Genomic DNA, 72089 nt, shown 5'->3' with positions numbered 1-72089 from the left:
TTAAATTTTTGACTCCCTTCACTACCTGAATAATTTCATTTATCTCATCATACATTTCATCAATTTCTTCGTCATCTGCTGAGCTAGTTGTTATTTAAACTTGTACTACTGTTGTAGGCGTGGGCTTCGTGTCTATCTTGGCCACAATAATGCGTTCGCTATATTGTTTGTAGTAGCTTACCCGAACTCCTATTTTTTTATTCATTATTAAACATACTCCTGCATTACCTTTATTTGATTTTGTGTTTATAACCCTGTATTCACCTGACCAAAAGTCTTGTTCGTCCTGCCACCAAACGTCACTAATTCCCACTATATCTAACTTCAACCTATCCATTTCCCTTTTTAAATTTTCTAACCTACCTGCCCGATTAAGGAATGTGACATTCCTCGCCCCTATCCGTAGAACACCAGTTTTCTTTCTCCTGATAACGACGTCCTCCTGAGTATTCCCCGCCTGGAGATCCGAATGGGGGACTGTTTTACCTCCGGAATATTTTACCCAAGAGGACGCCATCATCACTTAACCATACAGTAAAGCTGCATGCCCTCGGGAAAAAGTACGGCTGTAGTTTCCCCTTGCTTCCAGAGGTTCTCAGTACCAGCACAGCAAGGACGTTTTGGTTAGCGTTGCGAGGCCAGATCAATCAATTGTCCAGACTTTTGCTCCTCCAACTACTGAAAAGGCTGCTGCCCCCTCTTCAGGAACCACACCTTTGTCTGGCCCCTCAACAGATACTCCTCCGTTGTGGTTGCACCTACGGTACGGCCATCTGTATCGCTGAGGCACGCAAGCCTCCTCACCAACGGCAACGGCAAAGTCCGTGGTTCATGGGGGTAGGACTATTACACGACTGGCCATTAAAATTGTTACACCAAGAAGATGACGTGCTACAGACGCGAAATTTAACCGACAGGAAGACGATCCTGTGATATGTAAACGATTAGCTTTTCACAGCGTTCACACAAGGCTGGCGCCGGTGGCGACACCTACAACGTGCTGACATGAGGGAAGTTTCCAACCGATTTCTCATTCACAAACAGCAGTTGACCGGCGTTGCCTGGTGAAACGTTGTTGTGAGGCCTCGTGTAATGAGGGCTAATGGGTACGCCTTTCATAAAGGTCGAATTGTAGCCTATCGCGATTGCGGTTTATCGTATCGCGACATTGCTGCTAGCCTTGGTCGGGATCTAATGACTGTTAGCAGAATATGACATCGGTTGGTTCAGGAGGGTAATACGGAACGCCGTGCTGGATTGCAACGGCCTCCTATCACTAGCAGTCGAGATGACAGGCTCTTATCCGCATGGCAGTAACGGATCGTGCAGCCACGTCTCGATCCCTGAATTAACAGATGGGGATGTTTGCAAGACAACAACCATCTGCACGAACAGTTCGACGGCGTTTTCAGCAGCTTGGACTATCAGCTCGGAGACCGTGGCTGCGGTTACCCTTGACGCTGCATCACAGACAGGATCACCAGCGATGGTGTACTCGACGACGAACTTGGGTGCATGAATGGCAAAATCTCAGTTTTACGGATGAAATCAGGTACTGTATACAGCATCATGATGGTCGCATCCGTATTTGGCGACATCGCGATGAGCGCACATTGAAGCGTGTATTCGTCATCGCCATACTGGCGTATCACCCGGCGTGATGGTATGGGGTACCTTTGGTTACACGCCTCGGTCACCTCTTGTTCGCACTGAAGGCACTTAGAACAGTGGACGTTACATTTCAGATGTGTTACGACTCGGGCTCTACCCTTCGTTCGATCCCTGCGAAACCCTTCATTTCAGCATGATAATACATGATCGCATGTTGCCGGACCTGTATGGGCCTTTCTGTATACAGAAAATTTTCGCCCGCTCTCCTGGCCAGCACATTGTCCAGATCTCTCACCAACTGGAAACGTCTGGTGAATGGTGACCTAGCAACCGGCTCGTCACAATACGCCAGTCCCTACTCTTGATGAACTGTGGTAACGTATTGAAGCTGCATGGGCAGCTGTACCTGTCACGCCATCCAAGATCTGTTTGACTCAATGCCCATGCGTATCAAGTCCGTTACTTTGCCCAGAGGTGGTTGTTCTGGGTACTGACTTCTCAGGATCTATGCACCCAAATTGCGTGAAAATGTAATCCTGGTATAATATATTTGTCCAATGAATACCCTTTTATCATCTGCATTTCTTCTGGGTGTAGCAATTTTAATGGCCAGTAGTGTATTTACTTGGACGCACTAGGCGGCACAGGGGAAACGGTTCTAATAGATCTATTGCTGGCGGAAATACATGCTAGACAACGCATAACACATGCACTGACATCATCAGGCACTGCAGCCACCGAGTACAGATGGAAAATACCTATATCTGCTCCAATTTGGCTTGTATGGTTCCTCTGATACTGACGCTGTAGGTACCCTGATCTGTAAGCCCCCAAATTCTCATTTCTTTCAGTCGAACTGATCGGTAAACACCGCATACGTTCGCCCTGCAAGTCGACAATTCCAGTTCAAAAATCAAAGCTGCTCCTGCTGAAGGCCTGTATGGAAACATTTGTGTGAAGAGAAGGCTGCTTACGTATTTTATTTTTATCTGCGAAGCTTTCAATACCTACAACACTATTTTAAATTGTCTCTTATTGAGATCTGGAGGAGCACCATACACCTACTACATACCTGCTCTAACACCAAGTGTGTTTTGTCTTTCTTTTGTCATCGCACTCCTGACAACAGTGTTTGCTATAGCTTGCTGTCGTCCAGTACCGCAACAGAATGTATTCCAAGGAAATAAGATCTAAATGTAGAGTATCGAGTGTTGTGCCTTCCTTTTCCAATTGTCATCACGTAATGGTAATGTCCCGAAGCGAGATAGCAAGTTAATTCAGAAGTTACAAGTGCTAATTGCCTACGGGTCATTAGGAACTGGTCCGTAGGCAATTTGTACTCCTCACAGGACGTGGGAGCGCGCAGCTGGCTAGCGGCAGCACAAACGTGGTGCTTTAATCTCTCTTCGAGTTTAAAGTCTAATTAAACACGAACTCGCCTCCCACTCAAGAACAGCTACATTAGACAAAGTCCTTGGCGACTTTATACTTTGAATGAGCTGTAGGCTCACATTTCGTACCTGTCTGACCTTTTGTGCATTTCAGTTACTAGGCGGTAGTTACCATCAACACACATGATTTAGACATACTTCTCCATCATTAAGTGGAAGCTAGGTTACGATGACAATGCCGATCAAAAATAACGTTGAAAGGGGTGACAGATTAACTAAGATATTTAAGATCGAAATTACATAAGAAAACAATGATTTAAGAGATGCTATTACCATTATATGTGCTATGGGACTTGAGACACCTTTATCTTATACCTCGTGATATTTCGTCTACAGGATGCCTCATTCCTTAGGGTCGAAATCACACAAATCATACGAAACTGATATTCAGTTTATTTTTCATAAAAACAACCCACACGTGGAATCAACCCTTTAAGCCCAGAGAAATTTTTGAAAGTGACTTAAACCAGTCTCGGTGTACATTTCAACTTAGTTCATTAGCAGAGCACAGCTCATGGTACGAAAGCGTCCACTGTTTACAAATGTCATTTATGGTAGGGTGGAAACCTCTACCCTAATCGTACCTCTACTCTCTACAATTCAGTTCTTGAAGTGTCCAGTTCAAATAGGCAGATGTTTAATTAAGAGTCTTCTCCCACAACATCCAACATGAGTTTCTCATATTTTACTGTGCTCTGCGACGAGAGATGTTGATTGAACGACTATATTTGTAAAACCTTTCTATCCTCGGCTATACATTTTTTTCAGTTGGGATGTCGCTTTTTCTGCATCCACTCTTTCAATTTTCGGTATGCAATATCAATCTAAATTATGCTTTTAATGGGTGTTGGTACTTCATGCAACGAAAGTTTATAACCACCGACCATGAACTGTAAACAGTGGTAAATTCATCAGTTTCAGTCTATAGGTTAAGAGAGATGTTGACGTATATCATCAACAGCTGAAAAAGACTTTGTTACGCCACAACCATTTCCCCCCATCCACATTGTTTTCTCAAGGAATTTAGCGTTTGTAGTGGTATATTACACAGATCCAATACTGTAAACCGTGTTACAAACCTGGTTAAAGCCATGGAAGCCACTGTTCTTGGTGTATGGCTCAACATCCAGTTAGTAAACAGTGGTTAACTACAAAATGGACGTATTGCTTTCGACTTTGTACTGTACTGAAAAACTTTATATTTCACGCTTCACTTTGTACCAAAATGTTCTGTCTTCTGTTTATACCAATAATTAAATTTAACAGGATTGACCTTGTGAAATGTATCATTATTGTAATTAATTAACCTGATGTTAGATTTTGCTTAAGACATTCGGTTACTTCATTGGTCTGCGTGGAAAGATGGTGACTAAATGCTAAATAAAATATGTTGCAGAGTGCATTCAGTTCAGACGGAGGGATAACAGGAGTTGAAATGGAAGTAATGGATGTCAGGCAATGGAACGCTTACTTTGGCATGTTTGCGTTTTGAGCCATAGCAAGTTATTGCAATCAACATGGCTTTAATTTTATTAGTAAATTTTTGATTGAGAATAACAAATACTTAATGCACAGATAGATAAATCCAGCGTGTTTTAGCTTGGTAACACTAACGACAATAATTCATGTGTATAAGAAATGGTCGGGATTACCACCTGCTAAACAACAGGACTGTCCGCCAAACAGAGCGCGTATTGGCGAGATATTGTTCGGAAAGCTATGGAACTACAAGACCACCTGTACTGTTAAAAGATTTCCCATGGCTTACTTTCCTCCTCCCCCGTGGTCTCACAGAATGTCGGGCTGCTCATCTTACCTGATAAAACGTACAGGTTGATTGGAAACATTAGAACTCCCACTTCGCTTCCTAGAGGCACAGTCAATATTAATTTTCTGTTCCTGGAAAGTCCGCTGTCAGTATTACGTGTTGGATCCCATTTGTCAAACATTCCTCGAGCGAATTACATTGAAACCTTCAGAATTAGAACAAATATTGGTAATCCTCGTGGAAAGCGAAGCCCCAGTTATGACATCATTCATATTTTTTCCAATTTTAATTTATTTTTTCTTAAGGTGATAATTACAATCGAAGAAGGGCTAATTAGCCTCAAAGAATTTGGACAGTTGTAAAACAGTTAATGACATTCCAAGCTCAAATATCGTTCTTCACAAAACATGTTTCATTTCTTAAAAAAATAAAAAAAGCCAGAACACAAAAAATTTAAAATTGTTAGTTGAGACAGATGTCAATTAGAACCACTACAGAGTTGACATATAAGGCGCTCGGAATATATTTAGAACTGAGTTACATGTGAGTTTCACAAAGCCATACAAGTAAAGAAACGATTTATTTAAAGCAATTCCAAGCTAACAGTGAGCTCCGAAACAATATCAGAAAAACAACCCTTACGAATATCTGTTCTAAGAGAATCAATACAACTGAATAACAAGCGTTTGAGTAAAGGGAAGTAGGTCATTAACATCACACAATTATGCCGACAGTAACGATTATGCGGCTATACAGAATACATGTTCCAGAACAAAAGGTAAACTCAACGTAGGGAGCTGACGAAGCGGCATGAAAACTCGCCACGTACGTAAGTGATAGGGTCAGATCTCACGCTGCGCGACAGACAGCAGGCCGGAGGCAATCGGCCACACACAGTCACTCCAGCACCGGGTCCCCCCACCTCCTCACCACAAGGTCCCTCAGCCAAGGCGAGAAGCGCTGACAAGTAGTAAGACTGGTCAAAATCAAACAAAAATACAGGCACAACAGCCCGTCACCAAAGGAAGTGAAAATAGATACCTAAGCCCCCTCAATTAGGTGCAATTAAATGACAAATTTAAAAAAAAATAACTAATCAACTTTTTGCCAACTAAGCTAGAATCTGAGTATTCATTAGGTTATGTATTAAACAAACTCATTTTGTGGTGGTGGTGGTGGTTAGTGTTTAACGAGGTCATTAGAGACGGAGCGCAAGCTCGGGTTAAGGAAGGATTGGGAAGGAAATCGGCCGTGCCCTTTGAAAGGAACCATCCCGGTATTTGCCTGTAACGATTTAGGGATATCATGGACAACCTAAATCAGGATGGCCGGAGACGGGATTGAACCGTCGTCCTCGCGAATGCGAGTCCAGTGTGCTAACCACTGCGCCACCTCGCTCAGTAGGAAACTCATTTTGTAAAAGTTTAAAAAAAAAACAAATGTCGTACAATTGGCAACAACAATTAATTAAATCGTAAATTGCCCTCAGGGATCGTGAGAAGAGTCAAAAAGCGGCTCAAAAATTTTCGGTTGTTGACGCATGAATGTCAGACGCAAGATATCTGCAGTCACGTAAGAAAAGTCAAAAAATACCTTACCTCAAAAAAACACATGGCAACGACGACCAACTATCCAATTTCCCCTTATTAACCTACTCAATAAACCCCCTGAGGACCTCGCCAGTCCATGCATCTAAAACATAACTAAAATCAATATATATTACAACATGAATACACACCAACTGAATAACCGTGATTAAGCACAAATGAGCAGAAACTTGTATGATACTGGCACCGCAGTACTGGAGAACATTAAACAACATTGACGTGCCTCGAAACCCTTAACTCAATAAGATAACGTTAATCACAATATGGGCTCTCTATGAAGAGTGTTGATCAGACTTGGAGAGGAATTATTACAAATAATTTGGTTAGTGTCATAAAGAACTATACGGGGAAACCGTTACGAATGCAAAACGTTAAGGTTATGTTGAAACAAATACACTTACAGTAACACTAATAAAATGCCGTATTGAACACAACGCAAGAGGAAGACAGAAGTGGCCAGTCCCAATACAAATTGCGGCATCAGTAATCATGCAATTGAGAGTCTCGTCAACTGCATGAGGAAAGTGTAGACTCTCACAGGAGACGCTGGCGTCCAAGTGAATGCAGCATACGTCCCTGGAAGGCGGTGGGCTGACCCACTTAGCCCATGAATGGAATGCACCAGAAAACACCCAAACACGAACGGGTCTGGCGTACTGGGCAACACTCTATTTTAACACCGCCCCCCCCCCACCCCCAACCCCCCTGGAGAAACCGCTCTTGCTGTCAATTTAGAGATCACTGCAAAACTCGAACCGGCTCGTCAGAACAGTAAGGTCACGTCACTAATGCGCGAAATAGAAATCGTTAGGGGCCATCGTGGCTCACATAAATCTCGATTCGTCGGTTTGGTACAGTATACGATGCCTTATGGAAATCTGGGAGGATGAAATGCGCATGTTCACTTGCATCTATTGTTAGCAAGAAATTGTTTATTAATGAAGCAAGATGGACTGCGCACATGTTGTTTTCCTTGAACACGGGCAAATTCTTTGAGAGTGTACCGTTCCAGAAATTTCTCTGCCTATCGATGTCAGAGAAGTCTTATTGCGAGTGCTGGGAGGGTGGTGTTATCTTTGGCTAAGCAGGAAGCTGAAGCACCGTTCGCTGGTGGGAGTCTCGGCAAGAGACTGACTGAGAAAGGACGAAGGGAAGGGTCAGTTTGCTGGGGCGGCTCGGCGAGCTGCCAGGATGTTTACTGCAGTCATGGGAGGTGAGACCGCTAAGCCATCTCTGCTTCTCTATCTCGCTACTATGTTCGGAGGAAAGCGGAGCGGACGGCATTACGTAACCGTGACTGTCAGCAGTGCTGCTAGAGGAAAAATAACCGTCAAACCAGTGAGTCGTCTTCTGTTTGCCATTGTTCACCACGTGTTCTATTCTTGTAGAGTGTCTTTAGTCTCCCTTTCTCTATACTGCTTGGAGATAGTACATCACTGTACTTTAAATGACGTAATGACGTTGTTACATAGACATTCTCATTGATCATAATTTGAGAAACGTTTCTTGGAAGACAATGGGGTTGATCGCTGTACGGGCATCGTGGTTTTAAGCTCTCACTGTGGTTCTTTACAGCGTTATCTTTTTCAGTTGCTTCTTTTCTTTCATATTTGTCTCATGGTTTGGTCCGCTTCAGTATTGAATACCATCATCAACTCGTTTTTTGTTAAACCGTATGTTAGTGGATGTGCCTCTGGTACAAGCGAGGGGCTTGTTTTGATTGCCGAGAGTCTTCCTCGTTCATTCCCTGTTTAAAATTAGTATTAAATTTGCCCTTGCTTATTTATTACATGTGTTGCTTCTCTGTTTGTTTAAGGCAATGTTAAGGATTGTGATGTTTCACTGATTTTATTTATGAAGGTTGTCGAATTGTATAACAGATAGTGGAACATACATTTACCAGCCAGAACTTCATGACCAACGACTTACTATCGATGTAAGCCCATCCAAGTGACAGCATTCTCACCTGATGAGGAATGACTGCCAGTCGGACACACGCACTGTGCATTTAGTACCAGTGCTCGTGCTGTCCGTCTGCGGAACGGGAAGGGTGCGTAACTGTCTGAGTTTGACCGAGGGCAGATGTGATGGCCCAAAAGGTTCGCCACGAGCATTTCTGAAGCTGCCCGGCTCGCCCAGTGTTCGACGAGTGCTGTGGAGTGTGTCTTCTACACATGGCAAAATGAAGGTGAAACCATGCACAGATGTCGTGGGATTGGGCAGCTAACCCTCTTCACAGATGGAAACCGTAGACGGGGCAGACTGGTAAGGTCCGTGAACTGTTGCGGAACTAACATCCGCGTTTAATGCTCAGCAGAATACAAGTGTGTCTGAGCACACACTGCACGGAAAACCCCTAACGTTGATTCATGTACGTGCCAGTGTTAACACCACGACATGTCAACTACGAGTGAAACTGGAACATGACGGTGTGCACTGGACGTTGGCGCAGTAGCAGATCGTTGCATGATCTGATTAATTCCGATATCTTCATCAGCATGATGACGAGACGGCGCTAATCCACCGTTTCCTAGGGACGGACGGAAGATGACAGAGGCTCCATTACATTCAAGTGAGCATCCATGCGTCGTTCTCTCCCTCACAACGGTCATGTTACCCAGCTGCAGTGTCATATTTCAACAAGATAATGCGCCATGTGCAAATGCCAGGAGTGTGATGGGGTGGTTCGAGGAACACAGTGGCGAGCTCTAATTGATTTGCTGACCCCCAATTCGCCTGATCTCAACCTGATCGAACACTTCTGGGATGTGATAGAACGTGGTGTCAGAGCTCATGGCCCCCTTTTCTGATTTTACGGAAATTAGGTTATCTGCGTGAGCAGATGTGGTTCCAACTCCTTCTAGCGACCTACCAAGGCCTCACTTCTTCCATTATACGACGCGTCGCTGTTGTTATCCGTGCCAAACGTGAACGTACCGGCTATTAGGTAGATGATCATAATGTTCTGGCTGATCGGTGTATGTGAGAGCTAGTGATGTACAGTTCCCACCATTTAACAGTATGAAAATTTAGTGCGCTAGTTGCGATTTGTGAAGGTTTCAATGGACATTACGCATTTGACATCTTTCTTACGTGTGATTTTAGCGTTATGTACCGAAGAGTGATTTTAAAAGGAACCTACAACAAACTTTTAGGTATCTTTAACGTTTCACAAAGATAAATACTGATTATTGCCTATTTCCAATTTTTCTTATTTTAAATCCACACAGGGCTATTAGCAGCCCAAGCGGCAGCCCATAAATTCGAGCTGGAAGATAAGATAACTGTGTGGTGTACTCAAATGGAAATCTGAAACGGATCACGTCAACGGTCTGGTCCCTTGGTGGTTTTAAGTAGTTTTGTTTTTCACTGCCGGAGTTGCCGATGTCGATATAGCGCGTTTATTCTTCCGTATATCAAGTAACATAAAAGTTATTCTACGTCACTGTTATTATGATATATAATACAAAATATTGGAACTGATTATATTCGTATAGACAAACTTTAACTCTCCTTTTTTTTGCAGCGCGTGAGTTAATTTAACGAAAATTTTACAGATTGAAATTTTACGTGATCGGAAATATTTGCTGCTTCGCAGTAACTGATGTGGGTTCGTATTTTCACGACAGTGAATATTTGTAGTATTTCAAATGCGTCAGTTTTACTCACGCTAGGTAGTCGAGCTTCGTTAGTTAAATGGTACCCTGGTTCTAAGCAGTTATCACATTTCGTAATTGTCTCTGTGAGATGACAGCAACTGAGGCTAAACTGATGTTGCCCACACTGAACATTTACACTCGTACAGTAAGACTCACTACACTTCCACTTAGTAACCTGTCCATAACGTACTGAAACTTATTAATGAAACATTTGGTATCAGTTGAAAAACATACGATAATGGTTGAACGAAGATTAGTAATCAGTCTGATTTGTAGGAACTACCTAGATACAAACATCCTAACAGGTCATGGCTAGGAGGAGGAAAGGTAGCTATGGAAGTGACAAAAGGAGTATGTCAGACAAAGGTGGAGACTGCTTTACAAAGATAACATACTTACGAGGCTTACGTTTTATATGTAAGAGTCTTTTCTACATCGCCAAGGTCACAGTTCACAACTAACCCATTACATTCGCCCGTACAAATAAGTAAGTATGCTGAAAAGGATAAAGCGAAATGCATATTTGCATCGATCTGTACAAAGAGATCAGCTGGGAGGTTGCCAATATGTAGGGCTCCTTCTTATAAACTTGTGGACTCCAATTACGACAGTACGCCATGACAGAAGAGTGTTATTACGTCTTAAAAATCACTATGTAACACACTTTACTACTGACAGCAAATAACACTTCTCTAATGGACGGTATTCATGAACTTAGCAAATACATATGGACACTCTCAGGTCCACTATATATGTTAATTTCAGTGAGGAAGAATGACTTATACTATATGTGACAATCCTTATTGTTCTTATGTAGGGTGTTGTAGATAACTAAGTAAGTGATAATGTGTTTTGACAATTCTCGTGAGCATATACACCATATAGCGCTGTACTGACAGTCAAATAATAAATCTTTCTCAAGCGTTCTCTCCGTCGGTGTACAGGGCACCCGAAGACCATTTGAAGATCAAGTCGGTCATCGCTACAAAAGAATCTAGTTACCGGGGGTTGAAGTACGACGTTTTGAAAACATATACTCGTCTGAAATCATTCGCATTTCTCGACTGACATCTCAGTCATTTAGAATCCACTTTTCTTTTAGAGTATTTGCTTGCTTCACTCACAAATTCGAGTAACTATAATCTATAAGGCCATGTTGTGCCATCCATTATTTTCCTACACACCACTAGTGTGCAAGATGGAGAATTAGCTACTGCACCACAGGCAGTTTCTCAACATATAGCTCGCAAGTACCCAAAAGGGCTTAAAATGGGCAGAAGTGTTTGGGTTTGCCTTGCATTGCAATACACTATCATCTACCATGTTACCAAAGCTGTGGCCTATTTAGCACATTCACAGGAACTTACGGGTAATACAATGATAGAGACTAATGAACATCCTGATCAATAATGATAATAACGCTAGAAACAGTTTTAGGTTGTTTGATGCAGCTGCGTAAACGTCCGCTGGAAATACTGGGAAGGAAATTTAGCACAAAATTATGCCGTTGGAATGGCTATTTTCTTTGTCCCCGATTTAAATACCTCTGGAACCCATGATGAAACTGTTGCATTTATTTAGTTGCGAATTTTACGTGGTACGGTTAGGGCCTGCCGACCCTGTCTTACATCAAACCAGAACTTATTAATTTGTAGAGCGTATGACCCTTATGTGGCAATAACAAAAATAAACAACATGCTTACTATAATGAATAAGGCTAGAACAATATTTTCAGGGTTTTTAACGTTTTGTTAAGTTCGTGGTCTTAACCTACGTTTATGCTGAATCGGCGTAATGACATACCAACAAAAATTGCAGCAGTACGGAAGGAGTCTCATATAGAGGAGAAGTCGGGCGGTCAGAGAAAGAACGATAAATAATAGGTTAATGATGCTGAATAAATTAAAAAAAGGGCAGACACAGATAAGGGTTATGAGAGCTGACAACGCGACTGCTGCTCGCTGCTGGAAAGAAGGAAGATAAGTGCGCTAAGCCGATAGGAAAATTAAGCGTACGACAAGAGACCTATTTTAATCGCCTTTCCCACGTAGCGTGGTTTTGTGTCACATGTAGAACCCTGGATGGTTCGTATGGCCGTAATGTAAAAGGAGACGAAGATTTAGTGCAAAGAAAAGGTAAAGCCTAGATGCTGGATTTATCATATTTTGTATTTACGAAAAACTTGAATGCTGCGTAAAGGGTTGTCTGCCTCTGGATTTATGTGTACACAAGACAATAATTTCCTCAAATTTCAGCTACAATTACTGAATACTGTAAAATAAGAACATACGATTTCATGGTTTGGGCATTAATAGTTTAGATACACGATAGGAATATTTTTAACTTCTTTAAATCACCTGTTAAAATCTTCTAAAAAGGTTTTTGTAGCCGTGTGATTTCTTAGTAATTCTTTTATTTCAGGATCATAGACAACAAGTTTCGCGATGATTTAATCACATCCTCTGCTTTACACATCCATGAAAAAATTTAATATGAATTAAGAGGCATAATAACCGTAAAAATGAGGCCCTTAACAAGGAAAACAGGGGAAGAAGTACATATAACCGAATTAACAATGGTGTGTTAAAAATAAATTGCCTTCCATCGCTGAAATGGCGTTCGAATTGGCAGAACAGCTTGGTTATGACTATGGTGCGGTTGCATTTCTCCATTTAATAGACCCCTGACGGGTTTTGTTACAGTTTTCCGCGTTGTGAATTTTCAAATTATTCAAGTTATACTTTATGACGTTTTAGTTTCCTTCCACAACCCACCCACGGAAATATTTCTACTACTCAGTTGTAGTACTATTTTTTTTTAACTATGGAAAGGTTACTTGTCTCCATTTTAATATGATCCCCTAACGGATTTTGCCACAATTGTAGCTAATGTTATAGGTCATTAAGCAATCTTTATGTTACTAATGCTTTATCACCGGAAATTTTTGTTAGGTACTTTTCATTTTATATTAGAGGCTTTACCACGCGCCCGGTAGTTGCCTTACGAATTTGTAATGTTGCTCACTGTCTTGTTCCTCCTTAGTCTATTTTCTAACGCTTACCAGCTTTCGGTTGGTACGTAATCATGTTTCTTCTGTCTCCATCATCGAAAATCTCTAGCGGCATAATTCCATAGTTCTGGCTGTCCGCTTCTCTCGTCTACTCTGCGCGCCGCGGTTTCAGTAACAATGCGTCAGCTGGGCTGTTACGCCGTCTCGTTTCCCTACTTCAGGCATGGTCACGTGAGTGTCTTTACATTTTTCTATGCAGACACTGGTTTTCCGTATGGTTTTCCTCTGGAGTCTTACTTCAACGCTTATTTAGGTCCATATCCGCGGCTCGCAGTGCTCATGTACACTGATTGCGCTTGCTGCCCTTCGGAATTTTATATGTTTCGTCTCGTACCCATGCAATTTAGGCGGTTCTCACAATTCGAAGGCCGTCCAAACGTTGGAAAGCCGTGTATTTTTAACAAATCAATGTTAAATTATTTACGTGAATATTTGCTCATCTATCTTCTGGTTAACTGCCATTTTTATCATTACTATGTCTCATTTTTTATTCATAGATTTGTTGATCTGAAGATACGATTAAATCGTAACGCAACGCAATTAAGGAACTACTAACAGCTAATGCAGCTACCAAATGGTTTCAGAAGATTTTAAACGTTTTTTTTGTAAATACTTGTAAAATATGGACATTTTCAAAAATTAAGCAATCATTTATTTATGATTACAGAATTTGTAACGTGCAAAGTGGATCGACTGACAATAGTAACATTTTGAGCTTGTACAACATTTTACAAGTCCTTGAAAAGTAAAGCACGAAAGAAATGCAAAGAGTCAGTACGGGAGTGTGTCAGGCAGAAGTGTTGAAACTTAAAATATAACTGTGTAGAAACTCATATAAAAGTAACACATTTTTTGCGAACAGTCATATGAGAGTAAAAATAAATACTCATCTATGTACTGATGGAAAGTCAGGAATTCATTCCAGTATTTTATGATATTTATGACCAGCACAGATAAAACGTGGTTTCTTCTCCATGCAGTCAGCCTGGGGTAGTGGATACAACGCGCCAGTAAACGCACGGTTTGCAGTGGGTTGCACATGCGGGGAAATAGGAACTTTTAATTATTCAGGTAGTTTGCGGTCAGACTTTTATCTCCTCGCTGCAGACGCGCTAGAGGGAGGCGGCGGCCCAGGCACAGAGCACAGCGCTGCCTAAAATTCACGTGAGGTATTTTCTACTAAACAAAGGACTCGCTGCTTCTAGCGCTCTTGGTACTCTTCATTCAGGTCAAATCTCTTGTGCTGCAGCTACACATAATTAACACAACAATTTGCCAAAGAGTAGGAAGGTAAATTCTGTGAAGACTATGAAGGACTAGGTAATGTAGCACTCAGCGCATGTCTCATTTATGAGCACGAAACAAACACGTATACCTCATTCGCATGTCTACAGCCACATGAATATTTCACGAGTACGTTACTGTAGTTCACTGCTGAGAGATGTGTCTGCGGCTACTAAAATTGTGCACCAGGCCTGCGCTCACTATTACAAAATGTTCAGGATATCCGTTCTGTCATTACAAGCAGTTTTTAAGAGAATATTGTTCTAAAGAACACATAATAAAACAACATTACTGAAAAAAGTACAATTTTCCTTCTTTATACAAATATACGGTCCTCTTTTGCAGTTAAACTTTTATTTTTGTATTTGATGAGACATAGCAGTGTCCTACAAAATAGAAGAGCCTCCTCAGGAACTGAAAACGTTGCTTGGAAACAGTGAGAAACAGAGGTTATCTAAAATTAGAAAACTGCTTAAGAGATGCTGTGAATATTACAACCAATTGAATACGCTCCACTGCATGCTAAATGTGTGCTGTTGGATATACTGAATCTTGATGGGAGACATTTAGCAACTTAGGAGTGGATACAATATTTCCCATAATAGGAAACGGAATGAATACGAATGCCTCTCAATGGAATATAAACAGAATTTATCAAATTGTATGTAGATTTTTGTGGCAACCTGTACTGTACCTTCACATTTAGTTGAGTTATTTTGTGTTTTGTGTATGATATCAATCAAATTAGCAGTTATATTGTACTTTTTCTCAAAAATACTTATATTCGTATTTTTTCTGTGTATATTCCATCACAGTTTCGAAGATTGCAATGAAGAATGCTCTATGACTCCCACTGATATAAATTTCCGTGGTGTTCGCATCGTCCTCACATAACAAACGTGCTCATGATGACGAAGCTATGACTTTGAAACGAACAATTTCACGGTGAAAACGCTATTAAAAGACAATTGACGGATTATGCTATACATAATGTGTCATACCTTAGCGCTTGTAAACACTCAAAGCGCTACCTAAAAGAGATGTCAGTACATGCTGTAAGCCTAAAATATGGGTTCTTTAATATCTGTTGTACTTTATTCCCAGAATCTCTACGTCCAATACTTTCGTTGCTTCCTTCCCTTAATTTATCGATTGTGTGCTTACTGGAACAATCAGGACTCAATAGGAGATGTTCCATTTCCTGATATTCGGCTAAATAACGTCCGTCGTCATATTCACCTGTACGCCCAAAGCGATTACGTATGACTTCACTGGCATGCAGTCCAGACCTCCAAATCTTTCACCACATGTTCTCGGCGTTGGGCATCTCCTGTAGCGGTGGGTAGTCGAGGAACTAGGTGAGTCCTTCGTTCAAAAACCTCTTGCAGGATTTAAGTCTTCCAGATTCACAGGGAGCTCCAAGTACGGAGTAGCGTTGATAGAAGCTATGCTTAAGTATGTTTTTGACGGCCCTTTGGGTGTTGGGGGACGTAGGCCCCTGCCGCTTTGTCTAGTTTAGCATTTCCTAATCTTTTAGATAAATAGAATCCTTTTTAGTGTCTGCTTTTATCGTGGATCCTCTTATTTGCTTCTACATTTTCATTTTATTTTATTTTACCTTTTTATTTAGCCAACTATTTTATTTGAAACAAACATTCTGATGCGAGTTTCACAAACACCTTCCTTCTATTTATGGTCAAGTGCATAAAATTGCATCAGGCTAAGATTAGAACTGTAGATTTCTAAATCAGACAACTGCAGAGGCAAGTACAAAAGTTATTACGTTTCACCTAGTTTATCGACGACGACGGACTGATGGACTGCCGAATGAGTGTGCGCTGGGAGATGGTCGATGTTGCCTCTTTTAATTACCTTGTTATCGAAATCCCTGAGCTACCAGGACAGAACGGTTGCTGTTATATTTGTGGAAAGGAGCTAAAATAAGTTACTGTCAGTTGAACTCAACATACAAACTTTATTTGTTAAAACACACAACCACACAAGCAAGAATCGAAACTCAAGGTTTTAACGAAAGACCTCCTTTGATTTAATTTAGATGGAAAATCCAAGGCACAAGGTCTAAGCAGGGAACTGAGGTACAGGAGTTCTTCTGGAGGTTTCACTTCTTTAGAAATAAAGTTATCTTCAATATAAATAGGAAATTACTATGTAAAACACAAAGAGCAGCGCTCAGAAGGTTCCAAGGATCAGCTTGGGAAGGTAACACTAACGCACGTTTAGATGAGACAGACAGCCATACCGAATACCGCAACCCAACGGAAAGCCAGCCGACGAACCAACTTACAAGATCAGTTCTGGTCCACCCGACCAGCAAAACGACAACAAGATATCAATAGCACAACGTTCTGGGTACTAGTGCCCAATCCAGCCAAGTCATAATAAACGCCCAAAAGTATCAACAACACCGCAGCTGTGGAACTACACGTCGTGCTGGACAGCATCAACACGACGGAGGAAAATACACTGGCGAAAACTACGTCAACGACTGGGCAGGTCACCGGAACGTCAACAGCCACAAGACAGAAGATACCGCTGGTACACTTCATTAATCAAGGAATGAATTAAAGCAAGTTAAACACGATACACGAAGATGGCTACAATTCTAGCCGACTGCAGTGCACACACGTCGTTGCTCGCGGGAATCTCCGAGAAAGCGACAACCAGGATCAAACGAAGAGATGTGATAGCAGTTGAAGCTTAATGGTAGGTTAAGTGAACACTCAACTTTAGTTTCCAGGATGGCTGGGCGACGAACTTCGTAACCCTCGCAAGAAGTGCCTCACAACTCCAACCACAAGTGGTGCCCGCCGCCAGCGGCTCCGGCCTGAATACGCGCCACGGAGACTTCCTCGCTGCTTTGCTCCAACCGATCGACTGCCACACACACGCAAAAGTTCAAAAGACCAAATACACGTCTGCCAATGAGACGACCGATCGTTCGACTAACCAACGGTCGTTCCCACTCCAGTCTCCTTTCGTCGGATGGTGTATGTGTGTCCCCAGCGGTCGACAAGATGAAATCCGTTAAAGGCAGTGAAGCAGGTGTAGGAGCGAAGTTTAAACCTTTCGCAAGCACTGACATCGTCACTGCCTTTAACGGATTTCATCAGTTCCATTGAGGAAGCTATTAGACGTCTCCCTGTGGATTCTGCAGACGAAATTCGACGCGAATCTTGCCGAACGTTGTTGAAATGTGCGCCACAACTGAGTAACATCTCGCCAGCTGAAAAAGCTGCTCTCCGCAGCCTCAGAGAAGATACTAGCACATTCGTACTGCCTGCGGATAAGGGTAACGCCACAGTTCTTCTGACAAGAGAAGCCTACAACGAGAAGATATATTGTCAATTAAATGATTCTACGTATAGCAGAATTGAAAAGGACCCAACAAGCCGAATATCAAGGAAAACTGCTACCCTTTTGAACGACTCTACCTGAACAAGTTATCAAGAGATTGAGACCACACAATGCAGTACCACCAAGACTCTACGGTCTTCCCAGGATACACAAGGATGGTGCCCCACTACGATTAATAGTGAGTAATATTGGTGCTGCGACATATTCTACAGCAAAATATCTGGCCTCATTACTAAAGCTGTATGTGGGTAAGTGTTGCCACCATATATGTAATTCCGAGGATTTTGTCAGTCGCTTGAAGGAAGTTAAGCTTAGCATCTCGGATTTATTAGATAGCTTTGATGTGGTTCACTTTTTACCAAAGTGCCTTTAATGGAATCGTTACATCTTATTGGTAACTTATTCAGTGCAGAAATGACGGCCTTGTTTGAACATATCCTCTCCTCAACGTACTTTTTATTCAATGACGTATTCTTTGAACAAACAGACGGCGTCGCCATGGGGAGCCTTTTGTCCCCCTGTGGTAGCTAATCTCTTTATGGAGAAATTTGAGGAGAAAGCAATTGAGCCTGCTGTTTTATAGCCTACGGTCTTCTGGCGGTACGTAGACGATATTTTTGTTGTATGGCTTCATGGCAGACAGGAACTGGAGAAATTCCTTTATCACTTAAACTCATTACATGAGAACATCAGATTCGCGACGGAGATTGAAGAAGATAGCAGTTTACCATTTCTAGATGTGCTAGTTGTTGTGGTCTTCAGTCCTGAGACTCGTTTGATGCAGCTCTCCATGCTACTCTATCCTGTGCAAGCTTCTTCATCTCCCAGTATCTACTGCAACCTACATCCCTCTGAATCTGCTTAGTGTATTCATCTCTTCGTCTTTCTCTACGATTTTTACCCTCCACGCTGCCCTCCAACACTAAATTTGTGATCCCTTGATGCCTCAGAACATGTCCTACCAATCGATCCATTCTTCTGGTCAAGTTGTGCAACAAACTTCTCTTCTCCCCAATCCTATTCAATACTTCCTCATTCCACATCTAATCTTCAGTATTCATCTGTAGCACCACATTTCGAAAGCTTCTATTTTCTTCTTGTCCAAACTATTTATCGTCCATGTTTCACTTCCATACATGGCTACACTCCATACAAATACTTTCAGAAATGACTTCCTGACACTTAAATCTATACTCGATGATAACAAATTTCTCTTCTTCAGAAACGCTTTCCTTGCCATTGCCAGTCTACATTTTATATCATCTCTACTTCGACCATCATCAGATATTTTGCTCCCGAAATACCAAAACTCCTTTAGTACTTTAAGTGTCTCATTTCCTAATCTAATTCCCTCAGCATCACCCGACTTAATTCGACTACATTCCATTATCCTTGTTTTGCTTTTGTTCATGTTCATCTTATATCCTCCTTTCAAGACACTATCCATTCCGTTCAACTGCTCTTCGAAGTCCTTTGCTGTCTCTGACAGAATTACGAAGTCATCGGCGAACCTCAACATTTCTATTTCTTCTCCATGGATTTTAATACCTACTCCGAACTTTTCTTTTGTTTCCTTTATTGCTTGCTCAATATACAGATTGAATAACACCGGGGATAAGCTACAACCCTGTCTCGCTCCCTTCTCAACCACTGCTTCTCTTTCATACCCCTCGACTCTTATAACCGCCATCTGCTTTCTGTACAAATTGTAAATAGCCTTTCGCTCTCTGTATTTTATCCCTGCCATCTTCAGCATTTGAAAGAGAGCATTCCAATCAACATTGTCAAAAGCTTTCTCTAAGTCTACAAATGCTAGAAACATAGGTTTGCCTTTCCTTAATCTTTCCTCTAAGATAAGTCGTAGGGTCAGTATTGTCTCACGTGTTCCAACATTTCTACGGAATCCAAACTGATCTTCCCCGAGGTCGACTCCTACTAGTTTTTCCATTCGTCTGTAAAGATTTCGCGTTAGTATTTTGTTGCTGTGACTTATTAAACTGATAGTTCGGTAATTTTCACATCTGTCAACATCTGCTTTCTTTGGGATTGGAATTATTATATTCTTCTTGAAGTCTGAGGGTATTTCATCTGTCTCATACATCTTGCTCACCAGATGTGCTAGTACGCCGTAAAAATGATGGATCATTAGGACATTCTGTGTACAGGAAACCGACTCACACAGATCTTTATCTCCAGGCGTCAAGCTGCCATTACCCAGCACAAAGAGCCGGTGTTCTCAGTACCTTAATACATCAAGCGCATGTAATATCGGATGATGAAAACCTCCACGCAGAATTAGAACACTTGGAGAGGGTTTTTAAAGAGAATGGCTACACTTTACGCCAAATAAGGAAGGCCATGCGCAACTGTCATAACAAGAAACAACGCACTGAGGACGCTGATGACGACTTTAAATCGACTGTGTTCCTTCCAAACGTCGGTAATGTGTCGTCGAAAGTAGTCGAAGGTTATCTCCCGTCCACCAGTAAGGAACCGGGCCCTGATTGGATCCGTTAAAGACGATTTACAACTGAAGAAAGTAGGCGTCTACAAAATTTCCTGTGAATGTGGCTCTGCATATACTGGCCAGACGACAAGAACTGCCCATGAACGATGTACAGAACATGGAAGAAACATCCGTCTGCGGCAACCGTCAAAATCTGCAATAGCAGAGCACTGTATTTCAATGGAACATTCAATGGAATACAATGGAACAAAAATTTTAGCTACGGTTCCAGAATTTTGGGATTCCGTACTCAAGGAATCAGTGGAAATACGTCTTGCCGATAATCTTATAACTCGTTACCACGGCTTTCATCTGAATAAAAATTGGAATCCTGTTATTAAAAGCCCGCATCTCGTGGTCGTGCGGTAGCGTTCTCGCTTCCCACGCCCGTGTTCCCGGGTTCGATTCCCGGCGGGGTCAGGGATTTTCTCTGCCTCGTGATGGCTGGGTGTAGTGTGATGTCCTCAGGTTAGTTAGGTTTAAGTAGTTCTAAGTTCTATGGGACTGATGACTATAGATGTTAAGTCCCATAGTGCTCAGAGCCATTTGAACCACTTTTTTGTTATTATAATTATACAATCACAGCGGAATCTACAGCGTCATTCGATATTCAATGACTAGATGATCTTTTATTTTCACCACCGAGCGCAGCACGTACAACTCGGCTATGCCGCGCATGTCAACATCTGACGCATGCGCTGTAGGATGCCAGTACATTTCGCATGCGCGAGATTCGACATAAGTACCGCGACTGCACCTGGGCTCTTCAGTAGTTGTGTACTCACCTGATGATGGCCGGACGTCTCTGGGCCGAAATATCGGGGCAGAATGTCGACGGGATCCGGTTTCATACCCGGAAATTAGTAGAAGAAGAAATACGCCGGGAAAATTTCAGAAGTCCCAATTACTTTCTCGAATATGAAAGAGGTGTGTGTATGTGTATGTTTGTGTTTGTGTGTGTGTGTGTGTGTGTGTGTGTGTGTGTGCATTCTTTAGAAAATGAGACTACTCCAAAATTTAGTGATAATCAAGCCCTGACACATTCAAGATATGGAAAATCTGTAGTTCCAGTGCTCCAGAGAATTTAGGAACAGTGTCCAACTCAAATGTTCAAATGTGTGTGAAATCTTATGGGACTTAACAGCTAAGGTCATCAGTCCCTAAGCTTACACACTACTTAACCTAAATTATCCTAAGGATAAACACAAACACCCATGCCCGAGGGAGGACTTGAACCTCCGCCGGCACCAGCCGCACGGTCCATGACTGCAACGCCCTAAACCGTTCGGCGAATGCCGCGCGGCCAGTGTCCAACTCCTAATTTTGAATAGAAGTAGCGACACATACGTGACCATTCATAAATTAAGTTCGACGGAAGGAATAGGGCTGCATTTCTTATACAGGGGATGGACAAAAATTGGAAACACCGAGGGAAATGCCTTCCTGAACGGAGAACGCAGACGGAGACGATAGCCAAACTCACAGGCGGCGCGAGCACTTACGTAACGCACTCAAGACGTTGGAAGTGTCAGTCGTGATCAGGAAAGTGTTCTTTGTAGTTGTGAGTGCATTAGGTAGGAGCTAAGTAAATTAGAACCTCGGATAACTGTTCGTGCTATTATGGCGGGTACTTTAGTAACCAGGATAGCTGATGTGTTATCTGTTTCAAGAGCCGCCTTTTGACGTTGGCAGCGATGTCGTAATACTACAAGGGCCTCAAAGTTACTCTGGAAGGTCTCATTACTGTCAAGAATTTTGTGAGCATTTAGGATCATCAGTTTCCATCGCACGGTACAATATTAGTTTTCTAATGGTAGTGCTGTGTTCCAAGACGACACGGCCTCTGCTCACATAGCTCTCACGTCCAGGACCGTTTTGTGAGCACATGGTCGAATTTCGTATCTTCTCTGGCCACCACATCTAATATCTGCTATTAGACCTTTGTGATCTAATTTGACGGAAGAGTTCTTCATCGGTATCTGCCATCCTCGTTGCCTGAGCTTGTCTGTATTTTGCAGGATTAATGGCATCAGATTATCTTGAAAACCATACAGGCTCTTATTTATTCATTCAGAGACAAATGGAAGCTGTTTTGAACATCAACGGTTTCCCTACACCGTATTACTCATGGTAGCGGTCGTGATGTCAGTGTTTCGACATCTTTGTCCACCACCTCTACTTGTATACAGCGCAGAAAGTTCCTATATTCTATTAACGACATAGAACATGTGCCGTCTTTCTACTTACTGCGCCCTGTTGCGCAAAGAGGATATCTTCTTAATCTTTTAATGTTATATTTGCTATGTGAAATAGTTAGACAAGGTTAGTGAGCAACTACAACCATAATCTCACTCCTACATAGCACCGCAGTAGTGGGAGGAATTACACGTAGCACCATGATCAGCAAACAGCAATGAGCAGAACGGCGTGGGTACATCTACGTTTATCACAAGTTGAGTATTAATAACAAGCAAAGAAACTGGGCTAATTTTCTTTCTCTTCCTGGGTCTGAATTCACGGATTAATTTACGGTCATACCCGAGAAATTGTGGACAGTGAAATGGTGGTATAAGATGCCGCCCCAAAAACGTGGCACTTCGTGGCGGATCAATGTAACGGATGGTGAGAGATTTGGGCAATAACTCAGAAAGAAGCAGGTTGATAAGCAGTTGTTCTGCAGCTAAATTCAAGGCTATGAAATTACAACCCATCAGGGCTACTCAAACAAACAATTACAATATTTTGGTTTATAACGAGCAATAGAAACAATGTATTCACCAGACAGAGTTCTCATGTAAGGTAAAACTGTGTTATACTTAAGTAGATGACAATACTATTTATTTTACAGTATGATGAACCGAAAAAGTAACGTACGACGCTATAATCATCTTCTACTCCTTTAAGTGTTAGCGATCTATGAGTTACCGGTTTACTGCGCATACGCGCACAGCCCGATCCTTGCGAGTGGAGTGAACGCAGTTACCTATACCCCGCACAATAAATAATTTCACCGAGACAAATAAACTGTAACTGTCTCACCCGATTGTTTATTCATTGTGAAATCTGCGTGGCAACAAGGACCTCCGCCAGACAATAGCAATCTTCTCAGCAGATACGGATCTGTCTCATAAGCTTATCATCGACCAGAAACATTAAATACGTAGACCCGACCATAACTCATTAAGGGGTTATTCTCTTTCAAACGAGGAAGACGACAAGGGCAGAAACCTGTCAATCATTCCCACTGGTCAGAAGCAAAGAGTTTCGCCAAAGACGTAAACTTGCATCTGTGAATAAGCAAAGAGGTTATTACAGTGCTTGTACCGACTAATCGGAACTTATTGTAACAGACTCGTTTTAAATGTGGCAAAGTTAAATATCGCTATCGCGGTGCAGTACAAACGAAATACAGGAGTTAGTGTGCCAAGTAAATAGGCATCTTAGAAATGTGATGAATAAAAAGGCAGATCAGTTTCTCAATACCCTCGAGTAACCTCTACAGAAACAGTTTCAGAAACTTTAATATTGTCCATCGAGTTGCATGGGGGTATCATGCTACCTGTTATTTGTTGTGATTGTGACACACGATTTTGGTGGAAGTGCAGTTTAACTGGATGTTCTATAGGTGTGGACACTTAACTCACTTAATTTAATTGTATCAACAGTAAGAACCCTACAGTTACCAGAGAGCGCAAATGGGACTAAAAGAATGCTAGTCCGCACAGCCTATAAACACGCGCTCTAGTCAACAAGGTAGCACAAGAACACTCCACTGTGACCAAAGCACAGAGAAAACAACTGGACTCATTAATAACTTGTCACCGAAATAAGGCGCCTCACATAATCGTTTGCTTTACAATACTCAAGCCCCATACATAATCAAAATACATGATCTAATATCACCACCAACTGAAACGTCATCCCAACATAGTGGCACAAGCCACTCCTACAAGGGAATGGTCGGACTTGTCATGCCGAAGCATGTATTGCTTTTTTTAGCTCTGTTATTTAACTGTGCAAAAGATTGTTATGCAAAATTGTAGCTGCTAACATGAACACCTAAAAAAAATCGCGAACATTGCTGTGTTTCCTGCTTGGGTCTTGCAGTGACGGCTGGCCACCCCTGGAAACGGCGAGTCGCGAGCGCTGTGCGCGTTGTCGGGAAGTGCGGCCGTCTTATCGCGGCTTGCACTAAAGAGGAATATCGCTGCCCGGTTTTGGTGGAAAGGGGAAACGAATATTCCTTTCTGTGGCATGCACGTCCTTTTACATTCTGGTACGTATTTCGAAACATACCGTCCTGAAACTGGTTAGAGATGTGATAGATGTTCATCTATACTCCGCAAGCCACTTTACAGTGAACATTCAGTCTACCCTCACAGATGATGGCGAACCCTGTAAATGTTTTGCTGCTTGCCATGGAGATATACCACAGACTCCAAATGAAGCAATCAACAGAAACAACTGAAACACTTGATATTGCAGACTGTGAATCTACAGACGGCGAAGACACCGACGAAGGTTGTACTCATGAAGACTCTTCGAGTGATAGTGCCACGTACCATCATCACTTATCTCCGAAAGTAACACCAGCAACTACAATTGCCTTATCAGACAAAGAAAAAGCGATGACGTATTGTTTGAACGAAAGTGGTGAGAAACGTCTACGTGTCAGTACTGTTCTGAAAGTGAATTGTATAGATGGAAAAAGGAAGTCGCTGGACGATGTAACAGTCGACTGGAAATTGCGACGGAGATAAATGCGCGACTTCTTGAGCTATTTACCGACGCCAGAGAACAGTTCAAAATGGTTCAAATGGCTCTGAGCACTATGGGACATAACAGAAGAGGTCATCAGTCCCCTAGAACTTGGAACTACTTAAACTTAACTAACCTAAGGACATCACACACATTCATGCCCGAGGCAGGATTCGAACCTGCGACCGTAGCGGCCACGCGGTTCCAGACTGAAGCGCCTAGAACCTCTCTGCCACATCGGCCGCCTCCAGACAACAGTCATTTAGTGTCAGCGATACCACTTTGCCTGATTGGACGTTAGAGATTGCCAACGCAACAGACGTTAAAGAATTTACAGCTTCTAAAAATTGTATTAGTCGCTTCTAAAGATCACATAAAATTGTGGCAAGAAAAATAACAAAATTTGTATCGAGAAACAGGTTGGAAAATGAAGTGACACAAATCGAAATGATAGAAGCGTTTCTTACGAATGCAAAAAATAAGGTAGCTACTTTTAGTGAATCGTACGTGTACAATGCAGATCAGTCAGTTTTTCAAAAAGAAATGTGTGCGAAAACAACACTGTAATTCAAAGGGGAAAAACATATTTTGGCGATTGCGCCGTGCACGACTGCACTCACCCATTCATACACTTTAATGCCCATAATTAGTCTGGATGGTTCATTGCTGCCTAAACTACTTGTGTGTTTTCAAGAACCAACTGGAAGTTTTGGACCACGTGTCAAAAGAAGAATGTTCTACGCAAACAATGTTGTGGTAGACGCATCGAAGTCTGGAAAAATGGGAAATGAAAACGTTACACTTTTAATGCGTCATGCTTTTCTTCCGTTCTGCGGGAACAAATCTCTTCTTCTAGATTCGTAGTCAGGTTATAAAAGGTCTAATTCATTAAAACCTGTATTTCGAGCCCACCCTGACAAAGGAGTAGAGATACTTCAGATTCCACCCGGAACGACGAACGTAATTCAACCGTTAGACAGAGAATTTTTCCGTCAGTGGAAAGCAGTTTACAGAAAACTAACAGAGAAACTTATTGTGTGCAGATCACTGCAATTTCCTGTCTATCACCGCGACAATATTCTCTAGCTGCAATCAGTAGTACATTATCAATTTCCCTCCCCACGGTTTCAGAATTTGATTAAATATGCGTGGCACTCCTCGAAATTACTGATACTGGGCCTGATTCATTCCTAACACGAGCCCAGGACTGTCATATGTCGTCTTTGCTTGTATGTTCTTGGTGCAAAGAAAAAACCTATGTTTTGAACATTGTATCAATATTTCGCATTTTTGCGGTAATTACAAGAAATAAAATTTGGACGTGTTCTAAACCGTATATTTATTCGTGTCTATTTTATATCTATTTGGAAAGAATGTTGTAGATAACATATCAGCCATATTTGTCAACGGATGTTTAATTATCGTACGATCGCTTTCACTGGGGGAATCAGCTCTCTCACTGCTGTGGCAAGAGAGCGGCGCGTAGCTAACGCCATATTGTCCCTAGATGGCGTTGGTATAACGTAGCGAGAGAGGTCAGATTTGTACAAGAGGCGGAAACCATGCGACAATAATGTCTTACTTCATAAAATTGTTTACAGACTTCCAGGTCATGTCAGCTGCTAAAATTCTGCATACAGACTTCTTGCAATGTTAACTCACAGTGGTAAAAAAAGCAACATAGGTTTCGACATGACAAGTCTGACCATTCCCTTGTTATTTACGCAAATCTATCTGTCGCCAAAACTTCCTGGCTCCCAGTTGCCGCATTCTCTGGACATACGGAGTGTTGATGATCCACGAACCCCTGCGTTTCAAACTCCACGCTATCCGCCCTGACTTCAGGTAGTGCTTTTGAGCTTTAACAGGATAGCCGGCTGCGGTGGTCTCGCGGTTCTAGGCGCGCAGTCCGGAACCGTGCGACTGCTACGGTCGCAGGTTCAAATCCTGCCTCGGGCATGGATGTGTGTGACGTCCTTAGTTAGGTGTAAGTAGTTCTAAGTTCTAGGGGACTAATGACCACAGCAGTTGAGTCCCATAGTGCTCAGAGCCATTTGAACCATTTTTTAACAGAATACAGTCGCTCTCGTCAGTTGATTCCAACTGCCAACCGACTCATCCATCTACACCGAACTACGTGCACCATAGCAATCACATGGGCCAGCCAAGGCTATGGAAAACAATTTCTGCAACGAGCTAAGCGTGATCCCCAACCGCGCTTTCCAAGACGGCAGTAGCCCATGGCTCAGTTCTGCGGCTCCAAGTCGGCAGCAGCCCATTGCTCAGTGCTGGCTCTCGTTTCAAGATGTCACTCTAATCCCGCATTTCCCACTGTCATTTGCTCTCCCGAACCGCCACAGTTACCTTCGGCGAGACGGTCCGTCCGGCAGCTCAGCAGTAGCCACGCCCCTTGGTGCCACTTTAGATCACCTCTCTCGCTGGTACTGTTCTGGGCGAGGCGGAAATTCGTATGTGCCCCAAAAGATCTTATTAATGGCACGAAACGTTTATTTTAAGGTTAAGTTATCCTTTTTGGCATGTACAGATGTGGTCCACACAGGTCAAGCATATTGTGCCTCGGAGAAACACAGTGCCTGGTCTGCGCTTCTCAGCATGTTTTCTCTAGCTCTCAGTTTGCTATTAGGTAATTTTCTTAGTACGGTATTTGATGCTGCGAATTTATGACGAATCTTCTGACAGCGATATCTGCACGCCAATGACTGCCCAGTGTACAGCGAAATATGTTGGTTTGTCTGTGTTTCAATGTGATGTCACACTACATTACAGTCAGATTTCATTTTAATTGTTTCTGAAGTACTTTTAATGTTCTGACATGTGTTTATAAGGGATTTGCGTTCGGAAATTTCAATACTTATAGCAAATCTCAAGTTACTTTCTGCGAGGTCTAACGAACAAATCATCGGTCTACAGAAACTGGTTTGTATAATTGTCTTGGTTGATCATTAGCATATATATTCATTTACATCTACATCTATACTGATAAGCCAAATCATTGTGGCTGTTGCCCATCGCGACGTTGCATGCCGCCTGGTGGGGTTGCGGGCACGCGACGCAGTAACAAAAGTGTGTAAGTATAACAGAAGTATAACAGACGGGGGATCTTAGCGAAGATACGGACTGAAAATGGGGAAATCCACTGAGAGGAGCGACTTTGACAAGGCCTTCCGCTGTGGTCGAGCGGTTCTAGGCGCTTCAGTCCGGAACAGCGCTGCTGTTACCATCGCAGGTTCGAATCCTGTCTCGGGCATGGATGTGTGTGATGTCCCTAGGTTAGTTGGGTATTGTTGTTGTTGTTGTTGTTGTTGTTTGTTGTCTTCAGTCCTGAGACTGGTTTGATGCAGCTCTCCATGCTATTCTATTCTGTGCAAGCTTCTTCATCTCCTAGTACCTACTACAACCTACATCCTTCTGAATCTCCTTAGTGTATTCATCTCTTGGTCTCCCTCTACGATTTTTACCCTCCACGCTGCCCTCCAATGCTAAATTTGTCATCCTCGGATGCCTCAGAACATGTCCTACCAACCAATCCCTTCGTCTCATCAAGTTGTGCCAGAAACTCCTCTTCTCCCCAATTCTATTCAATACCTCTTCATTAGTTATGCGATCTACCCATCTAATCTTCAGCATTCTTCTGTAGCACCACATTTGGAAAGCTTCTATTCTCTTCTTGTCCAAACTATTTATCATCCACGTTTCACTTCCATACATGGCTACACTCCATACAAATACTTTCAGAAATGACTTCCAGACACTTTAATCTATACTCGATGTTAACAGATTTCTCTTCTTCAGAAACGCTTTCCTTGCCATTGCCAGTCTACATTTTATATCCTCTCTACTTTTGCTCCCCAAATAGCAAAACTCCTTTACTAATTTAGGAGTCTCATTTCCCGATCTAATTCCCTCAGCATCACCCGACTTAGTTCGACTACATTCCATATCCTCGTTTTGCTTTTGTTGATCATCATATTTCCTCCTTTCAAGACACTGTCCATTCCGTTCAGCTGCTCTTCCAAGTCCTTTGCTGTCTCTGACAGAATTACAATGTCATCGGAGAACCTCAAAGTTTTTATTTCTTCTCCATGGATTTTAATACCTACTTAGAATTTTTCTTTCGTTTACTTTACTGTTTGCTCAATATACAGATTGAATAACATTGGGGAGAGGCTACAAATCTGTCTTATTGCCTTGCCAACCACTGCTTCCCCTTCGTGCCCCTCGACTTTTATGACTGCCATGATGTTCCTGTACAAATTGTAAATAGCCTTTCGCTCCCTGTCTTTAGGTATGGGTAGTTCTAAATCTAGAGGACTGATGACAACTGATGTTAAGTCCCATAGTGCTTAGAGCCATTTGAACCATTTTTTAACTTTAAGAAGGGATAGATTATTGCTAAGCAGAGCCAGTGAACGAATATCTCGAAAACGGGAAAGCTGTTCGAATGTTCACGTGCAATTGTCGTGACCATCTACGGAAAAAAGTACACAGTCATTGAAACTACCACTATGCGCTAAATGGTTGGACGCCTACAATTCCTCACAGAACGTCGCGTTCTGCGAATTGTCTACTGTGCAAGGTAGGATAGATGGTGATCTCTGGTATCTCTGCCGAAAGAGCGCAATGCTGGTACACGCACAAGTGCTTCGGAGCACACCATTCATCGTACATTGTTGAACATGGAGCTCCGCAGCAGACAACCTCTACATGTTCACATTTTGACCAAACGTCATCGACAATTACGAGTGCAGTGGGCAGGGGATCATTGGGGTTCGACCGTAGATCGATGGAAACACATTACTTGCAACACTAGGTCGACGGTCGTCTCCACAAACGCCCTTATTGAGGTGAACGGCGGCTGGAAACGTGCACCGCGCCTCGGATTCAGGTTGGTGGGAGCAGTGCTATGCTGCGGCGGACATTCTCCTGTACTTGAATCGGACCTGTGGCAGTAATCGAAGACACACTGACGGCTACGAACCACCTGCATCCCATCATGTATGATGTCTTCTCGGAAGACGATGTCATCTCTCAGCAGTATAACGGTCCATGTTTTGGAACCAGACTCGTGATGCAGTGGTTTGACGAGGGTTATAGTGAACTGACACCGATATCTCGGCGACCAGATTCGCCTGATGTAAATCCTATGAAACTCATCTGGATCACTGTAGGGCACTATAGGGCACCATCATTGCGTATGCAAATCAGCGGCAAGTTACTTATGCGAATTATGTAGACATCTAATGCCACATACCTTCATACACCCTCTAACAAATTGTCGGAACCATGAAACGCATACTAAGTGATGTATTTCTTTAGAAAGACGGACAAACAAATTGTTAACCAGTTGGTCATAACGATTCGTCTCATTAAGCCACCTAACGGTAGGTGGCATAGGGTACCTCTGATAACACGTCTCATAATCCCACTTTCCGTGTTCCACTCGCGCAAGGCACGTGGGTAGAATGATTATCGAAAAGACTCCGTATTAGCTTTAATTTCTCGGATTTTCTCGACATGGTCTTTTCATGAGATGTGTACGGGAGGAATAAAATGTTGTCCGTCTCTTCCTGGAAATTGCTCTCTCGAAACTTCAGAAATAAGCCAGAGACTTACGGAAAGCAGGAAAGATGTGGATGGGGCCTTATCAGTTACCGTTGGTTGCACGGAAAGCACATACACTTTAGTTTTAAAAACGGAAACTCTCAACAATCATATTTTAAAGATTTTACTACACTTGCAGCTGAAAGCCTTATTAGAAGAATTGTAAGTTATTGTCGGCTGAACGCCACAAGTAATCTTACACACAATCAACGGCCGAAGGCCTGATTAAGAAGGTTTGAAATTATTCGACGGCTGAAGGCCAGAAGCAATTTCAAAAAATACACAACGGCTGAAGGCCTGAATTACAAATAAGGCGGACAATTACACTTTAAAAATACTAAAACCCTTTCCAATAATATTAATTACTTGTAACAAGCTACAGTGACAGCTGAAGGCCTCACTAAAACAGGCTTTAAAATTATTTGTCGGTGGAAGGCCACAAGCAATGTGACAAACAATTAATGGCTGAAGACCTGATTAAGAAAGGATTCAAAATTATTGGGGGCTGAAGGCCACAAGCAATCTTCAGAGTACTCAACGGCTGAAGGCCTGAATTACAAGTAAGGAAGGCAGTTGCATGTTAAAATATTAAAACCTTCTTAAAACAATCTTAACGAACTGTAACAGGATATAGTGACGGCTGCAGGCCTTATTAAGAGGAAATGGAAAATAGTTTGTCAGCTGAAGGCCACAAGCAGTGTTACAAACAATTAACGGCTGAATCCCAGAATTACAAGTGGGGAAGGTATAACATGTTAAAACATTAGGGTAAATTTAAAAAAAATGACAACTTGCCCAAATAAGACGGAGTGATCCACAGACAGTGTACCCTGGATCGACCAGTGTAACCGGTGAGACAGGCAGCCAAGAGTTTTACTCACATAACAGCATGGCAACTCACAATAGTAGTAGCTTAAGCGCCGATCGATCGACTAACCAATCCGCCTAACGTCCGATCACCGGTACAACGATGGAATATTTTTACGCAAGGGCGAAGAGATGGACAGCACCACATCTTCAGAAACACACCCAAGGCCGATGGAAACACTAGAACCAAGGTAGACCTCCCAAAATCATATGCACCGTACAGTTCAAGAGGCTGTCGAACTATACGCCGTGTCGGACAGCATCAACACGAAGAGCAAAGGTACACTGCCGGAAAGGTACACTAACCTACAGGGTAGGTAACTGGGCCGTTAGCGCCCACAAGGCAGAAAATGCCGCTGGTTGCACTTCACTATTAAGAATAATACTACATACAAACTAAAATCAAAGAGTAGAAGGTGGCTAATACCTTCTGCCAACATGACAGACTCCACCTGTTGCGGTTGGCCTCGCCGACCCTGGGAGCAGCAACATGCAGACAACAGTGAGATCTCAGACAGTGGAGGTTTCAGTACTGGACACGGTTAACTCAACTTCAAACGTACTGCCTGGGTTCGGTCGTCGTCTACAGCCCCTCGGCCCGACAGTACGTGCCCGCTGCTAGCAGTCCCGGCCTGTCCTGGCGCCATGGACCTCCTCGCTGCTCCGCCCGAAGCCGAACCGGCTGACACACACGACGACCCGAGTACTAGCTGTGTCACCAAAGATCTGGCTATCGATAGCCGCTGCTGCGGCCACTCATGGACAAACAATACTAGCAACTCAGTGGCACCATTAACACAAGAAGGACTCGAGACGCCACTACTGCTTTTACACTACGTCATGCTATGAGCTGTAAGAAAGCGAGCCGCGCACGGCTAACGCCTCTCTGTGATGCACTGCGGCTCATTTGTGAAGTCTGCCAGTGGGGTCTGTTGAGCATCTCTGTTTCACTGTCGTGGCAAATAAATGATCCCGTGACGGAACGCGCCGCTCTTCGTTGGATCTCCTCTATCAGTCCTACCTGGTAGCACTGATGAACAATGAAGAATCAGTCGAGCAAGCCCCTTGTAAAACACTTCCTTCGTGGATGAGTTACAGTTCCTTAAGATTTTTCCTACGAAACTGTCAGACGTCCGATTTTCCTGATTTTGTTTTATGTGGTCATTCCATTTAAGGCGACTCTGGATAGTTACTCGTAGACATTTTTCGTTACATACTGGTTCCAGCAATTAGTCATCAACAGTGTAGTTGTACAGTAGTAGGTTTGTTTTCCTATGCGCAAGCTTTATGATACATTTATGTATCACGTGGTGTCAACTGCCAGAGCCTGCACCACTTATAATTCCCTGTCGGTCATTCTGAAAATTGACACTGCCTTCTGGCGTTGCTACTTTCTTATAGACAATGGCACCATATTCAGACAGTTTTAGTGAAATATACATTGTAAACAAGAACGCAAGTATTACACTTGGTTGGAACTATAAAATTACTTTTACACCTGTCGATTTTGTTCCTTTAAGAGCGACATGTTGAGATTTATCTGCAAGGAAGCCTTGAATCCAGTGGCAGATATGGTCCGATTTTCCGTAGCCTCGTATTCTATGTAGTCAGCAATTTTCTGAACTGCTCGCAGATTAAGGGAGCGCAATGAAGAGAAAATTAGAAACCAATATTCCTTCACTTATTAAACCACTTTTGTACGATTTGGCGTTAGCCATCATCAGAATCCTGGTTCAGATTACGTAGAGGATTACGTAGTTACATAGTGAACTGGCACTGAACATGCTCATGTTCGTAGCAAGTCAAACATGTGTAACTAGGGTATGTGGATCTGTGGTTTTTCTCTAGACCAGTACTGTGATGAAAGCTAACATCAAAACGCGTAAAAATGGATTAATAAATTAAGGAATACGGGTTATTATTTTTCTCTGCTCTATAATTCCTTCATCTCCGATCGGTTAAGAAAATTGCAGACAACGTAAATTATTCACCGTTTTCGCCTCCCTACTGGTAGCCCTTATGGCACATTTAAGAAGCTCGTATATTTTCCTAACCGGCAGTGCAGGACGGTGTCAAGTCAAGGAACAAACTGTCAATCTGAGGACCGTATTAAAGCTCTATGGGTCTCATGCAGGAACGGAGCGATCTGAGTTTCGAAAGTTCTATATTTTTTCGGAATCTTTGTTGATTTTTGTATAGGAGATTTTCGTTCTCCAAAACCGTAATAATTCTTGGTCATAAATAATGTTCCGATATTCCACAAGGTTGACATCAGTGACATAGGCCTGTAACTACTTACATCGGCCCTACGATCATTCTTGAAAACGGCAATCACCTTTCCCTTGTTTCCAGTCGGTATACACTTTTCTGTACCACAGCGATCTACGATAAATTACAGCTAAGAGGCTTTTTAGCATTGTCTTTGTAGCATCTTATAGATAATTCATCTGGTTCTGACCTCTTGCCACTACTAATCCATTGGACTTACTTCTACCGGTTATCGCAATATCTGCCATTCAGACTTTCGTGTGACGATAGAAAGGAGGGACCGTGTGACAGTCTCCCGTGATGAAACAGTTTCGGAATATCAAACAAAATATTTCGCCCTTCTCTCTGTTATCTTCCTTCTTGGTGACGGTGTGGTGACTGACTGAATGAATAGAGGGGGCTGAACCACTTACTGACTTTATGTAAGAACGAAACCTCTTAGGGTTTTTACTTTCAAAGCCGCTGAACTCTTCTATTTATGCTTATTTTTCCCTTCTTACGGTTTACCTAGGTTTTCACATCTCTTGATTGTGTGATCGAGCTCTCTATGATCACTTAGTTTTGTCAAACGGCGGCTACACACGTTGCGTCTTATACTTGTGTAAGGCATGCTGAACGACGCTTTGGTGCTTTTCCCTTTGTGCTCAACATCTTCGGGCGCAGATGACCTCGATGTTGAGCGCCCATAAGCCCCCAATGCACACACACGCTCAACATCTTCGTCCTCAGCAACGAATATTTAATGCTGACCACTCAGATACTCCGCAGTTTGCATTCTGTCACATTTGCTAAGGTGGAATAATTTCCTACCTTTGTGATCATTTCTTGTAAAATCCGTAGTCATAGTTAGTACGAAGTGGGGAAGACGGTACCTTGGGCGAGCTCATTATTCTGACACCGCCGTCGGTTCTTTCTGCCGTCCACTGAGGCACAGAACATTCAGTTTTGCAGCATTGATGGAGTATGTGATGATATAAATGACAAATAACAACACTCAGATTGAAAGGTATTACCGGACTGAGACCAGCTACGAAATACAGAAAAATAATCCACAGATGTGGTTACGAGGAGCATGTTAGGCCGCGGGGCGAACAATGCTGTTTCTTCATGGAGGCCAAGTATACTCCAATGAGCCAGACTTTTCTTAACAGCACATTCCAGCCTTTCGCAAGAGCACTGTGCGCGGAGAACAGGGCGGGGTTGCACGCAGTGAGATGGGGGTGGGGTCTGTTGGATGCTTGGCTTCCAAGTTTTAATTATTGAGCGCGCTCCAGCTGCGGCCAAGGGCACGGCTACCGTAGCAGCCCGGCACGGCCCGCCAGGCTGGCCTTCCTCGGGCGCCGCGCGTATGAATATTAACGCCAGCCAGAGATGAGGCAGTGCGGCGGGATTCCGCCGCAAATATAATTAGCCGGGCTTAGTCTTGACACCGGCGCGTGCGTGAGAGCGGCGTAAGCACAGCGGCCGAGCACGCAGCGCGCGGGCCGCCCGCCATACCACGCGCCTCACCGGCCCTGTCAGCCCCGGCCGTCCTTAATTAGCGATTCCGAACAATCGCAAGCACGAGGAGGCATACAGGTATTCAAGTGAAACGAACGTTACACAAAAATGAAGGCGTGTGACTTAGTTAACTCGGTAGACACCCCCAGCAGGGCTTCAGCAATGTAATGAGATAATCTAATCTTCTGCCGCGTCCGAAATCGTTCCTGCTATGAAGCGTGGCTCCAGTGCTTGGTTCTTGAGGAAAGTTGAGGTTTATTACTCTCTCTGCTCCAGTTTTCCACCTCACTGCCCCAGATAGGTTATAATGTCAGTTCCACTTCAGTGCGACGTACCCTGTGATTTTAATAACAAAGGAAGAAAGTGCCCTAAACTGGACTCTCCTCCCCAACATCTTCACACTCTAAAGATTTCGTGCAGTGTGTGCTGTGATAATAATAATGATAGTGTCCCAAATTAGACTTCCATTCCGAACACTTGCTCCGTCTAAAGCAAACCAAATAATTTATCACCTGAACCTGTTCCTGAACCCTATTGGGACTAAGTGTAAATAGCAATTTTGGCATCCTAAATAATAATTTAGATTTCTAGCTGTCCGTAGCGCAGTTCACAAGTCGCCTGCTCCACTTGCTGCTTACCAGTTCACCATTGCAAGTTTTGACGATGGAAAAAGCTTTTACATTGAGTTACGTATCTTGTTATTTGACCTAGACCTTGGCATGCAGGCCTTTCATCATATGTTTTCTTGAATAGTGAGGTTTAAGATTAATATTTATGACTAAACCGTTTCACTTATACGTGTTGTTAAAAACTTATTTATTTAATGTAGCTTCGCTAAACATAAACGAAGCTAAGACAGAGTACCTCGTTATGACGCGTGGTCATTGTCAGTCTGCTGATCATCTACAGTCACTGCAGGTTGGGGACCAGTCCTACAAGAGAGTGCAAGAATTCAAATACCTAGGGGCACTTTTCACTGAGAACTCGTCATGTGAAGCAGAGATCAATGCCAGAATACAAGCAGGAATCCGATCTTACCACAGCCTAGCACATCTGCTTTGGTCCAAATGTCTCTCCAGACAGTTAAAGATTCGACTGTACAAAATCCTGATCCAGCCTGTTGTTCTATATGGCTGTGAGACATGGAGTATCCAGAAACCGGACTTCCATAAGCTCCTTGTCTTTGAGAGAAAAGTGCTTCGGAAGATCTTCGGTCCGGTTCTGGATGCAGATACAGGGGAATGGAGGATCAGATACAACCAAGAGCTTGAAGAACTATACCAGCAGCCCAACATAGCAGGAGCTGTGAAAGCCAAACGAATGCAGTGGGCCGGCCATGTGGCCAGGATGGAGGATCACAGATGGCCTCGGAAGCTCCTGGACTTCACACCTACAGGAAAGAGACCGCCAGGGAGACCAAAGAAGTGTAGGAGGGATGGACTCCATGAAGATTTAAAACAAATGTCAATACATGTGGGCGAATGGCGGAGAGCAGCAATGGACAGAATACAGGGGAGGAGGAAACTTGTAGATGCGTGCGGTCCACTGGGCCTGATCACGTAGTAGTAGTAGTAGCTTCGTTAACTGGACCCCTTTCAGGTCCTTAAAACAGACTTCTTACATTTCATGTTTAAAGTCCGCCTGTATTAGTACACACTCTTATTATCTTTGCGCTATTTCATTCATACGTGTTGTTAAAAGCTTATTTAGTCAATGTAGCTGCGTTAACTGAACCCCTTTCAGTTCCTTAAAACAGACTCCTAACTTTTTCTTGTTTAAAGTCCGTCTATATTAGTACACACTCTTATTTTCTTGGAGTAATATTGCACATTTCGAGGGAATAAAGGAAAAGGTTTATCGAAGAAAGGAGAGTGTGTCCAAAATGACTAAAACTGTTGATGTTCTTCAGAAATATTAATTGTTTGGAAAACGGCAGGTTATCAGTTTAATGCTATTATACTACTGCTGAACATCCAGTATGGTACACTTAAGAACGCAGAAAACATGAGGAGGCAAACTTCCCATTTTCGATAGAGACCTTAAAGAAGAGTTGGTGGACTAATGCTTTGCTATGGAGGCTGAGGTTGCTATCCTCACAGAATGAAGAAATGTTACACGACCTGTTCAATAGAACAAACAGTCCATGAAGTACAGAATACAGATTGAGAATAAGTCGAAGAAAAGTGGATGTACTGACAAGCAGCATATAAGAGAACAGTGAGAAGCCTAAGAACATAACGGGTGACCACGAAGAAGATGAAATCAAGGAACGGTGTTACTTCTTCTATTTTTTTCTATTTTTTTAATCATCAGTGTTTTCTGACCGTTTACTTGCGGCACACCACTAGTTCCTCTGCGGTGAAAATCTTTTCATCTCAGAGTACCACTTGCAAACTACATCCTCAATAACCTGCTTAATGTACTCCTATCTCTAACAGTTCTTACTCTCTACAGCTCCCTTTAGTACCATGGAAGTTATTCCCTGGTGTTTTAACACATGTCCTACCATCCTGTTCCTTCATGTTGTTAGCGTTTTCCACGTATTCCCTTCCTCGCAAATTTTCAGGAAACGTCCTCACTTACGTTACCAATACATCTGGATTTCAACATTCTTCTGTAGCACCACTTTCCACATGCTACTAATCTCTTCTTTTCCGGTTTTCCCGAAGTTCATGTTTCACTACCATACAGCACTGTGCTCCAAACGTACATTCTCAGAAATTTCTTACCCAAATTGAGGTCTATATTTGATAATAGTTGACTTCTCTTGGGCAGAAATGCCCTCTTTGCCATTGCTAGTCTGCTTTTTATGTCCTTATTGCTCCATCCGTTACGATTTACATTGCTGCCTACATAGCATAATTCCTTAATTTCATCTACTTCGTGATTACCAGTTCTGAGGACAAGTGTCTCTCTGTTCTCATTTCTGCTATTTCTCTTAACTTTCGTCTTTCTTCGATTTACTCTCAGTCCGTATTCTGAATACATTAGATTCTTCATTCCATTCAGTAGATCCCCGTTATTGTCCTTTCACTGAGGATACGACTGTTATCAGGAAACCGTATCACTGACATCGTTTCACCTTGGATCTATAGTGTGAAGAGTTGGGGCGAAAGACTACATCCCTATCTCATACACTTTCTATTCGGAGCATTTCGTTCTTGGACTTTCATTCTTATTTATCCCTCTTCGTTCTAGAACATATTGTATATTTCCGTCTTTCCCTGTAGCTTACTCCTATTTTTCTAAGGATTTCGAACATCTTGCCACATCTGACATTGTCGCAAGCCTTTTGCATATCGACAAATTCTATGAACTTGTCTTGATTTTTCTGTAGTCTTTCTTCCAGTAACAACCGTAACGTTAGGAATGCCTCTCTGGTGCCACTACCTTTCTTGAAGCCAAAGTTTCCGTCATCAAAAAAATGGCTCTGAGCACTATGGGACTCAGCTGCTGTGGTTATTAGTCCCCTAGAACTTAGAACTACTTAAACCTAACTAACCTAAGGACACCACACACATCCATGCCCGAGGCAGGATTCGAACCTGCGACCGTAGCAGTCGCACGGTTCCGGACTGCGCGCCTAGAACCGCGAGACCACCATGGCCTGCTTTCCGTCATCTAACACATCCTAAAGTTCTTCGGAATTGTGTGGATGATTTCTCTCCGAAAGTCGGATCGTATATGCCAGTCTCATACATTTCACACAACAAAGTGAGTAGTCGTTTTCTTGAGACTTCCCTCAATTATTTTAGAAATTCTAATGGCATATTATCTATTCCTACTGCCTTATTAGATCTTAAGTCTCCCAAAGGTCTTTTAAATTCTGATTATAATACTGAATTCTCTACCTCTTCTAAACCGTCTCATTTTTCGTCGTCTGTAACGTCATCAAACAAGTATAGCCCTCATAGAAGCTTTCAGTATACCCTTTTCACCTGTCCGCTTACTCCTCTGCATTTAACAGTCGAATTCCCATTGCATTCTTAATGTTTCCACTCTTGCTTATAATTCCACCGGAAGTTGTTTTTACTTTCCTGTATGCTGAGCCAGTCCTTCCGACAATCATTTCTTTCTGGATTTCTTCATATTTTTTAACAGCAATTTCACCTCAGCTTCCCTGTAATTCCCATGTATTTCATTCCTAAGTGATTTGTGTTTCTGTATTCCCGAATTTTCATGAAAAGTTTGTATTTTCTTCTTTCGTCGATCAACTGATGTTTCGTCTGTTACCCAAGGTTTCTTAGCAGTCACCTTCTTTGAGCCTACGTTTATCTTCCCAAACTCTGTGACTGCCTTTTTTTAGAAATATCAGTTCCTCTTCAACTGTACTGCATATTGATCTATTCCTTATCACAGTATCCGTATCCAGAGAGAACTTCAAGATTACCTCTTCATTCTTCAGCACTTGCGTATCCCATTTCTTTGCGCGTAGATACTTCGTAACTAGTCTCTTAAACTTCAGGCTACTCTTCGTCACTTCTGTATTGGGATCTGAGTCTATATCTGCTCCTGGGTACTCCTTACAATCCAATGTCTTATTTCGGAATCTTTGCCTGACCAAGATGTAATCTAACTGAAATCTTCCCGTATGCCTCACCCTTTTTAAATACACCTTTTCCTCTTGTGACTCTCTATTCGAGTATTCGCTTCTACTGGCGTAAATTTCTTGTAGAACTCAAGTACTCCCTCTGCTCTCTTATTCCTAGTACCAAGCCCATAGTCTGCTGTTATGGTTTCCAATCCCCCATTCAGTATCACCATATACTTTCTCTATCTCTTCATCTACGCTTGCGACGTCGGCCTGTACTCTCACTATCACTGTCGGTGTTGCTTTCCTGTCGATTCTGATGACAACAACCGTATCACTGAACTATTCTCAGTAACTATTGGTCCTAACTTCCTATTCATGTCGGATTTTACTCCCGTTTTACCATTATATCTGATCAAAAATCCTTGTCCTATTTAAATTTCACATCGCTGACGCCCACTATTTCTAAACTGAGCCTTAGGACTCCCCTTTTCAGATTTTATAGGTTCCCAGTCAGTTTCAAAAGGTCCGTAACCCGTAAGGGATCGTAACCCGAGGCCTGGCCACAGTGTCCCCCTCGCCCTGCAGGGTATCAGGGATACTCAGAGGAAGTCAATTGAGAGAATTATTTATTTATTTACTTATAGTAATGTATTATGTAATTTGAATTCACTTTATACCACAACAACAAAAAATTAACCTAGCACCACATCTTCTTCTGAGTAAAAAACGATATCTCGGTACTTTCCTTCACCGAGGTAATAAACATACATCAAAAAACTTTTGCATCTCGCCAGTTCTCAGAACTTCTGAAGATAGACGTTGACTGTGAATACGGTATCACAGACTCAGTCCATCTGACTGCTCAGAGACGTCACTGAACCCGCTCGAAGACGTAAACAATCATACATTATACGGAGGGGGTTAGACAGCCTATCAGTTCCAGTCATTCCACGAGGAAGGAGGTACACGGGTCGTGTTGTCAGTAGTTCAACCACGCCTAAACTGTCAATATGCGTGTCAGCATTGTTACTTCGTGCCAGGAAGGTGTCGCAACAAGGGAAGTGTCCAGGCGTCACGGAGTGAACCAAAGCGATGTTGTTTGGACATGGAGGAGATACAGAGAGACAGGAACTGTAAGTGACATGCCTCGTTCAAGCCACCCAAGGGCTACTAACCTACGGATTATGGCTCGGACGAATCCTGACAGCAATGCCACCATATTGAATAATGCTTTTCGTGCAGCCATAGGACATAGTGTTACGACTCAGGTTGTGCGCAATAGGCTGCATGATGCGCAACTTCACTCCCGACGTCCATGCCAATGTCTACTTTTACAATCACGACACCATGCAGCGCGGAACATATGGGCCCAGCAACATGTCAAATGGACCGTTCTGGATTGGCATCACGTTCTCTTCACCGATGAGTGTCGTATATTTCGTCAACCAAACAATCGTCGGAGACGTGTTTGGAGGTAACCCGGTCAGGCTGAACGCCATAGGCAAACTGTCAAGGGAGTACATCAAGGTAGAGGTTCCCTGATGTTTTGGGGTGGCATTATGTGGGGCCGACTTACGCCGTTGGCGGTCATGGAAGGCACCATAACGGCTGTACGATACGTCAATGCCATCCTCAGAACCACATCGGCAGCATATTGGCGAGGCATTCGTCTTCATGCACGACAATTTGAGCCCGCATCGTGCACATCTTATGAATGACTTCCTTCGGGATACTGACATCACTCGACTAGATTGGCCAGCATGTTCTCCAGGCATTAACCCTATCGAACATGCCTGGGACAGATTGAAAAGGGCGGGTAAAGCACGAAGTGACCCACCAACCACTCTGATGGATCCATCCTGAATCGCCATTGAGTTGTGGGACAATCTGGGCCACCAGTGCATTGATGAACGTGTGCATAGTGTGGCAAGACAAATACAGGCATACATTAACACAAGATTACGTGCTGCTAGGTAATAGAGGTAGCGATGACTACAGCAATCTGGTCCACCACCTCTGACAATTTCGCTGCATGGTGGTAATATAAGCACTGAGTGGTTTTCATTAGCAATAAAAATGGCGGAAGTGATGTTTATGTTGATATCTATTCCAATTTTCCGTACAAGTTCCGGAACTCTTGGAACCGAGGTGATGCAAGAATTTTTTTTTTGGTATGTATATGGGTAAAACAAAAAAAGTGCTTCGTACACGATACAGAAAGTCGTGTCGCCACTCTCCTTACTCTTCATCATCCATGTACGTCTTCACGTATGTCGTATGTTATTACATCGAAAATGGGACATAGTCTTATCAGCCCAGTCAATGGGTATCTTCTACTAACTGTTGATGACACCTGCGTGGAGGGTCGCATAGGGCCCTCTCTAAGTACTTAGAAAAATATGAAATGGCTTGGTTCTTGCAGCAAGCTAGCTAGCCTCCTTCTTTCCGCTGAAGCGCAAAGTCAGAGAATGCTAACTTGCTGTCCATCTTGACGCCATATTTCAAGTCCGACACTATTGATATAATTGACGAACAGATGCTCAGCATGTTTTCCATCAGGCTTCTTCGAGCAGGTGTCGTCAGCGAACTGTAGCAATCAAGAGGGACGCTACGTTTCAGAGCTCAGAGCTTGTTCTATAAATGCTCGATGCAAAAGTTTGCTATCGTTTATGAGTTGTCGGATCCCATCGCTGTGCCAACTCAAAATATTCCTCGCTGAACAGGAAGCACGTCGGCGTTTACGTATTGCGAAACAACGTGGTGATACCGGCTGGAAACTATGCGGCCAAAAAATCCATCATATCTTCCTCAGCCACGTATACTATGAGCTGTAGTATAACAATATACGTATAAACAGCATCTACAGTCTGGCAGTTTTTCACATAATGTTGTAAATATATGAAAAACATTATTTCGATGTAATTTAATTTACAAAAAATTACAGTTGCTGAACCTTGGTCAGCTCCATGTAACACACTCACCCGTTGGCACCTTTTCAGTCAGAACATCTAGCGAAAGGTAGACTCGTTTAAGTCTCTGTATCACTTCGACTGGTGACATCTGCTTGAAGCCTACAATAAATTCACCTATTATTATCATTATCTCTCGTCTAACTTTGATTGTTGCAGCATGGAATGCACATCACATGGTCAATAAAAGACCATTTATTCTAAATTCATATTACGAAGTCCGATACTTTTGCAATGCAAAACAAATACTGGGAGCGAATTTCTGAAATCTCTTCTCACGTTCATGCGCCACCCTGTTAGCAACGAGTCGACTATCAGGTGCAATTCGAATGAAAATACTATGCAGTAATTTGGATGCACTTTTGATATCTTATGTCTTGACCACACTTTTATTTATCAGCAATAAAACAATCGTTTCAATCACGAATCAAGGGCAAACTGCTAGAAGTTTGCCTCGTAATTGGGAATAGTGACGTGATACAATGTATCTACCGAACAGTTTTATATAACTGACGTAGCACTGCCTTTGAAAATGACAGAAAGTTGACACGCGAAAGATGTTGCTGTAAAATTTAACTGTGGTCAAGGAACAAGAAAAGTTGTTAAAACAGCCGACAATCATTGGTTACCCGATTTCCGTCTCAGCTGCCGTAATTAACATAATTTCTCTTTTTCTCCTCGCTACTAATGAATCCAAGTTTAGTATATGCTATGACTTTGTTCTGTCTTCATTCTCCTCAGTGCTGCATCAAATGGTGAGAGCATGAAAACGTTATATTCATGCATGTCACAGTAGAAGACTCTGTGAGCGAATTTGTAGAAATTCGGAGAGCACTATGTAGTTGAGATCCTCATCTGATACTCTCAATGCTATTTTGTGTGAGTGAATTCAAGCAAACTTCCACGTAATACTTCACTTAAATGACGTGCGCCAGACCTGTTGTCTGTCTTGCGCAAGTACATTAATGGAGGCGCCGTTATTGCGTCTAGACTCCACCTCGTTTCTTTTGCGCACCCGATGCATGGCAGCGAGGTGGAGCTCATTTGATGCTTTCTAGGTGTTTGGGATTGAGGGAAGGGATAGAAGAACGTTGCAGGTAGGAGTAGGAAGCCCGGGGCTTATACCAGAGTGGGTAGCCAGGTGGTGGCTCCCACGAGCCGGCTGTGATGGTCCCCTCTGCCTGAGTTCGCTCCGAGCTGCGCTGCGAAACGCATGCAAAGGCTGAGGTAACGCAGCTAAAACGTGTTTCACTCTACGCTCTGTTTCGCTTCTCGCTCTCTTCGTCCTCGTCTGTTACGTATTTAGACACTAGCATCGTCTTCCTCTGCTCTCTATCTCTCCCTCTCTCTCTCTCTCTGTGTGTGTGTGTGTGTGTGTGTGTGTGAGTGTGTAATCCGAAGATGGGCTTTACACTGCTGTTCATTGTAGAGAAAGCGAGAGTGACTAGTAAGCTTATGATGGGATTTTGACGATCATTCAGCGTAAGCAAACTACCGAATAGCCTTACCTTGCGGAAATGATCTCGGAGCTTGTATGAGAACTGCCAGGCTGCGTCCTCCTCAGCAAAGAATGTTCAGTAAATTTGGAGAACGACTATCTCACGATGCCTATTTAGTTGATCATGCTGAAGACGTTGATTTATTGTGATACTAAGATCATTTAGTCAGAATGAATAACAGGAAAAACTCTCTTAAAGAGAACAGTGCCAAACATGGCAGAAATCTAAAATCTAAGTCTGGTAGGGAAACTTGCTGTAAACATGGCATCTACATGGACAGCCCCTGCTGTAAGGACACTGATTACACAGCGGTCTCTAAACATTTCATTTCCCTTTGAAACCATAATGCAAATGCGTTGTATTGTTTTGGGAGTTTCAGGTGGCTTTGAACTTTGTTCTCCATCCTATGTTCTTTAGAGACACGGCGGTAGAGGTTGTGGGTTGCTCCGAAGGGTACAAACAAGCCTTTGTCTATGGAAGTGGGATAATTGGACTACATGTCTTTCTCTTTACATGGTCCACGCGTTTTTGTATTAATACTCTTTTTGTTATGGACTGCAGTCCGAAGACTGGTTTTACGCAACTCTCCACGCTATTCTTGCGTGTAAAGGCCTCCTCATCTCTGCGTCCGTTTAAAATGCTTACCTACTGTAGTCAAGACTTGTTTTCCCACTGAACATTCAATCCTCTCACACTTATCTCCGTTGCCAAACTGACGATCCATTGGTCGCTAGCGACGTGGCCTATCAACCGATCTCTTCCTTGAGTCAAGACGTGGCAAAATATCTGAAATGGCTATGAACACTATTGGACTTAACTTCCGAGGACATCAGTCCCTTACAACATAGAACTACTTAAACCTAACTAACCTAAGGACACCACAAACAGCCATGCCCGAGGTAGGATTCGAACCTGCCGCCATAGCGTTCGCGCGGTTCCAGACTGCAGCGCCTAGAACCGCTCGGTCACCCCGGCCTGCCAAGACGTGACACAATTACTTTTTTTTCAGTTCGATTCAGTTCATCCCATCTAATCTTCAGCGTCTTTATGTAGCATAACATTTCAAAACCATGTATCCATATTTTGTCTGAACTATTAATCATCCACTTCCCACTCGTGTACAAGGCCACTGCATATAAAAATACCTCTAGAAAAGCATTGTAACATTTAAATTTCTATTACATGTTAACAAATGCCGCTTCCTCAGAAATGCTACTCTTGCTATTGACTGTTGGCATTTTAAATCCTCTCTACTTCGCCGGCCGCGGTGGTCTAGCGGTTCTAGGCGCTCAGTCCGGAACCGCGCGACTGCTACGGTCGCAGGTTTGAATCCTGCCTCGGGCATGGATGTGTGTGATGTCCTTAGGTTAGTTAGGTTTAAGTAGTTCTAAGTTCTAGGGGACTGATGACCACAGATGTTAAGTCCCATAGTGCTCAGAGCCATTTCTTTTCCTCTCTACTTCGTCCAGTGCCAATTATTATTGTGCATAATTAGGGAAACCCATCGATTACTTTTGCTGTCTCGGTTCATAATCTGAAACTACCAGCAGCAAGTCATTTAATTCGATTTAATTCCATTATGTTTGTTTTACCTTTATCATATTCATAACTTTGTTGGAAAGCACAATCAATTCCAATGAAATGTTCTTGTAAGTCCTTTACCGTCTGTTACTGAGCTACAAGGCTACCGTCAAACCGCAGAGATTACATTTCTCCTCTCTCAAGTACAAATTTATAGAATGAATAATGTCTGCTACTGCTTTCCTTGCATGCTTTTCCACTCTTAACACTGCAGTCTGCTTTCTGTACGAAATGTAGTTAGTCAGTACACAAGTTCTGACTGAGGGTGATACCTTTTCGAAGGTACGAACCTGGGAACTGACTGAAGCACTTTAGAAAAACCACGACAAATGCACAGGGGATGGACCAAAATACGAAAACAACACAAACGCCTAGTGCTGTGTACGATATCAAATGGCATTCACAAGAGCTTCCAGTTGTCTAGGTGCGGATAACTGCAGTATTGCAGGATTTTCAAGACAATCTTATACCATATTCACGGGAAATGGTGACATGTTCAGGTAACATAGCGATCACGTACCGTTCTCATCAAAGTACACCACAAAGACTCAATAATATCGCAATATGGTGACTGTGCTGGGCAGGAGAGATGTGAAAATTCAAACCTCATGCAGAAAAGACCAGTCCTGGACGATGCGAGGTGTGTGAATAGGGGTCCTGCCGGCAAGAAATACAGCTTCACCGCAGGAGGAGAAATATTATGGGATTGATCCGATGATCCACAGTGGTCACATAATCCTCGGCAGTAATGGGACTTAGCAGAATAACCATGGGACCGACAGTTACCACGACATCGATGCCCGTATCTTCACTGGACCCCCGCCGTGTTTCACTCTTGAAAAACGGCAAGAAGCTGCAAAAGTGTGAAACAAGTCTCGTTCAACAAAACGTGTCTCTGTTACGAGCTTTACATCACTGATGGGAGATTTCCTCCTTGTGGAGCTACCATGTGTTCTTTTGGTACTGACAGGGTTGGCGAGAGCTGATGCAGTTCCGCAGTGGTCGTCGTCGTATTTTCCATCACAGACTTCTTCAATAACCGTCCGTCACGATCACTCAGCACAAATTTGTGACTTAGCGGATGAAGTTTACCGCTTTCCCAGCAAGCGGTGTAGCCGGAAGTTGTGGCCGAGCGGTTCTAGGCGCTTCAATTGGGATCCGCGCTGCTGCTACTGTCGCCGGTTCGAATCCTGCCACGATCATGGATGTGTGTGATGCCCTTAGGTTAGTTAGGTTCAGGTAGTTCTAAGTCTATGGGACTGATGACCTCAGGTTTTAAGTCCCATAGTACTCAGAGCCATTTGCAAGCGGTGTAAATCATCGGTACGGTGCCTCTCGAAACACTGGTTACAAAGGGAGCACCAATAATTTGCCCACTTTGGAATTCTCTTATCTCCGACATGATGTACTCACAAGTACACGGAGTGCTTTTCTGACCGCGACTGACACTTACAACGTTTTGAGGGCATTGCACACGAGCCGTTCGTGGTCAAGAACAACAGCGCAACCTACACGTTCACTGGGATCTCATGCTACATACAAATTATAGCAGTTACTACAAAATCAATTTCCAATACTAGACTATCTTCAAAAAACTGTGAACGATTACGCATAAGAAGCGATTAAAATGCATATTTAACTACATGAAATCTATCCCATTAGTTTAAAAGAGTGTGACTGCTATTTCTAAGAAGACAAATGATCTGAGAGGAAGCAAATTTTTTCCCGTTATTGAGTTTCCCGCATAATTTCACCCCATTCCGTAAGGAGAGAAGTAATCGTGTTCTGCAACTCCTGCCAAACCCCTTTAACTGGGCATGCGATCGAATGTTTGCTGAAGCGAAAACCTTTACACTTATTAATTGGCCTTCTTTTAGTTCTGGGTGTCTTGGTTTCTTACGTTATCGGCAAAAGTTTCTGATGGCCGAGGGAATGAGGAACGCACTTTTGAAAAAGGCCGTCGTCGGAGTTTCAGCCTTAACCTTTTTGATAGCCCAGCGTTAAATTTTTCAGTTGCTGTGAAAGAACGCTATTAAATGGTCTCCAACTGCTGTTAATCATGAGTTTAAGTCTGTATTTAACTGAAAACAAATCGTAGATGTGGATTTTCTGTGCCACCATATAAGACTCTACTCGTACAATGTACCATCATGCAGAATGATTATCTCCACACACATGATGAGAAATCTTGAAATTATGTCTTTGATACGGGAACTATGCAGAACGCTACGGGTTGAATTTATTTCTTCTTGTCTGCGTCTCAACAAATTCACAGGACGACAGCATTTCAAACACCGGTTGTAAGTTTAAATGACCACTTTATTAATTTAAGAGCTTGGAGATGCTGTCGTTCTTTGAACACTAATATTTCTTTAAGATGTAACTTGAAATAAATGAGCTAAACGCAAAACTTAGCATACGTAGGCGCGACTTCACGATCTTAGACAGCTATCTGATAACGTCAGGAAACGACTGTTGCATGGACACACACAAACTGTTCGGCATGCAGATGAAGTCCCCAGAAATGGAAGACTAAACATTAGGCAGAGAATTATGCCTTGGACCAATGCCATAAATCAGATAGCAGCAACATTAGCATACCTTATTTCACGTTTTAATTAGACAAGCAAAAAAATAGTCCTGTTAGTAAAGTAAATAAACTCGAGATATTCATCGAAGCGCTGTACGACACGTACAATCGAATCTTCTCAGTCTTTCTCCCCAACTGTTCTTGTTCCGGAGGTATTCAATTAGAATTCTGCGGTTGAAAGAAATAGTTCGTACCAATACTTATCCAGCACATCGACGGCAGATGACGACGTGTGTTTCTCGAAAATAGTACACGGTGCGAACGTTCTGACATGAACTGACTGTTTCCTGCTGAGCTTACGAGTATGTGTACATCGATTTCTTACCCGTATGAAGTCCTTTCACGTCCTTTTCTCTTCGAGATCTGGACATTTGATCAATTCCGCTCTCTCTCCATTGCTGTCTAACGAACGTTTCCTCTACTAGATTTGTAGTATTTCAATATCCTTGGTATGTGGCATATTAAATTCAGTGAAGCTTTTCTCATATTTATCATCGACATACTAATATCAAACTCTTGACTTTTGCATTCTTTGAAAGATTTTAAATGGTTTTAGGAGATGGTAAATACTGCTTCCTCAAACTGAGGAGCTACTTGAATAAAAGGTAGCGGTTCCCGTCGCGCAAACTGACACACGGCCGAGAGAGCGGTGTGCTGAGCACATGCCCCACCATAAACGCATCCGGTGACGCCTGTGGGCCAAGGATGACTCGGCGGCCGGTCGGTCCCCTCGGTCCACCAGGGCCTGTGGACGGAGTTTACGTTTACGTTTACATTTGCTGCTTTGATCTCTTCCTTAGATACAGACTGTACTTCTATTTTTAAAATGTTTATACTTCTCTAGGACATCAAAGATGGATTTCTTCAGGCGATGTTTCTCTGGGTCTTTCTTCTTGTCATTACTCCCGTCATAAAGGGTATCACATACGAAATACAAGAGATACGATAACAGTTCCCTAAAATTCCCGTCTTTAAAAATTATTATTCTGAATGTCGCCCTGTATGTACAATTAGTGGATTCTAGTAGCAGAGCGCATTCGGGAGGACCACGGTTCAATCCCGTCTCCAGCCATCCTGATTTAGGTTTTCCGTGATTCCCCTAACTCATTTCAGGCAAATACCGGGATGGTTCCTTTGAAAGGGCACGGCCGATTTCCTTCGCAATCCTTCCCTAACCCGAGCTTGCGCTACGTCTCTAATGACTTAGTTATCGACGGGACGTTAAACACTAACCTAAACTAACCTAATCAAGTAGCAAAGATTTTAAATTTGAATTATTCGCGATTATAGACGAACGTAAAAAAAAATCTCAGCACAAAGATGAAGTTTTGCGGCATAAGCGGAGGTTGACAGGCGTGTTTCTACACCTGAAAGATGATGTATATCCAAATTTAGCCCCAGTCACATAATATTGGCGCAATCAGCGTCACTATGAGCATTCAAATGAGGTTTGTTTTAAATATCTACATCTACATCTACATGTATAATCTGCAAATCACATTTAAGTGCCTGCCAGAGGGTTCATCGAACCACCCTTGCAATTCTATATTCTTCCAATCTCGTATAGCGTTTGGAAGGAATGAATACCTATATCTTTCCGTACGAGTTCTGATTTCGCTTATTTTAAATGCTCTAAAGGTCGTGAGCGTTAATTTCATTAGAGACTGGACATTGTAAACTGACCAACACCTCAATGACTTTGAACGTGGTCATGCAATATGACTACGAGACGTTAGGTTTTCCTCCTCCGATTTTTCAGAACGACTTCGCTGGAATGTGATCACTGTACATGCTTGCTGGCAGCAGTGGGCGCGACAACGTGTTATCAGGAGAAGACCGTGCTCTGCACGACCACGAAGCATTGCGGAGAAGGAAGACCAGCGCGCTCGGCGTATGGCTCAGGCGCTTCGTACTGCATCTGCGACAGCAATTTGAGAGCCAGTTGGCATCACAGTGGCGCAACGAACTGTTACAAATTCATTACCTGAAGGACAGCTCCAAGCTGAATCCCTGTAGCGTGCATTCCAATGAGCGCATATAACCGGTTTTATCCGCCTTCAGCGCTGCCACGCGAGGGCTCATTAGGGTATGTGCAGGGTACAGGGTGGCGGACTGCTGTGTTTGCTCATGAAAGCTGGTTCTGCTTCGGTGCCGGTCATGACCGTCTGCTGGTAAGAAGGAGGCCGATTGTAGCTCTGCAACTAACCAATCTGCGTCCTAGACACTCTGGACCTACACCTGCAGTTACGCTAAGGTTGTGATTTCGTATGACAGCAGAGCACTGTCTTGCTTATATCAGACACTCCGACTGCACGCAAAATCATTGTCAGTCTTGTCGTTCATCCTGTTGTGTTGCCATTTATGAAAAGCATTCCATGGGGTGCTTTCCTACAGGATGACTCTCGCTCACATGCCGCTGTTATAATCCAGCTTGCTGTACAGACAGTCGACATGTGCTTTTGGCGTGCCCGATTACCAGATTAGTCTGAAATCTATATGTGGTAAATCATCAGACCATCACTCCAACGTTTTCTACAACCAGCATTAACCGTCCCTGTATTGACCGACAAGTGCAACAGTCATTGAACTTCATCTCACAAACTGTCACGCGGCACCTGCACTATACAATGAATGCACCTTGGCATGCCTGAGTTCAACATTCTGACTGTTTTATCGGCTATTAATGTACCAGCATTTCACATTTGCTTTGCCTTCTCTTGCGACCGTATACTGCCAATAACATAAATATATTAACTAGGTAAATGCATTTCCGAAGCTTCATTAATCTAGATTAATAATTTTTTGTACTGAGATTTTCCTCCCGTCAGTGTATTTAGTCGATGAACAAGCGCTGAAAGCTCGTGTATTGCTTACTCTACTGTCTGCAAATGGAAGGGAACTTAAAGTACTCAAGCTTGTTCATACATCCATTCTTCAAGTATGTTGTCTGTATGTGGTGTGCTCTCAGTCAGGCGACTGGGATATGTCGCTGTCGATGGTATCTTATCCCTTGCGTGTCTCTTTGTCTCTGTGTAGCTACTGGAAACTAGTCCTCTTTCACGGACTAACTGTGACATTAACTGAATTCCATATAGTTGATTTTTTCCACCCACCTTTTACAATTTAACTACATTCCTTTATCCCTGTTTTACTTTTGTTCGTGTTCATCTCCTCAAAATTCATTCCACTGCGGTCGATCAGTCTTCGAAGTCTTTTAATGGCCATGAGTAGGTTTATCACCTAGATATTTTACCTGCTAACTTTCAGAATATATTAAAGCAATGTTTTATTGATAAAAATTAATAGCGGTTATTTGGAAGCCAGTGTTACTTGTTATCGCAGATGTCAGCCGTTATTACCTTTGGATTCTAGAATACGTTCATAATAACATGAATCAAATGCGTTAGATTTCATCTCGCGTGGTCAAGAGTCTTTCCATGGTCTGTGAAACAATATGTTTTAATACTGGGCTCCTGGTATTTTTCAGTCATTGGCTTGAGTCTGATGTTATTACTTCTAAATGTGGGTTTGGGCCTGAATCTATGTTTCTCTTCAACTAGAAGTGTTTCACAAGTTTGTTTGCGTGGCCTTCAGCAGCAGCAACCATAGAAATATTTATTTTGCAGGAATGTATTTTGTTTCTTCCAGGAGCGCTTCGCTTTTACTTTGAGGAATCTTCAGTGGGATGTAGAATGATAAGGTTCTGTTCTGATACATTTGCGTATGGTGTTAGGTTTTATGTGTTGTATGATTTTATGAACGTTCAGCTGAAGTCTTCTGAATCTCTGGTATGGTCGACCAGGAAATACGAGGCATGAGGTAAGTAGCAGGTATGTTTGTGTGGTCATCATTTACAAAACAAATATTTATATGCCTGCCACAGATTATGACCACATAAGCCAACTAATTATTGATGCCATGCCAGGAATTTGCATGTAGTCTGTACCAGAAATTCATGAGACTTCACCTGAACGTTCATAAAACCAAACAACACATAAAATTCAACAGCATATGAAAATGTATTAGAATCAAGCTGTATCATTGTAGATCACAGTGGAAAAGGCGAAACACATCTGGAAGAAACATTGCAACAAGAAAGAATGGTTTTTATTTGCAAAACAAATAGAAGGGCTTCTTTTTCTCATACGTGAATTTATAAATTTAGCGTCTCGTTTCTAGCCTGAAGTCAAAGAGCTTCCTGTATGATTTGCAAGAACTCCGTTGTCATTTTTTGAAAAAATTGAAATCAATTTTTTGTAGTCTTGACATTACCAAATTTTAAGAGCTACTCTTGCATATTACGGTAGTCTAGCTTACGCTGTTGATTCTTCCACCCTTTCTAATCCTGACAATTTTCGAACAATTTTCCATATAGTGAAAGAACTGGAAGTGAGGTGTAGCAAAGTTAATGCAGTGAACGCTCAGCTCCGATCGACTATCTTACTATGTTCTGCAAGAAGGAAATCAGTACCAAGACTAAGTTATCTGTGCACTGTTCAATCTTTCGACCTACTTTGTTGTATGGGAGCGAAAGCTGGGTGGATTCAGGTTACCTTATCAACAAGGTTGAAGTTACGGATATGAAAGTAGCTAGGATGATTGCAGGTACTAGTAGATGGGAACAATAGCAGGAGGGTGTCCACAATGAGGAAATCAAAGAAAAACTGGGAATGAACTCTATAGATGTAGCAGTCAGGATGAACAGGCTGAGATAGTGGGGTCATGTTACACGCATGGGAGAAGCAAGGTTACCCAAGAGACTCATGGGTTCAGCATTAGAGGGTAGGAGGAGTCGGGGCAGACCAAGGAGAAGGTACCAGGATTCGGTTGAGAATGATTTTGAAGTAATAGGTTTAACATCAGAAGAGGCACCAATGGTAGCACTGAATAGGGGAACATGGAGGAATTTTATAAGGGGGCTATGCTCCAGACTGAACGCTGAAAGGCATAATCAGTCTTAAATGATGATGATGACGATGATGATTCGATACTGCTGTTAACAAGAGAATTTTTTATATTTTACTCCTCAAAAGTTTTGCTTCATTTTTCATTCAAACAATCCCATTCATCCATTCGAAACAAAATTTTTTATGTGTCTCTGACTTTAAAGTCGATTTGATTTATGCACTGCAGTATAGTGAGACAGTTTTCTAATGGACCTATAGAAACAAATAAAGGATCATATTCCGGTCATAGCCTCAAATGAAGAGGAATGGGCTCGCACCGAACGAAGTGAGACAGTCTTGTGAAAATAAGTATTAAATTAGATGCCATAATGCCAATGGGATATCAAAAATAAAATCCATAAAAACTGAAGGACTAATCAGCTATTATTTATCTGTAAATGAGACTCATAAAGAATAGGAAATAAATTCATTTTACCTGCGAAAAGAACATTGGGAAACGCATTTGGGAAATCCACAGATTTCAATAAAGATGATATTAGAAATGATTTTTATTTTCGTTGTTTGTTGTTTTGATCTTTAGTCCAAAGATTGGTTTGATGCAGCTCTTCGTGCTACTCTATCCAGTGCAAGCTTCTTCATCTCCCAGTAAAATCTGCTTAGTGTATTCATCTCTTGGTCTCCGTCAACGATTTTTACCCTCCACACTGCCTTCCAATACTAAATGGGTGATCCCTTAATGACTCAGAGCATGTCCTACCAAACGATCCAAATACTTTCAGAAACGACTTCCTGACATTTAAATCTATACTCGATGTTAACAAATATATCTTCTTAAGAAACGGTTTCCCTACCATTGCCAGTCAACAATTTATATCCTCCCTACTTCTAACATCATCAGTTATTTTGCTCCTCAAATAGCAAAACTCATTTACTACATTAAGTGTCTCATTTCCTACTCTAATTCCCCCAGCATCATCCGATTTAATTCGGTTGCACTTCATTATCCTCGTTTTGCTTTTGTTGATGTTCATCTTATATCCTCCTTTCAAGACATTGTCCATTCCATTCAACTGCTTGTCCAGGTCCGTTGCAGTATCTGACAGAAATACAATGTCATCGGCAAACCTCAAAGTTTTTATTTCTTCTCCATGAATCTTAATTCCTACTCCAAATTTTTCTTTTGTTTCCCTTACTGTTTGCTCAATATACAGATTGAATAACATTGGGGATAGGCTACAATCCCATCCCACCCCCTTCCCAAACACTGCTTCCATTTCGTTCCCCTAACTCCTATAACTGCCATCTGCTTTCTGTAGAAACTGTAAATAGCCTTTCGCTACCTGTAATTGACCCCTGCCACCTTCACAATTTCAAAGAGAGTGTTCCATTCAACTCTGACAAAAACTTTCTCTATGCCTCTGTTTCGTTAATTGATAATATTATTTAGATGTCTTATTACGAAATGTAACGATATACCTCTACAGACGATTCCATTGTACATTGATTTCCATCACGCAGATGATGAAAAGAAGTAGAACTGGTAGTTTGATGATACTTTTGTGTTGAGGCACTTCAGCTTCTTTTATAGCAGCGATTAGTTGTTTAAGCAAACAATGTGATATGTCCCCTCAGAAAAATTAATGAATTACGTTATTTGAACATACTCAGACATTTCGCTCTTTACATACTCTAATAAACACTAAACTGACACACAATGTTTTTAGCGCAACGCAACCTGACTTTCACAAATCCCTACAAAAGAATGGCCCTGACTAACATTAACCTATGCCTTTCATGAATTCGTACCCCTTCCTGAATGACGAGGTCACACAGGGAATACCAAGAAAACGCTGCCCAGACCTCATCCAGCCTGGACCGTTCCGACGTTTGTTGCAGGATGTTTGGCTGGCCGATATGGCCGAGTGGTTCTAGAAGATTCAGCCCGCGCGACCGCTACGGCTGTAGGCTCGAACCCTGCCTCCGGCATGGATGTGTGTGTTTGGCCGGCCGATGTGGCCGAATGGTTCTAGGCGATTCAGTCCGGAACCGCGGTGCTGCTATGGTGGCAGGTTAGAATCCTGCCTCGGGCATGGATGTGTATGATGAGCTTAGGTAAGTTAGTTTTAAGCAGTTCTGTCTACGGGACTGATGACTTCAGACGTTAAGTCCCATAGTGCTTAGAGCCATTTGAAAAATTTTTTTGACGGAGCAACATTCCTTTTCTTGTATTTTATTCCATAAATGACGGTGGTATTCTGTCAATAGGGTTACATCACATCAGTGAATTACGAAATAGTGCAATAAATAAAATGCAAAATAAAAGAGGGCAGAAACTCTAGAGAAATGATGATATATTGACCTGTTTTCTAATGTGATACTATGATATGGAGGAAAAAGAATGTTCTGACGCATACTGGTTAGTGTGAAGACGAAAAGATAACGAGACTGCTTCCTCAGGGGTCGTTCTCCACTCGCGGTCGGTCTCCACTCGTCCACAGTACATTGGCGAGAAGAAAGCGACCTGCGGCGGCTGCACTGAACTCATCGGTGGTCCTTCTGCATATTGAATTTTCTTCGTTAAATTATTTCGTAATTTACCGTTAGGCGACGATGAGTTTGCCTTCAGGTGCCACAGTTGCAGAAATATCAAGACGCCTTCCTAGGATTTATCGACCTGCAAAAAGCGTTCGACAATGTAAAATGGTGCCAGATGCTCGAAATTCTGAGAAAAATAGTGGTAAGTTATGGGGAGAGACGGGTAATGTGTAATAAATATGAACAAGAGCCACGAGTGCACAATAAGAGTGGACGAACAAGAACGATGTGCTCGGATTAAGAAAGATGAAGAACGAGAAGGTAGTCTTTCGTCCCTACTTTTCGGACCGTGCATCGAAGAATCAATGACGGAATTAAAAGAATGGTCCGGGAGTGGAGTCAAAATTCAGGGTGAAAAGATATCAGTCATACGATTCGCTGATGACATTGCTTTCCTGAGTGAAAGTGAAGAAAAATTACGTTATCTGCTGAATGGAATGAACATCCTGATGAGTATAGAATATGGACTGGCAGTAAATCGAAAAAAGACGAAAGTGAAGAGAAGTAGGAGAAATGAGAACAGCTTGAACCGTAACATGAGGATTATTGGTCACGAAGTTGCAGATGGAGTTGCAAAACTTCTGCTTAGGCAGCAAAATAAACAACGACGGACGGGGCAAGGAGGGCATAAAAAGCAGACTAGCACTAGCAAAAAGGCATTCCTGGCCAAGAGAAATCTACTAGTGTCAAACATAGGCCTCAGTTCGATGAAGAAATTTCTGGGAATGTGGTTTTGGAGCAGAGCATTGTATGATAGTGAAACATGGGCTGTAGGAAAACCGGAACGGACGAGAATCGAAGCATTTGAGACGTGGTGCCCCAGGTGGACTAAAAGGTGAGGAATGAGGAGGCTCAGCGCAGAATCGGAGAGAAAAGGAATTTGTGGAAAACACTGACAAGGAGAAGGGACCGTATTATATTACACCTGTTAAGACATCAGGGAATGACGTCCATAGTACTAGAGGGAGCTTTAAAAGGCTAAAACTGTAGAGGAGAGGTGGACAGAGATTGGAATACAAGCCGCGAATAATTGAGAGCGTAGGTTGCTAGTGCTACTCTGAGATTAAGACGTTGGCGCAGGAGAGGAATTTGTGAAGGGCCGCATCAAACTAGTCAGACGACTGATGACTGATGGTACAATATTCACTTTCTGTATCTTGCATTTTATTTATTAAATTTCTTCTTCATTTTTCTGCTTCGGTAGCTGAGTGGTCAGCTTAGATGGCTGAAATGTGGCGTTTCCGGGTTCGATCCGCTACGCTGCCAAGCAGTTTTCCTCTGTCAGAGGATTATCACGGTGTGTACTCATCCTCGTGCTGCCAATAGAGGGGCTACCTGAATGAGAAGCAGTGCGTGAACTGTCTGGAAAGTCACAAAATAGCCGGAGATCGATGTGCTGACCACAATTCCCCTCATACCGCATCAGCGTGACGCCACAACGGAGAGAATGACACAATGCCGTATCGACATCCTTTGGGATTTCAATGCCTGAATGAGGAGTTCGTTTTCGTGCTGTATAATTCACCATGGAGGGCTTCCATTAGCAATTTGCAGCTTTCTGGTCAGAAGTATGGTTTTGTTCTTCTCATACACTCTCCCCAGATTTTATCATTTTCAGTTCTTGGACTCTTTTACTACCATAAGTGAACTATCCCACATTTTATTTTGTATTTTTCAGTTTTGTTTTAATATCATAAATATTATTATGTAATTGCGCACACAGCGGAACCTTTTATCACATGCACGTCTATTTTGATGTTAAACAGCATCATCATGAAACACACAGTAGTTTTCGTGAATCTCTATTTGTCCGCGAAACATGTAACATGCCGTCACGATATTTTTAGTATGTTCCTTTTCACTTTCATTTCTGTTTGTGTTGTATTTATTGAACGTAGGTAGAACCTTTTGATGAGCAACACATATTTTAGAACAGAAAACAACGTATGACACTCAAATCACTTTATGGTTTGGCAACCTGCAACTGAAGGTTATTTTGAATATTAAGATTTATTTTCCACAATCTCTATGAAGTCAACTGCTATAAAACGGATGATTTTGTGTTATAATGTTTCCCTCTAATTTCTGGTTTTAATTCTTCATTTAATCCTTGATAACATCGGGGCCATCAGTCCCATGGTCTACGAAATATTCGTAATACCCTTTAGGAACGTACATACTACCGAGAATGGTAGTGCATGATTCACAGACTTTTTTAGTCTCTTCCTTTCACAATCATCACAAACCAGTTTAATTGTACCTGTCCTGCCGCACGATCTGTGATAATACGGTTCCCTTTGACCCATTAAATACATTCAAATTTCGAAATACTTACTCAGATTTACTGAAGTGCCACAGCCTGTTATGTTCAACAGGATGATTTTGTATTTTTCGATATGTACGACTATAATAGTTTGCTATCATCTACGTCTTACAGCATACACCCTACCTTACATCCAAATACTGCAGAAATGCCTGAACTGTGCTACACTGACAGAAGAAATGCTTCAACAAGGAATTGTAATGACATAACCGAAAGTTGTCAGGCACTTTTCTATATCTGAAATATATTGGCTATTCAGACTTCGTGCCAGTCGCATAAGAGTGGCGCTAGTTGCGCTGCCATGAGGACGGAAATCAGGTTTACTTTAAATTCAAGCGTTAGTTGCCTTTGAGATGGGACGTGGTAAGTTGATTTTAGCCAAAGATGCATTAAGACGACAAAGGCGCCTTTATCAACACCTCAGTGAGTTTTGGAGAGGTCGTGTAGCAGGACTTCTGCTAAACTGCAGGTATGAAGCCTCTGTTCATGATTGCTGGCAGCGGTGATCACGAAAATGTAAGGCCGCTAGAAGATCGGTCTCCGGACGACTACGTGGATCCACGAGAAGGAAGACCATCGCGCTCGGCTCTTTCACATCGTTCGGCACCTGCAGCAGCCATTTGACTAACAGTCGCCACCATAGTGACACAATGAACTCTTAAAAATCGATTACTTCAAGGACAATTCCGTATCAGACTCCCTCTAGCGCGGTTTCCACTTACGCCAAACCATCACCGTTTCCGACTTCACTGGTTTCAAGAGAGAGCTCGTTCGAGAGCAGACTGGAGGTCTGCTGTGTTTTCTGATGAAAGCACGTTCTGCCTCGCTGTCAGTGGTGGCATTTTGTTGGTCAGAAGGAGGCGATTTCGAATGACAGCAGAAACACTTTCATGATTATCCCATGCAACTTAACTGCAAGAAAAATTGTACGTTAGTTTAGTGATTCAGCCTGTCGTGCTGCCATTTACGAACAGATTTCCAGGTGGTGTTTTCCAACAGGATAATCATCACTCAAGTACCACTGTTGGAACCCAAAATGCTCTACATGAGGTCAACATGTTGCCTTAACCTGCTCGATCGCGAGATACATTTCCAACTGAGCACACATGGGACATCGGACGATAATCAAACGTCATCCGCTAACATCATCAACCGTCCATTTATTGAACGGCCTACGGAACATACATGGAAATCCATCTTACAAAGTGACATCCAGTACCCATAGAACACAAGTAATGCACGTTTGCACTCTCGCAATCAACATTCTAGTGGTTACACCGGTTATTAACGTGGAAGCATTGCACTTTTAATATGGCTAATCTCGCGCTTACATTAATCTATAATCTTGAAACGTTAATCGCTTAAATATATCACCAAGAAAAACTTATACCCTAAAATTGCTTACACCACATCACTTATTTTTAGTTGTTGTTTTCCTTCAGCATACACTGATCAGCCAGAAGAGTTTGACAGCCAACCCACTAACAATACAAAGTCGTCCAGGCCATAGCATCAGCTGCCGAGGAAGGACTGCTAGTGAGACACACGCAGAGTGCACGTAGTATCGGTGATCATGCTATCGGTGTGTAGAATGGAGTCTGAAAGATGGAAGACTGTGATGACTCGGTAGATAGGCACGAACATTTCGGAAACTGCACTACTTATCGTCCAGACGTCGAGACGTATGAGGTTGGGCTACCCCTCCTCTTTACTGAAGTCGGACGTCGTAGACTTGAAAGACTGGTCAAGCAGGACAAGCGGCAATCTGTGGTGGAACTAACATCAGACTTTAATGTTGGGCAGAGTGCAAGTGTATCAGTTCACACAGCGCACCGAACACTCCTCCCGATGGGTATCCGCAGCCCGTGACCGATGCATGTGCCAAAGTTGACACTACGACATCTGCAGCTACAACTGAAATTGGTCCGTGAGCATCGGCAGTGGATGTTGGCACAGTGCCATAGCCTTGCATCGTCCGATGAATCCAGATACGTCCTTAACCATGCCATGGGAGGGCGCAGAGTAGTCGTGCTCCAGGGGAACAGCTGCTTGATATCTGCATTGCGGGACGGAGTCAAGCTGGTGGCGGCTCTCGAGAATAATCATGTGAACGTCCACTGGAGCTAGTGCAATTCAAGTCAAGGAGTATCGTAAAATGTTCGTAGACTTCGTAAACCCCTTCTTGATGATTATGTTTCCCGATGTCGGAGCCATTTTTCATCGAAATAACGCGCTACTTCACAAGGCCAGGAGTGTGATGGAGTGGCTCGAGGAACACAGTGACTAGTTCCTATTGATAAACCGGCCCCAACTCGCCATATAGGAACCCGGTACAACACATCTGGGATGTGATTAAAGATGTCGTCAGAGCTCATCGTCCCTCTTCCTGGAATTTACGGGAATGAGGTCACTTGTGTAAGCAGACGTGACGCCAACTCCCTCTAGCGCGTAGTTGCTGATATCCGTCCCAAAGATGGACATATCAGCTGTTAGGTAGGTGGACATAATGTTCTGGCTGATCAATGTCTATCACATACGACTGCATGGAGTTGTTCAATCGCCCAAGCTACGAAATGCTTTCTGATATTTACTTTGATCAGACCATATCAGTTACTCACTATAAATCGTTAGCGGCAGGTTGAAAATGACATCTCATGAGCTATTAATGCAATGATCGAATATCTTCTGGGATCTCTGAACCGATAGTAGGAAGTGAAGCAGTCCTTGTTCTCGAGAGTGTTCATCGCACTGGTAGCTTTTGTATCTGTGAATCGTTTTTACAGAACAGTCGATGTTTAATGGTATTTCAGTTTAGCTCCTGCATAATTTTTTAGGCATTACTACACTTAGAAATACAAGATCGTATCATGGGGCCCGGCAGATTGCAGCGTTCTTATATCAGAATAGACACGAATCTGGTATTTTGCACTACAAACAGCTAACATACAAGATGCTTTGGAGTATTGCTGACTGAAACTGCGTCCAGTTGCACGGAACGAAACGGCTATAGTAGTTCGTATTTAAATTTCAGTGCTTAATTAAAAACGAATAATGAAACCGTAGGCAGTTTTTCTCACTAGTTAACCAGCAGCCTCTACGAGCAACTGGGAAATACGAAACAAAAGACGGGTCGTTTTATTCTGTCCACGGCAATTCCCCTTCGCGGAGTTGGAAACGAGGTACCTCATTTAAAAGTGAAATTAGAATTCTATTTATGTTATAGTGCCATGAATCGAGAGAATAAAAAAATAAAACAGATTATCGGGTGGAAATGCGCGGCGTATTTCTCTTGGGAAGCATTCCGATAACTTGCAGTGCCGATTTAGCCGGTAATTCCGTCGCGCAAATAATATTTAACGACCACATTTACGCAGACTCATTTATTAAATAAACAGGTTCCATCTAACTGCCAGGGAATCTCTGTGCACTGCGATAAACAGAACAAGTTCAGAAATTTCTGTAAGCACATTCCAGGTATGTAAGTTCTACGTTACAAGTGTCGTTTTTCTTGTGAGTACTGATATCAGTAAGTTTCAGACACACATTTTATTTCATAAATCACGAACAGAAATTTGAGGAGGTTTACAAAAGCTGCTCACAGTAATCTTTAGCAACAGAATAAAATATGACTCAGGAAAGTATATATGACACATTCGTCTCGTGAGACTCAGCAACTGTGTCGATATTTCACATAATTATCAATTACTGTTCGGTCACAGTAGCACATTTTCAATTTCATGGCGTGTTTCAATTATCAATTATCATCTTCCGATCTATGTACTTGGGTCAGCAACCCCGCTTGTCTCTTCAGAATATAAGATTAGAATACTGTGATATCAGAATTACTCGCATATGAGGCTCGGAACAGAAAAAAAACTGGTAGTCGAAGCACTACTTAGAACTAAAAATGATCCTGAGTGACCGAAACATGTTATGAATTAAAAATGTGCAGAAAACCGAAATAACAGACATCATACCTTCATATGACTGATTTGTCTCAATGGGCAATGAATCAACAACCTTCGGTGCGGGTACACAACTACGTTCGACCTCCAGCGGGAATCTAAAATTAGAAAATTAGTGAGTACTGAGGACATGTATGGGAACTGCAGGTATGTGGCACTATGTAGGAATGTGAGTCGGCCGGTGCCACTGCCGACACAGTCCCCGCATGTGCGATAAACTCTGTGCTCGTGGACTCAGTGGTTAACACAACTTCATGGTAAGCAAGATATCCTAGGCTCGAGTCTCGGTCGTCCATACATTTTCACTTGTATCCGTTGATTCCGCGCAAAGTCCCGATAGAGCTTTCCTTTCCCTCCTCCCTCCCACCTCAATTTACGGAATCTGTTTCTCTCTGCCGCTGTCCCCATCAACCCATTTTTACTTATTGTCTCTCTACCAACACCTTTCCATCTATTCCCACTTGGGTGATGTCTTCCATTAACGTATTTCATGCTTTGTGACATCTTCAAGTAATTTATAACGTCTGCACATAGACGTGTAATGCTGTATGAAACATTATTCGTATCAGGTATAAGAGCGGGAATGGTATCATTGGTTAAGATACAAAGTGCAAACAAATTCTTGCCAAGATAGTATACGTTCATAGTTGTTTTAAGCCTTGGTGACAGTCCTCTGCAGGTGATATATGGAGACATTTTATTGAAGAAAATAACACCTACACATCACTTCTCCAATCAATACTGCGAATATAAACTACTACATAACAATAAAAGAATATCGATGTGGGATGAAAGGAAAGACCCTTGTAACCTGTTACCTCTTCGATGAGAGATTTACTTTTTCAGGAACATTTCTTCACAGCAGTAGCCGGTGTTAAGACGGTATTTTCTATCCCAAGAGACAAGAGGGGTTGCTAACCCTAGTCAGAGTATTAATTGCAGCACTGCGATTTTCAAAACGGGTGTGAAAGACTGCAGTTGCCCAATTCCCTTTTAAAAAAACGTTATGTACATGTAGAAATCAATTGGAGAATTGAATGTGTATCGTGTAATGCATCAATTCACGTGAAATAATTTATCAAAATCGCTTCTATCTTAGTACCAATCTCTAAACGGCCAATTGAGCATAGTAACTTACCAGAACAGCTATTCACCTCACTAAGCTCTCCCCCACATTTACTTTCACCCAAGTAAGTACGACATCAACGTTACTTTAACTTAATTCTATAAATACGTTGCCAAATCGTGCAGAAAAACGGCTCAGGTTATTTTTTTTTTCTTTTGGGTGAAGACAGCGACACTTTGGCCGTTAGGAGTAGAAGTAACGAACAACTTGGCGCCAGTGGTATGGCACACACGGCGCATTCTCTGCCTTTGGCACAATGACGTCACGTCTGGCCTTTGGACTGTACAAGGGAACAATTGGGTGTGGATCCTTCAGATCACTCCATGTTTCATGGCATCCACACCTAAGTGATGAGAGAGCCGCAGAACGGACAAATTAAAATTCTGAATCGCGAAGCTTTAAATCCACAAGACCCGCCTTGTTAAAAGATCAATTACTCGGTCCGTCTTGATCTAGGCCATCGCGTAAACGTGTGAAGAGATTTTCCATGAGGTGAGCCCCACTCGTCATTGCTTTCTTTCCAGCCTACTGCACCCTCTCAATTCTTGTTAGGACCTAGCAAATTACAACTTTGGGTGACTATTTATTGAAGATCGGTGTTCTTTCTAGGTTTTCTGCGAAATGCGTGCGCGTGTTTGTGTGTGCATGTCTGAGGTGCAGTCTACAGTTCCATTTTATTTTAAGGCAAAACGATATCCTGGTAGGCTAATTTCAATCATCTTCTTACTGTAAAAGTCATCAATAAATTCATTTCATGTTTTTCTCTTATAAATTGGTCTTTTTACTGCATAGAGTGATGACGGCATAAAAAATATACTTTATCACTTGTAAGTCATGGTGAATAAGAAATCCAGAATCATTATAATTACAGAACAAGAACCGGTCCTGCACCTAGACAAGGAAGCCCAAATTAATTGTAAAATGGATAAATTATTTAGGCTAATTTCACCCGCATGGAAACATCTGCTTGAAGACTGTTCTTCCTCCTCTCGCCACCACCATCCACTCATCTCACTCACACATTACTGCATAGTGATTCAAGTCTACGAGACTGACTTGCAGATATAAGTATTGCTTACTGGGTAAAATGTCACCCCCCGCCCCCCTTCATACCATGAGTGTACCGCTGTTCCTATTTAACTCAAACTGACTACTGAATTGAGTAATGTTGACCAATAATGGAATTTCATGAAACAGATCGTATACAATTTCATAAGACCACCACGAGTAGCATATTGAAATTGTAGGTCCTTTAAAAATGGCATAATTAAATGAGGGTATCAAAATCACGAAGAAATATATCGAGCAAATAAATACGAGAATCCTTCTGATAAGGGATTCGGTTGATAATGACACTGGTAATTATTAAATTGGAAGTTTGTTGTTTCCGTTGAGGGCTTGCGGAGTAGGCAAAAGTTTGTGAACCTAGTAAGAGGTGAGTAACTAACAGACAGTTATAAATTTCTGTTCCATTTAGAGATGGACCAGTAGATGTCTTCTAAAGTTTGTCCTAAATTTATGGGCACCTCTTTCCTAAGTCAGGTACCTAGCACAGAGAAATAAATGGAAGAAACCGAGTTTACTGCACAGTCGATGGTAGGAACATTCCATATATACCCCGCCAAAGAAATCTACAGATTCATTTTGCACTATTAATTATGAATATTCCTGATTATGTCCATATGAAACTGCTAAAGTCCAAGCAGGCGAATAACAATCGTATTTCTCATTTTGCATATCTCAAAGACTATGGTGACATTGTTGTTTGTGCGGACCATGCGTTTCACACGTCCATGGTAATCATAAACGCTCAGTCTATAATTTTCATAATATAAGTGTAGTGGTCTATAAGCCATGCTACGAATTCTGAGTTTAGTCTTTCCTCGAAACATGTGTCTCATTAAATTCATACCTTATAAATATCTACGAGGGCTGTCAAATGCTACCTTAACACTCGGGACCATGGAATGGTCCCATTAAAAATAACCACCACACGCCTTAAGATATTTATCCCACTGGGAAAGGAGATCATCAATTCCAGTTTCGTAGAGCGTGGTCGTTCGCTTAAGGATTCACAATCGTATCCACTCCTGCACCTTCTCTTCCGACTCACACCGACGTCCACGCCTGTGCTTCGTCAGGTCGCCAAAGATGTCACAATCACACGGTGAAAAATTCAGGCTGTACGGAGGATGCTGTAGTGTTTTCCAACCAAATGCAGAAGCGTATCCTTCGTCCGGTTTGCACTGTGGAGCGAGATGATTCCACCCCACAGCGTTTCTGGTCATTTTCACTTTACGGTACACCCCAGTTTGTGCAAAATGTCTTCATAGTGCTGTGTGCTGGTTTTGGTTAGTCCCTCAAGGAACTCGAAGAGCAGTGCACCCTTGTAGTGGTAAAAAGAAGGTCATCATGGTCTTACCTCAGTTTGTGTGCACATCTTCAGATTTATTTGGTGGACGAGATGTGGAATGTTTCCACTGATGCCGTTTGCCCTCGGACTGCCGAATGCTGACGGACGGAATCAGCCTGTTGCACGATAACGCACGAACCTACACTGCCAATCGGACGAAGGCTATGCTTTTTATTTGTTTGAAAAACACTGCAACGTTCTCCGTACAGATCGGATCTTCCAAATCTTTGGCAAACTGAATAAAGACCTGCGTGGACGTCGGTTTCATTTGGATGAGGAGAAGCAAGAGTGGGTTCGGTTGTGAGTCCGTCAGCACCCGACCGCCTTCTAGGAAACAGAACTGATCGACTCCCAATAGGAAGCGTGCCTTAATTACTTTTGAATGGATCGATTCCACAGTCCCGTTGTGGCGGGTGTTCCGATTTTATTTGACTGTATCGGTGGTGCTGTCTGAGGAAAGTGTCTTAGGCATCACAGAACAAGTGCGACATGTTCACACATTTTAAAATACAGAAATTAGATCAAAATTGATAAACAATGAGCTGGATGCACGGATATGATTTAATTTATTCTGATTTATCTTTGACTAAGTTGTAGTAATGGTTACAGAAATTATTAAGGAGGCACTAAGCCATATTGGAAATTATCGTTGTGTGTGGGTTACATCTCTTTCTGGGGACAAGTGTAATAGTTATCATTTTTTTAATTTAAAGTCAAAGACACTCATAATTTTTAATTGTATAATTCTCTTTGACCCTACTGACAGGGACTTAATTTGAGACGGCAGTCCGTACTCACGTAATTCGATTAGAAGTCGCTTGTGAACAAAGGTGTCAACAGCCTCCTGGAAATCACAAAAATGGATTCAATTGGGCATACCCCGTTAATAGCACTCATTACTTAGTGAGAAAAAATAACTAGTTGTGTCTCGCAAGAACCATGTTTTCTGAGTCCACGTGGGGTGTTTATCAATTCGTTAGCTTAAAAATAGCTCATAATGTTCGGACACAGTATTTGTTCCAAAATCGAGCTGAAAATCTATATTAACGATATGGGCCTGCAATTCATTGGATTACTCGTCTTTTATCTCTTGATTACTGGTGTGGCTTCTGCAATGTTTCAGTTTTTAAGTACGGTTGTATATGATTGCCAAATATGGAGCTGTTGTGTTAACATACTCTGACAGAAGGCTGGCTGGTATGGAATTAGAATCGCAGGGTTTGCCTTTATTTAGTGATTTAAGCTGCTTTGCTACATCGAGGATACCTACTTTCAAGTTGCTTATATTCGCAGTTGTTTTCGGTTCGAGTTCTGGAATATTTTCTTCTTCTTCTTTGGTGGAGGAAATTCCGAAGATGGTATTTAGTAACCCTGCTTTAGTTACATTGTCATCTATATCTTCATCATTGTAATTAACAACAACATTGTTATCGAACTGATAAAGTACTAATTGTGTCTTTCCGTTTTTATATTTTACATACGACCAGAATTTCGTATTTTTTCTGCCAGATGACGAGATATGATCACGACCTTAAAACGTCAAACACGGATAATATTAAAGTGATTGTTGTTGTGGTCTTCAGTCCTGAGACTGGTTTGATGCAACTCTCCAAGCTACTCTATCCTGTGCAAGGTTCTTCATCTCCAAGTACCCACTGCAACCCACATCCTTTGGACTCTGCTTAGTGTAGTCATCTCTTCGTCTCCCTCTACGATTTTTACACTCTACGTTGCCCTCCAATACTAAATAGGTGATCCCTTGATACCTCACAACATGTCATACCAACCGCTCCCTTCTTCTGGTCAAGTTGTGCCACAAACTTCTCTTCTCCCCAATCCTATTCAATACTTCTTCATTAGTTATGTGATCTACCCATCTAATCTTCAGCATTCTTCTGTAGCACCACATTTCGAAAGCTTCCATTCTCTTCTTGTCCAAACTATTTATCGTCCATGTTTCACTTCCATACATGGCTACACTCCATACAAATACTTTCAGAAATGACTTCCTGACACTTAAATCTATACTCGATGTTAACAAATTTCTCTTCTTCAGAAACGCTTTCCTTGAGATTGCCAGTCTACATTTTATATCCTCTCTACTTCGACCATCATCAGTTATCTTGCTCCCCAAATAGCAAAACTCCTTTACTACTTTAAGTGTCTCATTTCCTAATCTAATTCCTTCAGCTTCACCCGACTTAATTCGACTACATTCCATTATCCTCGTTTTGCTTTTGTTGATGTTCATTTTATATCCTACTTTCAAGACACTATCCATTCCGTTCAACTGCTCTTCCAAGTCCTTTGCTGCCTCTGACAAAATTACGATGTCATCGGCGAACCTCAAAATTTTTATTTCTTCTCCATGGATTTTAATACCTACTCCAAATTTTGCTTTTGTTGCCTTTATTGCTTGCTCAATATACAGATTGAATAACATCGGGGAGAGACTACAGCCCTGTCTCACTCCACTCCCAACCACTGCTTCCCTTTCATGTCCCTCGACTCTTATAACTGCCATCTGGTTTCTGTACAAATTGTAAATAGCCTTTCGCTCCCTGTATTTCAGCCCCGCCACCTTCAGAATTTGAAAGAGAGTATTCCAGTCAACATTTTCAAAACTTTCTCTAAGTCTACAATTGCTAGAAACGTAGGATTGCACTTCCTTAATCTAGCTTCTAAGATAAGTCGTAGGCTCAGTATTGCTTGACGTGTTCCAACATTTCTACGGAATCCAAACTGATCTTCCCCGAGGTCGCCTTCCACTAGTTTTTCCATTCGTCTGTAAAGAATTCGCGTTAGTATTTTGCAGCTGTGACTTATTAAACTGATAGTTCGATAATTTTCACATCTGTCAACACCTGCTTTCTTTGGGATTGTAATTATTATATTCTTCTTGAAGTCTGAGGGTATTTCGCCTGTCTCATACATCTTGCTCAGCAGATGGTAGAGTTTTGTCAGGACTGGCTCTACCAAGGCCGTCTGTAGTTCCAATGGAATGTTGTCTACTCCGGGGGCCTTGTTTCGACTCAGGTCTTTCAGTGCTCTGTCAAACTCTTGACGTAGTATCGCATCTCCCATTTCATCTTCATCTACATCCTCTTCCATTTCCATAATATTGTCCTCAAGTACATCGCTCTTGTATATATACGCCTTCCACCTTTCTGGTTTCCCTTCTTTGCTTAGAACTGGGTTTCCATCTGAGCTCTTGATGTTCATACAAGTGGTTCTCTTATCTCCAAACGTCTCTTTAATTTTCCTGTAGGCAGTATCTATCTTACCCTGGTGAGATAAGCCTCTACATCCTTACATTTTTCCTCTAGCCATCCCTGCTTAGACTTTTTGCACTTCCTGTCGATCTCATTTTTGAGATCATTCCTCAAAGCTACCCATTCTTGTTCTACTGTATTTCTTTCCCCCATTCCTGTCAATTGCTCCCTTATGCTCTCCCTGAAACTCTCTGCAACCTCTGGCTCTTTTGGTTTATCCATGTCCCATCTCCTTAAATTTCCACCTCTTTGCAGTTTCTTCAGTTTTAATCTACAGGTCCTAACCAATTAATTGTGGTCAGAGTCCACATCTGCCCCTGGAAATGTCTTACAATTTAAGACCTGGTTCCTAAATCTCTGTCTTACCAGTATATAATCTATCTGATACTTTTAATATCTCCAGGCTCCTTCAATGTATACAGCGTTCCTTTATGATTCTTGAACCACGTGTTACCTATTATTAAGTTGTGCTCTGTGCAAAATTCTACCAGGCGGCCTCCTCTTTCATTTCTTTGCCCCAGTCCATATTCACCTACTACGTTTCCTTCTCTCCCTTTTGCTACTACCGAATTCCAGTCACCCATGACTGTTAAATTTTCATCTCCCTTCACTATCTGAATAATTTCTTTTATTTGATCATACATTTCTTCAATTTCTTCGTCATCTGCAGAGCTAGTTGGCATATAAATTTGTACTACTGTAGTAGGTGTGGGCTTCGTATCTATCTTGGCCACAATAATGCGTTCACTATGCTGTTTGTAGTAGCTTACCCGCATTCCTATTTTCCTATTTCTTATTAAATCTACTCCTGCATTACCCCTATTTGATTTCGTGTTTATAACCCTGTAGTCACCTGATCAGAAGTCATGTTCCTCCTGCCGCCGAACTTCACTAATTCCCACTATATCTAACTTTAACCTATCCATTTCCCTTTTTAAATTTTCTAACCTATCTGCCCGATAAAGGGATCTGACATTCCACGCTCCGATCCGTAGATCGCCAGTTTTCTTTCTCATTGATTATGGGGAAGGAAATGAACACTTATTTGTTACGGATATGAACCATCTGATGGACCGGGTGAAGAGCAATCTATGGGTGCGTACTGGTGACGCTGTGGTATACGGGAAGGTGTTGTCTTTGAGTGACTGTAGCAGTATTCAACATAACGTATAGAGAATTTGTAGTTGGTGAATCACAGCTTGCTTTAAATATCTAGGAATGTAAGTCAAATCAAGTGAGTGGGAAAACTAACTCCGTAATATCGGAATACAGCATTAATACTGTGCTGCTTAACACATTCGCATCGATTAGATGTCTAGCAGTATCACTACAAAGTGATGTAAAATGGAACGAGTACATAAGGACTCTGAAAGAAAAAGAGAATAGTTGACACCGGTTTATTGAGAGAATTCTGGGAAGTGTGGATCACCTTTAAAGAGGACCACGAACTGCGGACTAGTGCGAACAATTCTGGAGTACTGCTCGAGTGTATGATATCCCCACCAGATCCTGTTAACAAGAGACATGGAAGCATTGGTACCGGTAGGTTCGATCGACGTGCGAGTGTTACCGAGATGCTTTGTGAGCTCAGTTGGGATGGAGGGAAACGAAGCTATTTTCAGGAAACACTACTGAAAACATTTAGGGAACCGGCAATTGAAGTCGACAGCAGAACGATTCTAGTGCCACCATGGTACATTTCGCGTGAAGACCACGAGTATAAGAGAAATAAGGTTCGTACGGAAGAATGTAGACAGTCGATTTTCCATCGCTCTGTTAGTGAGTGTAGCAGGAAGGTATATGACTAATTAGTGGTGCAAGGTATTCTGCGCCACGCACTACACAGCAGCTTGCTGAGTATCTATATAAATGTAGATGCACATACAATTCGTTCTCGCTTCATCGTTTTAACTACTACTGCTGTGACATTTAATGACGTAGAAAGTAAGTGGCAGCCTGGCAGGAAACGTTCAAGGATATGATGGGGTTTTGAAGCGGAAAGGTGTTCTAAACGTGTCATCATAGCACTTTTCGAGTGGGTAAGTTGGCTACAGGTACATTAGGATGAATGCTGTGATCCTGTACCTCAAAAAATTGTTATCAGTTAATAATTCTTAACTATATTAAATATCGATCTATAGAAACGTAAATATTCAACTATAGTACTTCGTCGCAAATCTACGTACAATGGATACCTTTTGGTATTCGTTGAAATGTTTGTTGCGATAATGAATACGTCTGACACAGCACAAATATTAAGTAAGTTTAAAAGTCATCTGGCATAAAAAAAATGGCTCTGAGGACTATGGGACTTAACATCTTAGGTCATCAGTCCCCTAGAACTTAGAACTACTTAAATATAACTAACCTAAGGACATCACACAACACCCAGCCATCACGAGGCAGAGAAAATCCCTAACCCCGCCGGGAATCGAACCCGGGAACCGCGGCTTGAGAAGCGAGAACGCTACCTCACGACCACGAGATGCGGCATCTGGCATAAATGAGGCCACTTAATTCCATTATGCTTTTGCAGATGTAGCGGTGGAACACTTAGTACCTACCATTTTGAACAGGAACTCATGTCCAGATACGCATCTAAGAAGTGAAATTAGTGAATTTCTAACACTCTTGGAAATTTACAAATAATCTCTATAAATACGAGGTGCAAGGAGCATGCAGTTAGCACTTGCAAACATTCTGCATTAGGAGACTGTTCCTTAGTCTGTTAGATTTCATGTCCACCTTTACAGAAACGGTTACCTTTGAGAATTATGTCTTTGCGTGGAGTTGAGGATTCGATCAACGTCCTCAATGGACATCACATAAAAGCCAGCTAATTCTCTCTGTGGTTTCTCTAAGTATCTGGACAGTACGAGACGAAATGGCATACGAGCTTAGCGGCCTCTGCCACTTTGTCTCTTATCGTTGGTGAATCTTAATGAATATTTAGAGCAATTAACTTTCCT

Source organism: Schistocerca gregaria, chromosome 7 (genome assembly GCF_023897955.1).
Source record: "Schistocerca gregaria isolate iqSchGreg1 chromosome 7, iqSchGreg1.2, whole genome shotgun sequence".
In the NCBI taxonomy this organism is placed as follows: Eukaryota; Metazoa; Arthropoda; class Insecta; order Orthoptera; family Acrididae; genus Schistocerca; species Schistocerca gregaria.
Note: the sequence above shows the minus strand (reverse complement) of the source record.